The sequence below is a fragment of the Lactuca virosa genome, chromosome 4 (genome assembly GCF_052849685.1).
Source record: "Lactuca virosa cultivar CGN04683 chromosome 4, Lactuca_virosa_CGN04683_v6, whole genome shotgun sequence".
Classification (NCBI taxonomy): domain Eukaryota; kingdom Viridiplantae; phylum Streptophyta; class Magnoliopsida; order Asterales; family Asteraceae; genus Lactuca; species Lactuca virosa.
The window spans coordinates 360,230,993-360,303,081 of record NC_136429.1 but is presented as its reverse complement, the minus strand read 5'-3'; positions in this window follow the sequence as shown (position 1 = coordinate 360,303,081).

Here is a 72,089-nt window from a genome sequence, read left to right as displayed (position 1 = left end):
ATGCTGTGATATTATGTGGTAGTAGTAGGAGGTGAAATAGTCCTCATATGTCGGTCGTAAGGACCGACGGGTAAGTCAAACACCCCAGAACGGATTGACCTGGGTAGTCAGGCACCCCAGAATTGTCTGGCAGTATATGTGTGTTATATGGTAGTGGTAGGGGGTGAAATAGTCCCCGGTAGTCAGGCGAAATAGACCGGCGGGTAAGTCAAGCACCCCAGAATGGCTTGACCTGGGTAAGTCAAGTACCCCAAAATGGCTTAACCAGGGTAAGTCAAGCACCCCAGAATGGCTTGACCTGGGTAAGTCAAGCATCCCAGAATGGCTTGACCAGGGTAAGTCAAGCACCCCAGAATGGCTTGACCTGGGTAGTCAGGCACCCTAGAATTGCCTGACAGTATGTTATTGTATGGTGTGTGGTATGATGGGGGAACTCACTAAGCTTCGTGCTTACAGTTTTCAGTTTTGTTTCAGGTACCTCTTCAGCGAAGGGGAAGGAGCCGGCGCGGAAGCGACACATCACACACACGCACGATTTACGCATTATGATATTTTCTTGGGATTGTACTCTGATTTTTATTACTATTGATGATATAGTTGAAACACGTTGTTACAGTTTATAAATTGATTCGACATTGGTAATGTTTTTAGTAAACTATTTTATGTGTTAATTTAAATTGAAATTTTTGGCCTTGAAAATTGGGATGTTTCAAATTGACCTTGAAGAAATTCAAGTGTCAAGTGGTGAAGGAACCTCAAACCCTAGCAATCGGCCTGAGGAGGAAACTCCCGTTGATGCAACTAACGAGTCTCTACCTCTGAGGCATTCCACGAGAGTTAGGAATGCACCTGAGCGTTATTATGGTTTCCATATTACTGCGGAAGGTGATACACTTATCAGTGATAGTACACTGGTAAGTTTGGATGAACCTAACAGCTACACGGAAGCCATGGCAGGCCCCGGGTCTGCTAAATGGAAAGAGGCAATGGATAGCGAGATACAGTCCATGTATGCCAATCAAGTTTGGAATTTGGTTGACAATGTACCAGGTCGTAAGACAGTCGGGTGCAAATGGATCTTCAAGAAGAAGACCGACATGGATGGTAATGTACACGCTTATAAGGCACGACTGGTTACAAAGGGCTTTTCTCAAACTCCGGGAGTTGATTATGATGAGACCTTTTCAGCAGAAGCGAAGATTAAGTCTATTAGGGTTATGCTAGCCATTGATGCATTTCATGATTATGAAATATGGCAAATGGATGTCAAAACCGATTTCCTTAATGGAAAGTTGGCTGAGGATGTTTACATGCATCAGCCAGAGGGCTTTTTCAGTACATAGTACCCTAATAGAGTGTGTAAGCTTGAGAAATCCATCTGTGGATTGAAACTAGCACCTCGCAGATGGAATCTTTGTTTCGATGAGAAAGTCAAAGAGTTTTGCTTTTCGAGGAGCGAAGACGAGTCTACTCATAGTGGGAGTATAGTTAGCTTTTTGGTATTGTATGTGGATGACATACTACTCATAGGAAATGACATCCCAACTCTGCACGAGGTGAAGTCCTGGCTGTTGGGTTTTGAGCATTCTAACACTCCTATGGTGTACATGCAACCCTATAAACCTTGGATCTATGTTTTCTCTATTATACATGCAAATATTAACTATTCCAAGGTTTCATCCTAACTAGCATATTATGAAGCACCTATACTACAAAGTTCTAGTTAGATGACATACCTTTTGATGTAGCTTGATGTCTTCAAGCTTAAAGAGCTTAGCCCCAATAGTGTGGAAGCCTCAAATGGAATCACAAATCACGAAAACACCTTGGAAGAACATGAGAGAATATGTATACACACTAAAATCGGCCCACTCTTATTTTCACACACTTGTGCCAATTTTGTGAGCCAAGGATTAGGGTTACATCCATGTAAACCCTAATACCCATGACCTTTCATTTACATAGGATCCATGGGTTAAAAGCTCCATGGACCATCCATGAAAGCTTAGCCCAACCTAAATGAACTTGGCCCATTCCATATATATAAGAGTCCATATTTAATTAGTTCTTTTTGATCACTTAATTAATTCTAAATTAATTCTTGATCAATACTAATTAAATAATATGATTCCATATTAATATATTAGAACTTATAATATATTAATATAAATCATAAATATACTATTCTTAAAAGACTATCCATATAAATTGTGCCGGTGAAGTGCAACCCAAATGGACCATGCCGGGTCGGGTCAAGTACATACCAAATATAGTTATGGACTTAGACATTAATCCAACAGTCTCCCACTTGGATAAGTCTAAAACTATTATTGAGTATGACTTCAAAACCTAACTGGCAATCGTAGCTCTTAAAGCCGTTGTCGAACTCTGACCTTGTCAATGACTTGTCCATTAGATAAGGGATCATATATTCATCCATTCTAGATATCATATAGACTGAGAAATGGATTATAATGATTCTCTCTGTCCATTTGTTGTTTCTCGATTTTCGATTTATGATGACTGACTGATTGAACAAATCAAATCAGTCCTGGCTTGACCAAGCACTCACATGTGTCATCGCTAAATCATCGAGGGGCCCAAAGATATCGCTTTTATCCCGAAGGTAAAAGGAATGGATAAACTTCGACTCATCTGGCTTGTTCTACTACTTGTTGAATCATACACAAAGGCACGTTTTATAACATCGAGTTACCAAATGCGTTTTCGTGCAATCAATGTATAACCAACTCATAGTAACAACTCATATCTCTAGGTTTGAAGAATATAAGATATTATCGTCTCATGATCACTCGTGATAAAATCCATGAAGTGATTCAAATGAGCGCGGGTTGAATCCAATACTCAGAACTTATGAGCACTCATGAGTGTTGTAGCACCACTTTGTCCACCAACTTGGACCTCTACAAACCAACCCATGACAGTCTTGATTCATATCTACTTCCAACGTATGACCGACTGTGGATGGTTTGAATAACTTAATCATTCAGGAAGAGCGACTTAGTTATTCTGGAAGTCCAAACATGCAAAGTGAAACACAAGAATAAATGAATCAAATATGGTATCAAACCCTATGAATATAAATAAAGACTTTTATTTATCACCATACTGATTATTCATTATTCATTGTTTCGGTTTTATCAACTTTATACTTGAATTTAAAACAATAGTTGTCCCATGCTCCAAGCATGTACACTATGTTTTTCTTAAACAATAGCTTTGCCATACACCAAGTATGCACTCTATTTTTGTCTATGATCCTTACTTTGTGAAATAAACCAATTAAACATAATTTCAATGATTCCAATTTCACACTCCCAAATCCTTATCGAAAAATGTGAGAATTTCAAATTCCTATCATTTATCGAAATCTGTTTAGATTTTAAACTTATATGCACTGACCCTCCTGTAATGAATATGTACAAAGTCACAAAGACTTGTCAACAGTCATTATAAGGTATTCCAATGGAGATCAACTCCATGGAAACTAAGTCTCATATTCAAAGTACATTGCTTTGGACATGCTTCTTGCATTATGTTTTCTAATCTAACACAAATAACTTCCACCTATGGAGACACCTCCATATTCTCATTTTGACTATCACTTCTGAATAAGCGATGCCTCTTTTCAGAATATGTCAATATGGTCCTTCCAAAATTAGCACTATACTTCCAACTGTCCCTGAGCAACCAATCTTTGGTAAACCTCAGATTGTCCTCGACAATTGCTTAATCATTTTAGTCATATCCAATTCTAGACCTTTTCCCTTCTTAATGCCTCTGGGCATTTGGAAAAATTTAGAAATGACAAATATTATAGCACATGCAATCGATCCTGTACCCAAAGCAAATGGTACACGATTCATAATGTCTCACATAAAGACATGATCCTAGACCAGTCTTTTGCTACAATATTTTTATTTGCCATGTTTTCAAAATTTGACTATGAAGAGGGATGTCGTAATCATAATCGAATTTTGAGAACGCAATATATAGAATTTCCTTAAGTTGAACCAATCCAACATGAAATTCATATATATATTCTTGACTAAAGATGATTAAGGTCTCAATCTAAGCCTTTAGAACTGAAATGAAGTATATCATCTCCCTTAATTATAGCAAAACAACTTTTTCAATCCCTGCAGCCGCACGAATTGAAACTTTTGTTTTCTATAATTAACATTGCTAACTTGCAACACTAACAATAATTATCATGCTCCCACTAACATGATGATTATTAGCATAACACTTATGCTCCCACTAGCTTTAACATGTACTCAGAAATCAACTGGATTTCTAGAAATCAATACTTTATTGACTTTCTTACCAAAGTTCATATTTCTGATACGAGATGCTTTGATAAAACTTTATCAAAATCATACACCTTTCCTTAGATAGCATGCATGTGTGTCTAAACAATTTCAAAACTATGAAAAGGGATGCCGTAATCATAGTCTCAATTGTTTAGACCTTTTGCCATCTGCTTCAAATCTACTTGGTGGAAGTGTTTCCTCACCATCATTTTCATGAATCGGAGAGAAACCTTATGACCCTTAGATTTTATGGTGTATGTGTTCTTATCCATGTGAATCGTCAAAACCATAGTCACAAGACAAGGATAACGACAAATCCAAACTCATATGGACTGAACTTATGCAATCTTAACTTCTTGCCACCTGGCAGTACAGGGCCTGCCATTGCTTCCAAGTTGTTATGCAACCAATTGAGAACTTTCAGAACTCCTATGCAAAGCCAACTTTAACTGGAATGGGCATAAAATATGTCAACACGATAGGTTATAAACCTCAAGTCGTGTGCTAGTGAAGAACCTCAGGTTTTATTCTTGATTAGTTCTTGAAATTCTTTTTAGGATCTTTAAGACTCCCACTATCCTCTTGACATATAAGACTATCTTGCCAAATATTCAAGAGATAGTGCGGATTCTTTATCAAGACAAACACTTCACACAATTGGCCTTAGTTGGTCTTTGTTTTATCCAAAACATCACAACTTACCAATTTCAAATGTACAAGAGTAGGACACTTTTACTCTTACATTTGACAAGTGTTTTAAACCTTTCTTTAAGATATGTCACTCAAGTTACATTCTTGGAGTATGACTCTAAGAATTGTTTTGGAACGAAGTATGACTCATCTTCCTGATCTAACCATTTCAACAATTCATGAGTCCTCTTCTTAGTCATAAGAATGCACTAAGATGACCTTTAGAGGACTAATTGTGATATGATTTCTAAATCATTAAGATGATCACAAACATGATACTAAAGTACTCTCCCATCTTTTCAGATTTGAGAAACTTTTATCTTTCTGCCTAATTTTATTCTTCCCATTCGTTCTGCCATACATTGATACTTTTCCAATGTTTCAGAATTATACTTAAACTTGTAAGTATAACCATATTTACTAAACTTTAGTAAATCAAATAGTCTTAACGAGCTTTGTGGTGGACATGACCAGTGCACAAGAATGTGTACTCGATCCCTTTAGTCCTTCACTTGACTCACACATCCATGTGAACAAGTAATTAGTCTTGATTTTCCAATGCTTGAAAGTTCTCATTCATCATACTATTCAACTTGCATGATTCCAAGTTTCGGTCCAATTGAAACTTGGGTGATGAGGAACTTTCCTGATTTGGTAAATTTAGACACTACCATAAATGAAAGAATCAAATCCATTTTCCAATATTGCTGTCAGTGGAATCATATAACCAACAATTTTGCACAAATACCATTGTAGGGATACTTCAAATAAATAAAATTAAACAATTTTCTTTTATTTTCAAACTTTGCGGAAAAACTTATCGTTACAATCCACATGGAAAATTGTTGTTATCTATTCCTTAGCAATATATCATAACTTCTTAAGCAACTGCTCAAAATTCTGATGCGATCGAAATCCACCTTCGCGATCAGAATCAACATATACTTCCTTTAAGATTTCTCTCTATTCTTTGATTCTTAAAACATCAACATGTGACCCAGTCACATCATGTAATGAGGATCTCAGAATAGAACTTAATAGAGTTAGATAATGGGCTCTACCTGATGTAGAGTCAAACTTATTGACTTTAACATCCTTAGGTAAATTTGGCAGTTTTGCAATCAACCCCCCTTCCTTTGGCAAAATAAACATATGGATCCTTTGGTAATGGGACTATCTCAGACTTAGCCTTTCTCTTTACCATTTGGTCAATCGGGTTGACTATGGCCAATCCCTTTCCATTGGGAAGAGAATGCTTTTTCTGGATTTCCAGTGTCACCATTGTCACTGTCCATAAAGTTTTTGGGAAGTTGATCTTCTAATCAAATTTGCTTTACTATCGTTCCAAATCATTGCTGATTCAGCAGCACCAAGCAAATAGATATGATCATTAAGGTTCATGTCATAGTCTGTTTCATAGTAGTCCCAAAGGAACTCACTATGTGACTTAGAAAGTGATTGAACATCCAACTTTCTCAAGACTTTGACACCCAACTCTCCCGGCTTGTCAATATGTGACTTCATCACTAAGATGTGATCACACATAGACCTTGCTTGCCATTAGGGCTTGAGTGACCTTGAACTTGTGGGTTAGGGAGAATAATTGGAGGAGGTGGAGGAAGAGAAGTATGACTTCCATGAGCCAAACTCGGGAAGTCATATTCATTAGGAAAGCTTGGTTTGGGAAGATCATTGTTGTCTAAAACAGACATCAACAATGGGAGAAATTCACGTAAAGTTGATTTAAGTCCTTAATATAACACCCAATATGATATATTAAGGCTAGGAACCAACAAACTATTTTATAACTTGGAAGAGGGATGCCGTAATCCAAGCTATAAAATATTTGAAGGTAGGTGAATGACGATTCACCAATTTCCACCAAGATAAACGAAATGTATTATTAGGTTTTAATTGGTTTTGAAACTCCTAGATTCTTTTGAGATTCATTGAACTTTTCAATGGCATGTTTCAATCTCGAGTGTGCCCTTCAGGTTTTGTGACTGGGATGCCGAGGATCACAAAACAAGGTGTGAAGTAACCATGCAAATATACTTGGTACCCTTAATATTTACCCCTCAATCGATGTTCCGGTTAACCACACACGCTCCAACGATACAACGATAAACATTAAGTTACCCTTTGCCTACCTTGTTAAGTCCAGGTTAGTGTGCCGGTTAACCACACACGCTCCACTAACAGCTTAAACAAAGTGCAAAGTGTAATTTCATGGATTAGCACCTTATTCACATTTTCCTAAGTAACTAAGATTGGGAATTTATAAGTGTTTAGTTACATAGTATTTATCATTATACTTATAATGAAGGGAGAATTATAGTCCTTGTCCTACCTGTTCGGCTAACGACCCTCCACCGGTCAAGGAAGCGGTGAGTGACAGTGGACACCCATTAAACTGCCATTTTATAGGCAGTAACCTTATACCCCCCTTATAGACCGGCTTCGTGAATGAGGCTTACTAATGGTAAGACGACTTGCTCTTATACATATAATATATTAAACTTTTAATATTATAATAGTATAAGGGTGTATTTTAGACATTTAAAATACTTGGTGGTTTAATCTATTAATTAAACTAGACTTTTAATTTAATTAAACTCAAACCATATATTTATGGATTAATAATACTCTTTTAATTAAACGCTTTAATTAACTATTAATAAAGTCCATAAGAGTTAATTTGAACTATTCAACAAAACATCATAATTCCAATTATTAAACTCCAAATTAAAACCATTTAATTAATTGTTTAAGTTATGAACCCAAGAGTTTTAGAATTCAATTCTTTTTTTCATAAAAAACTTTTCTCAAATTCCAAAACTTGAGGGCAAGTTTTGTAATTCTTGAAAACATTTGGATTCCATAACTTATGGAATTAATGGTGTTTTATGATGAAACTTTCCATGTTCCATAACTTAAGAACAAGTTATGGAATTCTTTAAAACATTAACACCAAATTTTGTCACTCCATAAAAACTTTGAATCAAATTTTTTTTTTTTTTAAAAAAACTTTCATATCCATAACTTATGTAAGTTTCAAAAACCCTTAAAATCACAACTTTAAAAAAAACTTTTGAGCTCCAAAATTTTATGACAAAATATGTAACTCCTTAAAACATTTAGATCAAACTTTTAAAACTAATAAAATAATCATATCATTTTATCTTTTACTAAATTTGACCTAATTCAACTCATATAACAAATTATTCAAATTTTACAAATAATTCTTTTTTTCACAAAACAAGTAATTATCTTAAATTCGACAAACATCATGTTTTTTTTTTCCTTTCTTTTTCCAACATGAAAATAAAATATTTGCATCAATATAACAGAAAACAACCTGGCTCTGATACCACTGTTGGGTTTTGAGCATTCTAACACTCCTATGGTGTACATGCAACCCTATAAACCTTGGATCTATGTTTTCTCTATTATACATGCAAATATTAACTATTCCAAGGTTTCATCCTAACTAGCATATTATGAAGCACCTATACTACAAAGTTCTAGTTAGATGACATACCTTTTGATGTAGCTTGATCTCTTCAAGCTTTAAGAGCTTAGCCCTAATAGTGTGGAAGCCTCAAATGGAATCACAAATCACCAAAACACCTTGGAAGAACTTGAGAGAATATGTATGCACACTAAAATCGGCCAACTCTTATTTTCACACACTTGTGCCAATTTTGTGAGCCAAGGACCCCTTTATATATTATGGAGGATTAGGGTTACATCCATGCAAACCCTAATACCCATGACCTTTCATTTACACAGGATCCATGGGTTAAAAGCTCCATGGACCATCCATGAAAGCTTAGCCCAACCTAAATGAACTTGGCCCATTCCATATATATAAGAGTCCATATTTAATTAGTTCTTTTTGATCACTTAATTAATTATAAATTAATTATTGATCAATACTAATTAAATAATATGATTCCATATTAATATATTAGAACTTGTAATATATTAATATAAATCATAAATATACAATTCTCAAAAGACTATCCATATAAATTGTGCCGGTGAAGTGCAACCCAAATGGACCATGACGGGTCGGGTCAAGTACATACCAAATATAGTTATGGACTTAGACATTAATCCAACACTGGCTTGGGAAGTGTTTCGTTATGAAGGACCTTGGAGAAGCTGCCTATATCCTAGGGATAAGGATTTTGAGAGACAGGAGTAAGAGACTAATTGGACTTAGTCAGAGTACCTACTTGGATAAGGTGTTGAATAGGTTCAGCATGCAGGATTCCAAGAAAGGAGAGTTACCGATCCAAAGTAACGCCAGATTGAGTAAGACTCAGAGCCCGAGTACAGAGGCTGAGATAGCTGAGATGAGTCGAGTACCTTATGCTTCTGTTGTAGGCTCGATCATGTATGCTATGACTTGTACTCGTCCTGATGTGGCCTTCGCTTTGAGCATGGTCATCAGATATCAGGGGAACCCTGGCAAGGCTCACTGGACTGCGGTAAAGAACATTCTCAAGTACCTGCGGAGGACTAAGGACTGGGTCCTTACCCTTGGTGGGAGTGATGACTTGAGAGTAGTGAGGTATAGTGATGCTAGCTTCCAGACTGATAGGGATAATTTCCGCTCTCAGTCAGGCTGGGTCTTTACCTTAAACAGAGGAGCAATTACTTGGAAAAGTTCCAAGTAGGAGACAGTGGCTTATTCAACTTGCGAATTAGAGTACATAGCAGCAAGCAAGGCAGCAAAGGAGGTGATACGGCTGAAGAACTTCATTGGAGACCTTGGAGAATTACCAACTATAAAGGAGCCTATGGAGATTTTATGTGATAGTGAAATTGTGGTTGCCTTAGCGAACGAACCAAGGGATCACGGGATATCCAGACACATCGACAGAAAACATCATTTCAATAGACATCGAATAGAAGATGGACTTATCGTGGCACAGAGGGTATCATCGGATGAGAACCCAGCAGATCCCCTCACGAAGGGACTGGGTAGGGTTAAGCATCTTCAGCATGCGAGGCACATCGGGCTAAAGGATGATATTAGTTTTAGAAATTAGATAGCTTTTGAAATTTGTAAAGTGTAATTGACATTTGATGATAAATAAAAGTTGTTTTTTATTTATAAGTAAAGTGTTGCTATCTTCTGTCAATCGTTTACTATTATTTCATTTTTGCATGTTTTGACTTCCAGAATAATTATGTTATGGTATATCATATTATTCAAACCATCCACAGTCAATCATACTTTGGAAGTAGGTAATGAGGCAAGACTGTCATGAAGGGTCTGCAGTTTGTCTGGGACAAAGGGGCTGCAGTGTTCATGAGTACTCCTGGAATAGTGATTCGAGTATTGGATTCAACCCACGCTGAATTGTATCACTTCATGGAATTTATCTCGAGTGATCGTGAGACGGTAATATCATATAAGTCTTCAAACCTAGAGATATGAGTTGTTGGCTATGTGTTGTTTATACATTGATTGTACGAAAATGCATTGGTTACTCGATGTTATAAAACGTACCTTTGTGTATGATTCAACAAGTAGTAGAACAAGCATACGAGTCGAAGTTTATCTATTCCTTTTAGTCCTTGGAGGATTAAAAGCGATATTTGGGCCCCTCAATGATTTTGTTTTGACCTGTGTACCGGGCCCGGTCAGAACTACATTGATGTGTTCGAATAAGTTCTATGTCAAACAAATCGGAAATCGGGAAACAAACTGCTGGACAATAAGTATGACATTGTTCCATGTATTTGTCCGACTGATATCTTAAGAGCAAAGGATTATATGATCACTTATCTTAAATGGCACGTCATCTTAGTTCCGTGAGACTTTGAAAGAGCTACGATTGCTGATCGGTTCCTGAAGTCATACTTGCAGTTATAGTTATTAGACTTATCCGAGTGGGAGACTGTTGGATAAGGTGTCTAAGCCCATAACTATTTCTCCTATGTACTTGACCCGGTTGGCATGATCCATTTGGGTTGCATGGCATCATGACACTTGGATAGACAAAATGAGAAAAGGACACTTATGGTTTATTAATATATTATAAGTTCTAATATATTAATAATATTATTTAATTAGTATTGATCAAAGAATTAATATGGAATTAATTTTGTGATCAAAAAGAGACTAATTAAATATATGGGGTTGATTGTGTAAATTATCCATTCTTATATAGTGGGCTAATGGTCCATGGTTTATTGAATTGGGCTAAAACCCATAGGGTGCTCCATGGATGGTCCATGGAGGTTAAAACCCATGGATCGTGGAGGAAATGAATAGCCATGTCAATTAGGGTTTACATGGTGTAACCCTACTTGTGACACAACAATAAAAGGACCCCATGGGCTACCAAAATCGGCACTAAGTGTAGAACAAGAGGGCTAGCCGATTTTGAGTGTGTGTGTACTTCTCTCAAAGTTATTCCAAGAGTTGTGGTGTTGTGTGAAACACTTGAGGCAACACATTTGGGGTGCTAGGGTCACACAGTTCTCAAGGAATCCAAGCAACAAGAAATGTATGTTCTTCTACTAGCTTTTATGTTTCAAGTTCCCCATGCCATGCTAGTTAGGTGAAGAACCTTGGAAAAATCAAATTTGCATGTATCTTACTAAAACATAGATCCAAGGTTTCTAGGGTTTCATGTACACCTTAGGAGTGTTAGAATGCTCAAAACCCTTCAAGAAGTTCTTGACATTTGGGGTGCTAGAATGCTCAAAACCCTTCATGGATGAAAATAAGAAGCTAATTGAAGAAACGGAGGTGATTGTTGACCGTAAGACAAAGAAGTTGCGACGCAAGATGGTCAACTTAGTGCTTGTGCGATGGAACATTCGAATGGGCCAAATCTCACCTGGGAAACGGAGAATGACATGTTGACTCGCTATGCGCATTTGTTTTCTGATGCATGATTCCAGAACGGAATCATCTTAAGGGGGAGAAAATTGTAACGCCCGTGTTTCTGGGCTTAGCATTAATGATGATGTGATAGTCTAGGTCAACCATTGTAACTCATTTTGAAGTAATAAAGATGAATTATTTGAGTATTATGTGAATTATGTGAATTTATGTGTTTTATACTTAATTATGATGATATAATAAATTAAGGATAAAAATAAGCGTCAAAAATAAAATGTTAGATAAGTCCAATATCTATGAAGAAAGTCGTAGTGGTCGTGACAAGGATTCCGGGATATAAAGAACACCGAAAACCGAGTTATAATGAAGAAGTTCTGGCATGTCGAAGTTTCGCGACAGAACCGGCACGACACTGTGTGACGTAAAAAGTGAATTTACGATAAAGTGCTTTTTAGCCTTAGAGATCTAAACGAAAGTCGTAGTGTTCGTTAAACCGATAGCGTGCATAAAAAGAACGTCCAAATCTGACTTCGTATGAGGAAGTTATGAATTTTCTAAGATTTGGCATAACAGTGTCCAGCCCGGAATTCGAGTTATAGATCGAGCGATTTTTGGCCGACATAACCTAAATGAGAATCGAAGGTCTCGTTAATAGTAGTTCAACGGTAAAAAGACAGACGAAAACGGACGTCGGATGAAGAAGTTATGAATTTTTAATGGACTTTTCCTGTTCCGGTCTGTTAAACATATAACTTTAAAAATAAATCAGAATTAGCCGACAGAGTCTAAACGAGAGTTGTAGGGCATGTTCCTACCTACGCGTTGATAGAAAGAACGTTGAAAATGGAGCTCGTATGCAAAAGTTATGAATTTAAAAGTCGGGATGCGAATCTGCGAGAGTGATGGCGTGGCATAATCTTGGACCTCCCTTGCTCCGCACGGTCTCCCACTCGGATGCTGACACCTATCACTTCTGACGCCCAACGTAGCCAAGGAACGCCTCGCGTCCGAGTACGCCCTGTGTACGAAGGAAGGACGCTGCATGGTCTCGTATACTCGGTCCAGGAGAAGCCACGTCGCACCAAGCCACTTCGGACACATGTTGTACGAACTTCGCATTACGCCCCGCGTAGATAAGTAATAAGCCCAGCGTACCGAGGCCTTGCACCCTATAAAAGGGCAGCGAGGGCAGCCTTCCAATTCACATATTTTCCACTTTCTTTCTCTCTCTACTCTCTCTCTTTACTCCCAAAACCACCCAGAGCCTAGGAAACCTCCCTAGCACCAGAAGAAGGCCCCGGAGTGTCCGAAGGCTCCGAGAACCTAGTTTTCAAGCAAACTTCCCAGTTTCGTCGAAGGAAATTATTTTAAGAAGCGAAGCGCTGTCCGAATCACCCCCTTATCAGGTGAGTGTAAAGTCACTTTCATCTTAAACATAGATATGACGTATTTTATATAAATTACGTGATATGTGTGTGTGTGTATATATATATATATATATATATATATATATGTGTGTGTGTATATATATATATATATATATATATATATATATATATTACTTGTTTACTTGAGATCTATGATGGATGACAGATCTAAACCTCTTTCTTTTCATATCTAAACTTTTTCCTTTAGATCTCAACTTTTTCTTTCAAATCTAAACTTTTTCTTCCAGATTTGAACTTTTTCCCTTCAGATCTAGACTTTCTCACTTCAGATCTAAACTATATATATATATATATATATATATATATATATATATATATATATATATATATATATATACTTGAGATCTATGTTGTGTGAAAGATTTAAACTCCGTTTTCATATCTGAACTGTATGTGTATTTTATATCTACAAATATGTTGGATAAAGCATGGGTAGATGAAATAGTTGGTGTGTGATGAAATAAAATGATGAGAGGCCTCGATGTTGACGTTGATCCAGTCATCTAGCGGAGCATGGATGATGACCACAGACTTTTCTAGGAAGTCCAGTGGAACGCTAGCAGGCTCGCAACCTGTAGGTGTTTGTGAATGATGTGTTCACCGGTGTACTCCATCCCCCTCATGGTTGCCTTACGGACTTATATGGATGAGGAATCCCCTTAGCAGTAGTGTCCATCTCGATGAAATTCCTTAGGATAGGTCCCTTAAAATAGATCCTTTAAGGACGTAAAGTGAGGATAACGGGAACGAGTAATCGGGTTTAATGATTGTCGAAAATAATAAACTTATTTATTGTGGGTTGAAAACCCTATATGCTTACCAAGCTCCCAAGCCTGACCCACTCAGTTTTTTGTATTTCATGTAGTGGCAAGGGCATAGTTGGATGATTTGACGAGAGAATTCTGGATTTTAGGCCAGTAGAAAATAAATAGAATATTGTAAGGCCTATGTTGTTTTGAGGCCAAATTTTGTTTTGTGGCCTATGATGTTTATGTTGGATTAATGTCTAAGTCCATAACTATATTTGGTATGTACTTGACCCGACCCGGCATGGTCCATTTGGGTTGCACTTCACCGGCACAATTTATATGGATAGTCTTTTAAGAATAGTATATTTATAATTTATATTAATATATTATAAGTTCTAATATATTAATATGGAATCATATTATTTAATTAGTATTGATCAAGAATTAATTTAGAATTAATTAAGTGATCAAAAAGAACTAATTAAATATGGACTCTTATATATATGGAATGGGCCAAGTTCATTTAGGTTGGGCTAAGCTTTCATGGATGGTCCATGGAGCTTTTAACCCATGGATCCTATGTAAATGAAAGGTCATGGGTATTAGGGTTTACATGGATGTAACCCTAATCCTCCATAATATATAAAGGGGTCCTTGGCTCACAAAATTGGCACAAGTGTGTGAAAAAAAGTGTGGGCCGATTTTAATGAGCATACATATTCTCTCAAGTTCTTCCAAGGTGTTTTGGTGATTTGTGATTCCACTTGAGGCTTCCACACTATTGGGGCTAAGCTCTTAAAGTTCAAGACTTCAAGCAACATCAAAGGTATGTCATCTAGCTAGAACTTTGTAGTATAGTTGCTTGATAATATGCTAGTTAGGATGAAACCTTGGAATATTGATTATTTGCATGTATAATAGAGAAAACATAGATCCAAGGTTTATAGGGTTGCATGTACACCATAGGAGTGTTAGAATGCTCAAAACCTAACAGTGGTATCAGAGCTAGGTTGTTTTCTGTTATATTGATGCAAATGTTTTATTTTCAAGTTGAAAAAAAAAGGAAAAAAAAACATGACGTTTGTCAAATTTTAAGATAATTACTTGTTTTGTGAAAAACGAATTATTTGTAAAATTTGAATCATTTGTTATATGAGTTGAATTAGGTCGAATTTAGTAAAAGATAAAATGATATGATTATTTTATTAGTTTTAAAAGTTTGATCTAAATGTTTTAAGGAGTTACATATTTTGTCATAAATTTTTGGAGCTCAAAAGTTTTTTTAAAGTTGTGATCTTAAGGGTTTTTGAAACTTCCATAAGTTATGGATATGAAAGTTTTTTTTAAAAAAAAAATTTGATTCTAAGTTTTTATGGAGTTACAAAATTTGGTGTTAATGTTTTAAAGAATTCCATAACTTGTTCTTAAGTTATGGAACATGGAAAGTTTCATCATAAAACACCATTAATTCCATAAGTTATGGAATCCAAAGGTTTTCAAGAATTACAAAACTTGCCCTCAAGTTTTGGAATTTGAGAAAAAAAAATTATGAAAAAAAGAATTGAATTCTAAAACTCTTGGGTTCATAACTTAAACAATTAATTAAATGGTTTTAATATTGAGTTTAATAATTGGAATTATGATGTTTTGTTGAATAGTTCAAATTAACTCTTATGGACTTTATTAATAGTTAATTAAAGCGTTTAATTAAAAGAGTATTATTAATCCATAAATATATGGTTTGAGTTTAATTAAATTAAAAGTCTAGTTTAATTAATAGATTAAACCACCAAGTATTTTAAATGTCTAAAATACACCCTTATACTATTATAAAATTAAAAGTTTAATATATTATATGTATAAGAGCAAGTCGTCTTACCATTAGTAAGCCTCATTCACGTAGCCGGTCTATAAGGGGGGTATAAGGTTACTGCCTATAAAATGGCAGTTTAATGGGTGTCCACTCTCACTCACCGCTTCCTTGACCGGTGGAGGGTCGTTAGCCAAACAGGTAGGACAAGGACTATAATTCTCCCTTCATTATAAGTATAATGATAAATACTAAGTAACTAAACACTTATAAATTCTCAATCTTAGTTACTTAGGAAAATGTGAATAAGGTGCTAATCCATGAAATTACACTTTGCACTTTGTTTAAGCTGTTAGTGGAGCGTGTGTGGTTAACCGGCACACTAACCTGGACTTAACAAGGTAGGCAAAGGGTAACTTAATGTTTATCGTAGTATCGTTGGAGCGTGTGTGGTTAACCGGAACATTGATTGAGGGGTAAATATTAAGGGTACCAAGTATATTTGCATGGTTACTTCACACCTTGTTTTGTGATCCTTGGCATCCCAGTCACAAAACCTGAAGGGCACACTCGAGATTGAAACATGCCATTGAAAAGTTCAATGAATCTCAAAAGAATCTAGGAGTTTCAAAACCAATTAAAACCTAATAATACATTTCGTTTATCTTGGTGGAAATTGGTGAATCGTCATTCACCTACCTTCAAATATTTTATAGCTTGGATTACGGCATCCCTCTTCCAAGTTATAAAATAGTTTGTTGGGTCCTAGCGTTAATATATCATATTGGGTGTTATATTAAGGACTTAAATCAACTTTACGTGAATTTCTCCCATTGTTGATGTCTGGTTTAGACAACAATGATCTTCCCAAACCAAGCTTTCCTAATGAATATGACTTCCCGAGTTTGGCTCATGGAAGTCATACTTCTCTTTCTCCACCTCCTCCAATTATTCTCCTTAACCCACAAGTTCAAGGTCACTCAAGCCCTAATGGAAAGCAAGGTCTGTGTGTGATCACATCTTAGAGATGAAGTCACATATTGACAAGCCGGGAGAGTTGGGTGTCAAAGTCTTGAGAAAGTTGGATGTTCAATCACTTTCTAAGTCACATAGTGAGTTCCTTTGGGACTACTATGAAACAGACTATGACATGAACCTTAATGATCATATCTATTTGCTTGGTGCTGCTGAATCAGCAATGATTTGGAACGATAGTAAAGCAAATTTGATTAGAAGATCAACTTCCCAAAAACTTTATGGAAAGTGACAATGGTGACATTGGAAATCCAGAAAAAGCATTCTCTTCCCAATGGAAAGGGATTGGCCATAGTGAACCCGGTTGACCAAATGGTAAAGAGAAAGGCTAAGTCTGAGATAGTCCCATTACCAAAGGGTCCATAAGTTTATTTTGCCAAAGGAAGGGGCATTGATTGCAAAGCTGCCAAATTTACCTAAGGATGTTAAAGTCAATAAGTTTGACTCTACATCAGGTATAGCCCATTATCTAACTCTGTTAAGTTCTATTCTGAGATCCTCATTACATGATGTGACTGGGTCACATGTTGATGTTTTAAGAATCAAAGAATAGAGAGAAATCTTAAAGGAAGTATATGCTGATTCTGATCGCGAAGGTGGATTTCGATCACATCAGAATTTTGAGCAGTTGCTTAAGAAGTTATGATATATTGCTAACGAATAGACAACAACAATTTTCCATGTGGATTGTAAGGATAAGTTTTTCCGCAAAGTTTTAAAATAAAAGAAAATTGTTTAATTTTATTTATTTGAAGTATCCTTACAATGGCTTTTTTGGAAAATTGTTGTTTATAAGATTCCACTCACAGCAATATTGGAAAATGGATTTGATTCTTTCATTTGTGGTAGTGTCTAAATTTACCAAATCGGGAAAGTTCCTCATCACCCAAGTTTCAATTGGACCGAAACTTGGAATCATGCAAGTTGAATAGTATGATGAATGAGAACTGTCAAGCATTGGAAAATCAAGACTAATTACTTGTTCACATGGATGTGTGAGTCAAGTGAAGGACTAAAGGGATCGAGTACACATTCTTGTGCACTGGTCATGTCCACCACAAAGCTCGTTAAGACTATTTGATTTACTAAAGTTTAGTAAATATGGTAATACTTACAAGTTTAAGTATAATTCTGAAACATTGGAAAAGTCTCAATGTATGGCAGAACGAATGGGAAGAATCAAATTAGGCAGAAAGATAAAAATTTCTCAAATCTGAAAAGATGGGAGAGTACTTTAGTATCATGTTTGTGATCATCTTAATGGTTTAGAAATCATATCACAATTATGTTGGGTTATGAGCATTCTAACACTCCTAAGTGTACATGTAACCCTAAATACCTTGGATCTATGTTTTCTCTATTATACATACAATTATGAACATCCAAGGTATTATCCTAATCTAGCATACAAAATAATAAATATAACAAGATAGAATACATACCTCTTTGATGTAGAATGTCTTCATGAAGCTTGAGTGCCTAGTGCCCCAAGTGTGACACCTCAAATGGTTCACACAACACCAAATACACTTGAAATAACTTGAGAGAAACTTGAACACTCCTTGAAATCGTCTAGCCCTCACACTCACACATTAGTGCCCGATTTCTTGAACCATGGGATTCTTTTATATGGTGGCTATTAGGGTTACACCATGTAACTCATAACTTTACCCATTCCTTATGCTCCATGGATTTTAACCTCCATGGAGTATCCATGGGTCACCCCATGGACTTAGTCCAACATAAGGAATCTTGGATCACAAGCCCACATATATAAGAATGAATGATTTACACAATCAACCCATATATTTAATTAGTCTCCTTTTGATCACTTAATTAATTCCAAATTAATTCTTGATCAATACTAATTAAATAACCTTATTAATATATATTAGAACTTATAATATATTAACCAACCCTAAGTGTTATTTCTCTCATTATAGTCTATCCAAATGCATGATGCCATGCAACCCAAATGGACCATGCCGGGTCGGGTCAAGTCTTACCAATTATAGTTATGAACTTAGACATTAATCCAACAGTCTCCCACTTGGATAAGTCTAAAACTATTATTGCGTATGACTTCAGGAACCGATCAGCAATCTTAGCTCTCAAAAGCTTCTGTCGAACTCTGACCTTGTCGATGAACTCTGACCTTTGTCAATGACTTGTCCATTAGATAAGGGATCATATATTCCTCCATTCTAGATATCATATGGACTGAGACATGGATTATCAATCATTCTCTCAGTCCATTTGTTGTTTCCCGATTTCCGATTCATGAGACATGGACTGATTGAACAAATCAAATCAGTCCTGGCTTGTCCAAGCACTCACATGTATCATCTTTAAATCATCGAGGGGCCCACAGATATCGCTTTTATCCCGAAGGTAAAAGGAATGGATAAACTTCGACTCATATGGCTTGTTCTACTACTTGTTGAATCATACACAAAGGCACGTTTTATAACATCTGACTTGTATGCACTACGCAAATGTTGAGGTAACTGATAAAGAACATCTTATAATTATCTAATTAGTTCGTCTATTCAGTTATTTCTTTATCCCTTTTTCTCGCGTAGATATCAATGTTGGATTCCATATCCCCGGAGACCCGTACTACCCCAACAACGACAATGCTGGATGGCTTGGAGAAGAGCCATAAGATGATCACCCAATCCCATTGGATGATCACGAAGCTGAAGGCTTTTCTGAGGATTCTGACTCAGAGCCAGAAGTCAACAAAATACCCCCAGCTGCTCAAGACCCAAACCTGAATCCTTGTACAGCATTTCAAGGACCCACACCTCTGTGGGCCACAAACTTGAATAGATGGAGTCAGGAACAGGGTCAACCCATTCCCTACAATGGAGACAGAAGCTTCTACAACCTCACAGAGGGAGGTTCAGCTGACAGGGTCCTACCCATCATGGTTCGTAGGATTTCTCGGAATACGGAACAAGGTCGAGCGACTATCGACCGAGTCATAGAGATTGACGCCAACGCTGGTGTTAACACAGTCCGCATTCGCTAGCTTGAGTCTGCTCATGAAAGGACTCAGGTCCGCAATGCAGTTCTGCAGAGGGAACTTGATGAAACCCAAGCTGAAGTCAGGGAACTTGGAGCTCAGCAAGCAAGATCTGATAGGCGTATGAGGGACATAGAACGTCTATTGTCGGATTCAAGAACTCACTCTAGTAGTTCTCGTCGCCGATAGAGTCTCATCCACTTCTCTTTTAGATATAACCTAGTTTGTGTAAAAAAAATCTAGTCTAAATTCCTATCTTTATAAATCTTAGACCCGTTAGGTCTTGATTAGGTAGTAGTCTGTCAAAATTTTCCCATCTTGGTTGATGTAAGACCTACCTCTAGGTTATTTTTTCCGAACTCATTACATCCGTAATTCCAGTATTATTGACAGATATCTAATCTCATGGAAATTATTATCCAATTACTATCATCTACTAGTACTAAATCATCCTTCAATTGTGCTGTTGGACTATGGAGAGTTAGTACATGAGTCATTCTCATCAATTTTCTATTAAATTCTTATCAATATCTTCATCTTTGTAAACTTATAGTTGAAACATGCCTCCTCGTAAATCAACAAGACGCGATCCTCCCACACCAACACCACCTGCTCCTCAGATCGATATGGCAGCTCTAAATGCTGCTGTTGTTGCGGCTGTGGCTACATCCATGGCTCAATATCATTTGTCTGGTTCCACTGGAGGAGGAACTCCGGTTCAATCTACTCATGGTGAAGCTCCTGTGCGCTTGAGAGAGTGCTCCTATAAGGACTTCACTAACTGCAAGCCCAAGTCCTTCAGAGGGACTGGCGGAGTCATTGCCCTCTCGCAATGGTTCGAGAAAACCGAATCGGTTTTCGAAATCTGCTCCTGTTCAGAGGGGAGCAAGGTCAAGTTCGCTGCTTGCACCTTTGAGGATAAATCCCTAACATGGTGGAATAGCCATGTCAAGTCACTATCTCTAATAGTGGCTACTGCTATGGGCTGGGAAGCTCTGAGAGAGCTGATGATTGAAGAGTACTGCCCGAGGGGCGAAATCCAAAAACTAGAGGAGGAACTGTGGAGCCTAACCATGAAGGGCTCCGACATTGTCTCTTATACCGCCAGGTTCTGTGAACTGGTGGCCCTCTATCCCAACATGGTTCATACAGAGGGGAAGAAGATAGAAAGATATATATGGGGGCTGATGCCACCATTCCAGGGAAATGTTTTGGCTTCAAACCCCACTACATTTGATAGTGCCAAGCGATTGGCACAGCGGCTTATAGACCATGGGGTTCGTACCCCGGCCGCAACAACAACCCTGGCCAACTCAGAACCCGCCAGAACCGCTGATTCCAAGCGGAAGTTCTGGGATGACAAAAAGAAGAAGATGTTGGATTAATGTCTAAGTCCATAACTATATTTGGTATGTACTTGACCCGACCCGACATGGTCCATTTGGGTTGCACTTCACCGGCACAATTTATATGGATAGTCTTTTGAGAATAGTATATTTATGATTTATATTAATATATTATAAGTTCTAATATATTAATATGGAATCATATTATTTAATTAGTATTGATCAAGAATTAATTTAGAATTAATTAAGTGATCAAAAAGAACTAATTAAATATGGACTCTTATATATATGGAATGGGCCAAGTTCATTTAGGTTGGGCTAAGCTTTCATGGATGGTCCATGGAGCTTTTAACGCATGGATCCTATGTAAATGAAAGGTCATGGGTATTAGGGTTTACATGGATGTAACCCTAATCCTCCATAATATATAAAGGGGTCTTTGGCTCACAAAATTGGCACAAGTGTGTGAAAATAAGAGTGGGCCGATTTTAGTGTGCATACATATTCTCTCAAGTTCTTCCAAGGTGTTTTGGTGATTTGTGATTCCATTTGAGGCTTCCACACTATTGGGGCTAAGCTCTTAAAGCTTGAAGACATCAAGCTACATCAAAAGGTATGTCATCTAACTAGAACTTTGTAGTATAGGTGCTTCATAATATGCTAGTTAGGATGAAACCTTGGAATAGTTAATATTTGCATGTATAATAGAGAAAACATAGATCCAAGGTTTATAGGGTTGCATGTACACCATAGGAGTGTTAGAATGCTCAAAACCCAACAGTGGTATCAGAGCCAGGTTGTTTTCTGTTATATTGATGCAAATGTTTTATTTTCAAGTTGGAAAAAAAGGAAAAAAAAACATGACGTTTGTGAAATTTTAAGATAATTACTTGTTTTGTGAAAAACGAATTATTTGTAAAATTTGAATCATTTGTTATATGAGTTGAATTAGGTCAAATTTAGTAAAAGATAAAATGATATGATTATTTTATTAGTTTTAAAAGTTTGATCTAAATGTTTTAAGGAGTTACATATTTTGTCAAAAAATTTTGGAGCTCAAAAGTTTTTTTTTTAAAGTTGTGATCTTAAGGGTTTTTGAAACTTCCATAAGTTATGGATATGAAAGTTTTTTTTTTAAAAAAAAAATTGATTCAAAGTTTTTATGGAGTTACAAAATTTGGTGTTAATGTTTTAAAGAATTCCATAACTTGTTCTTAAGTTATGGAACATAGAAAGTTTCATCATAAAACACCATTAATTCCATAAGTTATGGAATCCAAAGCATTTCAAAAATTACAAAACTTGCCCTCAAGTTTTGGAATTTGAGAAAAGTTTTTTATGAAAAAAAGAATTGAATTGTAAAACTCTTGGGTTCATAACTTAAACAATTAATTAAATTGTTTTAATTTTGAGTTTAATAATTGGAATTATGATGTTTTGTTGAATAGTTCAAATTAACTCTTATGGACTTTATTAATAGTTAATTAAAGCGTTTAATTAAAAGAGTATTATTAATCCATAAATATATGGTTTGAGTTTAATTAAATTAAAAGTCTAGTTTAATTAATAGATTAAACCACTAAGTATTTTAAATGTCTAAAATACACCCTTATACTATTATAATATTAAAAGTTTAATATATTATATGTATAAGAGCAAGTCGTCTTACCATTAGTAGGCCTCATTCACGAAGCCGGTCTATAAGGGGGGTATAAGGTTACTGCGTATAAAATGGCAGTTTAATGGGTGTCCACTCTCACCCACCACTTCCTTGACTGGTGGAGGGTCGTTAGCCGAACAGGTAGGACAAGGACTATAATTCTCCCTTCATTAAAAGTATTAATGATAAATACTGTGTAACTAAACTTTTTATAAATACCCAATCTTAGTTACTTAGGAAAACGTGAATAAGGTGCTAATCTATGAAATTACACTTTGCACTTTGTTTAAGCTGTTAGTGGTGTTGGGTTATGAGCATTCTAACACTCCTAAGTGTACATGCAACCCTAAATACCTTGGATCTATGTTTTCTCTATTATACATACAATTATGAACATCCAAGGTATTATCCTAATCTAGCATACAAAATAATAAATATAACAAGATAAAATACATACCTCTTTGATGTAGAATGTCTTCATGAAGCTTGAGTGCCTAGTGCCTCAAGTGTGACACCTCAAATGGTTCACACAACACCAAATACACTTGGAATAACTTGAGAGAAACTTGAACACTCCTTGAAATCGTCTAGCCCTCACACTCACACATTAGTGCACGATTTCTAGAGCCATGGGATTCTTTTATATGGTGGCTATTAGGGTTACACCATGTAACTCATAACTTTACCCATTCCTTATGCTCCATGGATTTTAACCTCCATGGAGTATCCATGGGTCACCCCATGGACTTAGTTCACCATAAGAAATCTTGGATCACAAGCCCACATATATAAGAATGAATGATTTACACAATCAACCCATATATTTAATTAGTCTCCTTTTGATCACTTAATTAATTCCAAATTAATTCTTGATCAATACTAATTAAATAACCTTATTAATATATTAGAACTTATAATATATTAACCAACCTTAAGTGTTATTTCTCTCAGTATAGTCTATCCAAATGCATGATGCCATGCAACCCAAATGGACCATGTCGGGTCGGGTCAAGTCTTACCAATTATAGCTATGGACTTAGACATTAATCCAACAGTCTCCCACTTGAAAAAGTCTAAAACTATTATTGCATATGACTTTAGGAACCGATCAGCAATCGTAGCTCTCAAAAGCTTTTGTCGAACTCTGACCTTGTCGATGAACTCTGACCTTTGTCAATGACTTGTCCATTAGATAAGGGATCATATATTCCTCCATTCTAGATATCATATGGACTGAGACATGGATTATCAAACATTCTCTCTGTCCATTTGTTGTTTCCCGATTTCCGATTCATGATGACTGGCTGATTGAACAAATCAAATCAGTCCTGGCTTGGCCAAGCACTCACATGTATCATCTTTAAATCATCGAGGGGCCCACAGATATCGCTTTTATCCCGAAGGTAAAAGGAATGGATAAACTTCGACTCATATGGCTTGTTCTACTACTTGTTGAATCATACACAAAGGCACGTTTTATAACATCGACTTACCAATGCGTTTTCGTGCAATCAATGTATAACCAACTCATAGTAACAACTCATATCTCTAGGTTTGAAGAATATAAGATATTATCGTCTCATGATCACTCGTGATAAAATCCATGAAGTGATTCAAATGAGCACGGGTTGAATCCAATACTCAGAACTTATGAGCACTCATGAGTGTTGTAGCACCACTTTGTCCACCAACTTGGACCTCTACAAACCAACCCATGACAGTCTTGATTCATATCTACTTCCAATATATGACCGACTGTGGATGGTTTGAATAACTTAATCATTCAGGAAGAGCGACTTAGTTATTCTGGAAGTCAAAACATGCAAAGTAAAACACAAGAATAAATGAATCAAATATGGTATCAAACCCTATGAATATAAATAAACACTTTTATTTATCACCATACTGATTACTCATTATTCATTGTTTCGGTTTTATCAACTTTATACTTGAATTTAAAACAATAGTTGTCCCATGCTCCAAGCATGTACACTATGTTTTCTAAACACTAGTCATTCCATACACCAAGTATGCATACTATGTTTGTCTATGATCTTTACTTTGTAAAATAGATCAATTGAACATCACTCCAATGATCCTCTTTTCATAGTCCCAAATCCTTACTGCAAATGCAAGAATTCCAAATTCATGCCATTTACTGAAATCTGTTAGATTCTAAACTTATATGCATTGATCCTCTTAATGATTATGCACGAAGTCAGAAACACTTGACAACAATCATTACAGAGCATTCCAAAGGAGATCAGCTCCTTGGAAACATCCTTCTTTCATTAAGTTTCCTAATCTTACACATATTGAATAATTTCTAACTTTGAAACATTTCCATATTCCATTTTGACTATCACTTCTGAACAAGAGTTGCCTCCTTACATATTATGTCAATATGGTCCTTCCAGAATTAGCATTATACTTCCAACTGTCCTTGAGCAACCAATCTTTGGTAAACCTTAGATTGTCCTCGACAATTGCTTAATCATTTTAGTCATATCCAATTCTAGACCTTTTCCCTTCATAATGCCCCAGGCATTTGGAAAATTTTAGAAAGGATGAATATAGCACATGTAATCGATCCTATATCCGAAGCATATGGGACACGATTCATGATGTCTCACATAAAGACTAAACCAGTCTTTTGCTATAATATTTCCATTTCAATTTGCCAAGTTCTCAAAATTCAGATTATGAAAAGGGATGCCGTAATCATAATCGAATTTTAGAACGCAAATAATGGACCCATATATAGAATTTCCTTATGTGGAGCCATTCCAACATGAAATTCATATATATATCCTTGATTAAATACGATTAAAATCTCAATCTAAGCTTTTAGAATTGAAATGAAGTATAATTTCCTCTCCCTTAATTATAGCAAAACAACTTTTTCAACCCCTGCAACCTCACGAATTGAAACTTTTGTTTTCTATAATTAACATTGCTAACTTGCAACCTTTGTCATAATTATCATGCTCCCACTAACATGATGATTATTAGCATAACACTTATGCTCCCACTAGCTTTGACATGTACTCAGAAATCAGCTGACTTTCTTACCAAAGTTCAGATTTCTGATACTAGATTGTTTTGATAAAACTTTATCAAAATCATACACCTCTCTTAGATAGCTCACATGTGTGTCTAAACAATTTTAGAACTATGAAAAGGGATGCCGTAATCATAGTCTCAATTGTTTAGACCTTTGCCACTTCTCACAAGTCCATGTTAGTGTGCCGGTAAACCACACACGCTCCATTAACGACTTTGAGAATGCAAATATCACAATTGCTATCTAGCTAAAATCTACTTAGTGAAAGTGTTTCCTCACCATCATTTTCATGAATCGGAGAGAAACCTTATGACACTTAGATTTAATAGTGTATGTGTTCTTATCCATGTGAATTTGTCAAAACCATAATCACAAGACAAGGTTAGTGACAAATCCAAACTCATATTGATTAAACTTGTGTAATCTTAAATTCTTGCCATTTGGCAGCTCAGGTACCTGCCATTGCTTCCAAGTAGTTGTGCAACCAATTGAGATCTCTCAGAACTCCTATGCAAAGCCAACTTGAATAGGCACAAAAATTTCAACACGATAGGTTATAAACCTCAAGTCGTGTGCTAGTGAAGGACTTTTGGTTTTATTCTTGATTAAGTCTTGAAACTTTCAAGAGCTTTAAGACTCCCACTGTCCTCTTCACATATAAGACTCCCTTGTCAAATATTCAAGAGATAGTGCAGATTCTTTATCAAGACTAACACTTTACACAATTGGCCTAAGTTGGTCTTTGTTTTATCCAAAACATCACAACTTACCAATTTCAAATGTACAAGAGTAGATAACCTTTTACTCTTACATTTGACTAGTGTTAACAAACCCTCTTTAAGATATGTCACTCAAGTTACAATCTTGGAGTATGAATCTAAGAATTGTTTTGGAACGAAGTATGACTCATCTTTTTGATTTAACCATTTCAACAATTCATGACTCCTCTTCTTAGTCATAAGAATGCACTAAGATGACTTTAGAGGACCAATTGTGATATGGTATCTTAATCATTAAGATGATCATAAACATGATACTAAAGTACTCTCCCATCTTTTCAGATTTGAGAAACTTTTATCTTTCTGCCATACTTTGATTCTTCTTATTCGTTCTGTCTCACATTGAAACTTCTCCAATGCTACAGACTTATACTTAAACTTATAAGTATAACCATATTTACTGAACTTAAGTAAATCATGACGAATAGTCTTCTTGATCTTTTGTGGTGGACTTGACCAGTGCACAAGAATGTGTACTCGATCCCTTAGTCCTTTCCTTATTCACATAAGGAATTAGTCTTAATTTTCCAAGCTGAAAGTTCTCATTCATCATACTATACAACTTGCATGATTCCAAGTTTCGGTCCAATTGAACCTTGGGTGATGAGAATCTTTCCTTATTTGGTAATATTAGACACTACCACAACCGAAAGAATCAAATCCATTTTTCCAATACTTCTATCAATGGAATCTTATAAGCAACAACTTTTCACAAATGCCATTGTAAGGATACTTAAAATAAATAAAATCAAAACCTTTTTCTTTTATTTTAAAACTTTGCGGAAAAACTTATCCTTACAATCCATATGAAAACCTTGTTGTTATCTATTCCTAAGCAATATAAATATCATAACTCTTAAGTAATAGCCCAAAATTCTGATCACCGAACCATGCGATTGAAATCCATCTTCGCGATCAGAATCAGCATGTACTTAATAGAGTTAGACAATGGACTTTACCTGAAGTAGAGCCAAACTTATTGACTTTAACATCCTTAGGTAAATTTGGCAGCTTCGTAACCAATGCCCCTTCCTTTGGCAATAGTTACCTATGGACCCTTGATAATGGGACTATCTCAGACTTCACCTCTCTCTTTACCATTGGGTCAACCGAGTTGACTATGGCCGATCCCTTTCCATTGGGAAGAGAGAGCTTTACGGGATATCCAATGTCATCATTGTCAATGTCCATAGCGTTTTAGGAAGTTGATCTTAGCAAATAGATAAGATCATTAAGGGTCTTGTCTTAGTCTGTTTCATAGGATTCCCAAAAGAACTCACTATGTGACTTAGAAAGTAGTTGAGCCACCAACTTTCTCAAGACTTTGACACCCAACTCTCCCGGCTTGTCAATATGTGACTACATCTCCAAGATGTGATCACATCTAGACCTTGCCTTGCCAATAGGGGTTGAGTAACCTTAAACTTTTTACGAACTTGTGGGTTAGGGAGAATAATTGGAGGAGGTGAAAGAAGTATGATATCCATGGGACATCATCTTCATTTAGGAAAGCTTGTTTCAAGAGATTTGGGAAGATCATAAATGTCTAGACCAGACATCTTTTTGGGAGATATTCAAGATAGTTGATTTAAAGTCCTTAATATGACACCCAATATGAAATATTAAGGCTAGGACCCAACAAACTATTTTATAACTTAGAAGAGGGATGCCGTAATCCAAGCTATAAAATATTTGAAGGTAGGTGAATGACGATTCACCAATTTCCACCATGAAAAACGAAATAATTTATTAGGTTTTAATTGGATTTGAATGTCCTAGATCTTTGAGATTCATTGAACTTTTCAAAGGCATGTTTCAATCTCGAGTGTGCCCTTCAGGTTTTGTGACTGGGATGCCGAGGATCACAAAACAAGGTGTGAATAACCATGCAAATATACTTGGTACCCTTAATATTTACCCCTTAATCAGTGTGCCGGTTAACCACACACGCTCCACCGATACTATGATAAATATTAAGTTACCCTTTGCCTACCTTGTTAAGTCCAGGTTAGTGTGCCGGTTAACCACACACGCTCCACTAACGACTTAAGCAAAGTGCAAAGTGTAATTTCATGGGTTAGCACCAAATTCACATTTTCCTAAGTAACTAAGATTGGGTATTAATAAGAGTTTAGTTACTTAGTATTTATCATTAATACTTTTAATGAAAGGAGAATTATAGTCCTTGTCCTACCCGTTCGGCTAACGACCCTCCACCAGTCAAGGAAGCGGTGGGTGAGAGTGGACACCCATTAAACTGCCATTTTATAGGCAGTAACCTTATACCCCCCTTATAGACCGGCTTCGTGAATGAGGCCTACTAACGGTAAGACTGACTTTACTCTTATACATATATATATATAAATATTATTAACTTATAATATTATAAAGTATAAGGGTTGAATTTTAACTTTTAAAATTCTAAGGGCTAACTTGGAATTAAAGTATTCATAAGTGAAAACTTTTCAAATTCCAAAACTTGAGGGCAAGTTTTGAAACTATTCGAAACTAATTAATTCCATAACTTATGAGTTTAAAGTAGTTTTAATTAAAAAAAAAAAAAAAAAAAAAAAAAAAAAAAAAAAAAACTCTTCAAGTTCCATAACTTGAGGACAAGTTATGGAAGACTTTAAACTAATTAATAAAAAAAAATAACTTTTTTTTATTGTAACTTATGGAACTAATTAAGGTTACACTTTTTTTTTTAATTTAATGAAGAGACTCTTGAACCTCCATAACTTGAGGACAAGTTATGGAGTCATAAAACCATTTAATTAGAACTAGACTCTTCATTTTGAAACCTTTGCCAACTTTTATGAGTTTTATGATTCTTAAATGTAACTTTTCATATAACTTGAGGACAAGTTACAAAAACACACTTTGGAATCAACTCTTAGATTAAAATGGATTGAAAACAACTATTTCACATAACTTTTCTATTAATCTAAGAACCTCATAAGAACAAGATAATTCAAATCATCAATCTTCAAGAAATTAGCATGAACATACAAACTAATACAAATCTTGAAATTATGACAATTATCTTAGAAATTGGATTAGCATGAACATTACCACATCAAAAACAAGTTTACAAAAACATCTTAGGGTAATGTTCCTAGTCCAATTCCAGCCAAAACAATCGAATATATGCATCCAACTCGATTTTTCAGCTACTTTTGCAAGTATAACAAGAAAACAAGCCTAGGCTCTGATACCACTGTTGGGTTATGAGCATTCTAACACTCCTAAGTGTACATGCAACCCTAAATACCTTGGATCTATGTTTTCTCTATTATACATACAATTATGAACATCCAAGGTATTATCCTAATCTAGCATACAAAATAATAAATATAACAAGATAGAATACATACCTCTTTGATGTAGAATGTCTTCATGAAGCTTGAGTGCCTAGTTCCCCAAGTGTGACACCTCAAATGGTTCACACAACTTGTCGTCTAGCCCTCACACTCACACATTAGTGCCCGATTTCTTGAGCCATGGGATTCTTTTATATGGTGGCTATTAGGGTTACACCGTGTAACTCATAACTTTACCCATTCCTTATGCTCCATGGATTTTAACCTCCATGGAGTATCCATGGGTCACCCCATGGACTTAGTCCAACATAAGGAATCTTGGATCACAAGCCCACATATATAAGAATGAATGATTTACACAATCAACCCATATATTTAATTAGTCCCCTTTTGATCACTTAATTAATTCCAAATTAATTCTTGATCAATACTAATTAAATAACCTTATTAATATATATTAGAACTTATAATATATTAACCAACCTTAAGTGTTATTTCTCTCATTATAGTCTATCCAAATGTATGATGCCATGCAACCCAAATGGACCATGCCGGGTCGGGTCAAGTCTTACCAATTATAGTTATGGACTTAGACATTAATCCAACAAATTAGTCCTCTAAAGGTCATCTTAGTGCATTCTTATGACTAAGAAGAGGACTCATGAATTGTTGAAATGGTTAGATCAGGAAGATGAGTCATACTTCGTTCCAAAACAATTCTTAGAGTCATACTCCAAGATTGTAACTTGAGTGACATATCTTAAAGAAAGGTTTAAAACACTTGTCAAATGTAAGAGTAAAAGCGTCCTACTCTTGTACATTTGAAATTGGTAAGTTGTGATGTTTTGGATAAAACAAAGACCAACTAAGGCCAATTGTGTGAAGTGTTTGTCTTGATAAGGAATCCGCACTATCTCTTGAATATTTTGCAAGATAGTCTTATATGTCAAGAGGATAGTGGGAGTCTTAAAGATCCTAAAAAGAATTTCAAGAACTAATCAAGAATAAAACCTGAGGATCTTCACTAGCACACGACATGAGGTTTATAACCTATCGTGTTGACATATTCTGTGCCCATTCCAGTTAAAGTTGGCTTTGCATAGGAGTTCTGAAAGTTCTCAATTGGTTGCATAACAACTTGGAAGCAATGGCAGGCCCTGTACTGCTAGGTGGCAAGAAGTAAAGATTGCATAAGTTCAGTCCATATGAGTTTGGATTTGTCATTATCCTTTTCTTGTGACTATGGTTTTGACGATTCACATGGATAAGAACACATACACCATAAAATCTAAGGGTCATAAGGTTTCTCTTCGATTCATGAAAATGATGGTGAGGAAACACTTCCACCAAGTAGATTTGAAGCAGATGGCAAAAGGTCTAAACAATTGAGACTATCATTACGGCATCCCTTTTCATAGTTCTGAAATTGTTTAGACACACATGCATGCTATCTAAGGAAAGGTGTATGATTTTGATAAAGTTTTATCAAAGCATCTCGTATCAGAAATCTGAACTTTGGTAAGAAAGTCAATAAAGTATTGATTTCTAGAAGTCCAGCTGATTTCTGAGTACATGTCAAAGCTAGTGGGAGCATAAGTGTTATGCTAATAATCATCATGTTAGTGGGGGCATGATAATTATTGTTAGTGTTGCAAGTTAGCAATGTTAATTATAGAAAAGAAAAGTTTCAATTCGTGAGGCTGCAGGGATTGAAAAAGTTGTTTTGCTATAATTAAGGGAGAGGATATACTTCATTTCAGTTCTAAAGGCTTAGATTGAGACCTTAATCATCTTTAGTCAAGAATATATATATGAATTTCATGTTGGATTGGTTCAATTTAAAGGAAATTCTATATATTGCGTTCCCAAAATTCGATTATGATTACGGCATCCCTCTTCATAGTCAAATTTTGAAAACATGGCATATAAAAATATTGTAGCAAAAGACTGGTCTAGAATCATGTCTTTATGTGAGACATCATGAATCGTGTACCATTTGCTTTGGTACAGGATCGATTGCATGTGCTATAATATTTGTCATTTCTAAATGTTTCCAAATGCCCAGAGACATTAAGAAGGGAAAAGGTCTAGAATTGGATATGACTAAAATTATTAAGCAATTGTCGAGGACAATCTGAGGTTTACCAAAGATTGGTTGCTCAGGGACAGTTGGAAGTATAGTGCTAATTTTGGAAGGACCATATTGACATATTCTGAAAAGAGGCATCTCTTATTCAGAAGTGATAGTCAAAATGAGAATATGGAGTTGTCTCCATAGGTGGAAGTTATCTGTGTAAGATTAGAAAACTTAATGCAAGAAGCATGTCCAAAGCAATGTACTTTGAATATGAGACTTAGTTTCCATGGAGTTGATCTCCATTGGAATACCTTATAATGACTGTTGACAAGTCTTTGTGACTTTGTACATATTCATTACAGGAGGGTCAGTGCATATAAGTTTAAAATCTTAACAGATTTCGATAATTGATAGGAATTTGAAATTCTCACATTTTTCGATAAGGATTTGGGAGTGTGAAATTAGAATCATTGAAATTATGTTCAATTGGTTTATTTCACAAAGTAAGGATCATAGACAAACATAGAGTGCATACTTGGTGTATGGCAAAGCTATTATTTAAGAAAAACATAGTGTACATGCTTGGAGCATGGGACAACTAGTGTTTTTAATTCAAGTATAAAGTTGATAAAACCGAAACAATGAATAATGAGTAATCAGTATGGTGATCAATAAAAGTGTTTATTTATATTCATAGGGTTTGATACCATATTTGATTCATTTATTCTTGTGTTTCACTTTGCATGTTTTGACTTCCAGAATAACTAAGTCGCTCTTCCTGAATGATTAAGTTATTCAAACCATCCACAGTCGGTCATATGTTGGAAGTAGATATGAATCAAGACTGTCATGGGTTGGTTTGTAGAGGTCCAAGTTGGTGGACAAAGTGGTGCTACAACACTCATGAGTGCTCATAAGTTCTGAGTATTGGATTCAACCCGCGCTCATTAGAATCACTTCATGGATTTTATCACGAGTGATCATGAGACGATAATATATTATATTCTTCAAACCTAGAGATATGAGTTGTTACTATGAGTTGGTTATACATTGATTGCACGAAAACGCATTTGGTAACTCGATGTTATAAAACGTGCCTTTGTGTATGATTCAACAAGTAGTAGAACAAGCCATATGAGTCGAAGTTTATCCATTCCTTTTACCTTCGGGATAAAAGCGATATCTGTGGGCCCCTCGATGATTTAGCGATGACACATGTGAGTGCTTGGCCAAGCCAGGACTGATTTGATTTGTTCAATCAGTCAGTCATCATAAATCGAAAATCGGGAAACAACAAATGGACAGAGAGAATGATTATAATCCATGTCTCAGTCCATATGATATCTAGAATGGAGGAATTTATGATCCCTTATCTAATGGACAAGTCATTGACAAGGTCAGAGTTCGACAACGGCTTTAAGAGCTACGATTGCCAGTTAGGTTTTGAAGTCATACTCAATAATAGTTTTAGACTTATCCAAGTGGGAGACCGTTGGATTAATGTCTAAGTCCATAACTATATTTGGTATGTACTTGACCCGACCCGGCATGGTCCATTTGGGTTGCACTTCACCGGCACAATTTATATGGATAGTCTTTTGAGAATAGTATATTTATGATTTATATTAATATATTATAAGTTCTAATATATTAATATGGAATCATATTATTTAATTAGTATTGATCAAGAATTAATTTAGAATTAATTAAGTGATCAAAAAGAACTAATTAAATATGGACTCTTATATATATGGAATGGGCCAAGTTCATTTAGGTTGGGCTAAGCTTTCATGGATGGTCCATGGAGCTTTTAACCCATGGATCCTATGTAAATGAAAGGTCATGGGTATTAGGTTTTACATGGATGTAACCCTAATCCTCCATAATATATAAAGGGGTCCTTGGCTCACAAAATTGGCACAAGTGTGTGAAAAAAAGTGTGGGCCGATTTTAGTGAGCATACATATTCTCTCAAGTTCTTCCAAGGTGTTTTGGTGATTTGTGATTCCACTTGAGGCTTCCACACTATTGGGGCTAAGCTCTTAAAGTTCAAGACTTCAAGCAACATCAAAGGTATGTCATCTAACTAGAACTTTGTAGTATAGTTGCTTCATAATATGCTAGTTAGGATGAAACCTTAAAGTATTGATTATTTGCATGTATAATAGAGAAAACATAGATCCAAGGTTTATAGGGTTGCATGTACACCATAGGAGTGTTAGAATGCTCAAAACCCAACAGTTTATGCTTATGATCTGTATCGATGTTGACATCCTGAGTTTGTAAAATAATGAAAATACATTTCTTTAAGGAAATGCTTTGATAAATCTTTATCATATTTTGTTTTGGGAACAAATTCCGCAATACTCTTCTTTAAAAAGATTACTTTGATTTTATTTAAAAGCATAAATGAAATTAGTCTTTTCTGGCCGTGAAAATGGGAATGACACAGCTAGCATTAGTGCCTTCGATCCATGAGTACAGTATGTAAAACTTACCTCAAAGTCCGAAAGATTGCTGAACTGATCACTACTCAAATGTTGGCCCTATAGGTCACCTACACAATAAATAGGTATCACGCCTCAATCTTCTACTCAGAATACCCCAAATGTCCTAGAGTCAAACTTGGTCAAAGTCAACAGTCAAAAAGTCAAAAGGTTAACATCAGCTAGGTTACGCCATGCGTAATATCTTTATGTATTGTGTAGAGCATCAAGTGGCCTTTATGGGACAAAATAAGGCTATGTGTTGCATAGCCATAATTATGTCATGTGTACTACGCTGATAAGCACTATTATCATTAAGTTCTTAATACAGGGGATTACACCACCAATCTTCATGATCTAAGCTAAATGGATGTCTTAATGGATAAACTCTCTTAATTTATCATTTTAATGTATCTTAAGGACACCAAACCAAATCCTAGGTCCAAAAGCCATCCATTATCCAAAAACTCATACATGGGGAAATGAGAGATACCAAGCTCATATTTTATGTATTAACAACTCTAAAACCGAATGGAAATGATACCATAATGGCCAAGGGTAGCTTATAGCCATAAGAAACATAGTTATGGGGACAAAACAACGAGATTCTTAAGCGTAAACTAGATCTATCATAAAAACTCATAAAAGTGAATATTTATACCTCCTAAGATGGATGTGGGAAAAGAACTTCCAAATACAGGGCTGCTTTAAGCTTCTAAGCAACTCCACCACCTTTTTCTTTCTTTAAAAGCACCCGAAAGCATTCTTTAAGCTCACAATCCGCCAAAATGGAATTATGGTTTTGAAGGAAGACCTTGTGGGGAATGGAGGCTGTGGATGGTAGGATGAAAGTTGGAGTCCGTAAATAGGGCTCAAAACCCCAAAATTAGGGTTTGGGATCTGGGAAAGTATGTGTTGTGTACTATGATCTACGCCCTATGTAGATTATTAAAGCCCCGTATCCAAGCCACCCTTCTACAAACCACATAGAAGGCTACCTACGCCCTGCGTAGATACACACCTTACACTAAGACTTAAGAATAAAAGAAATGAATTCACTTGCAAGGATTAGGTGTTACTTGAAAGTATCTTTACCCTAGGGAGGAAATTATAAGTTCTGGTACTCTTGTATTGGGATGGAGCATATGTTTGAAAATTGCTCATTGGTAAGGACCACAACGTTGGACCTTATGTCTTCGGAAAGAACAAACCTGAATAGTCGAGGTTGGACCTGAATGGTCGAGGCCGGATCTGAATGGTTGAACCTGGACTTGAATAGTCGAACATGAATCGATGAACTATATTTGGCCAAATAATGTGTGCCCAAACTCAGAAAAAGGTCCAATAAGATATACACATCATCACCAATCAATAGGCCTTTATCTCCAACAACTAGTGATTACCTATTAACAAATAAATATTTTCTTTGCTACCCAACATTATGATGGGTTTAAGCTAAAAGAACATCCTATGTGCTCATGCAAACCCTAAATCTTGGATCTAGGTTTCTCTATTGTACACGCAATTCATCCAAGACTTATGAAGCCAAGATCTAGCATACATATTTCGAAAATACTATATGAAAAAAGATCTAGATGATTACCTCTTTGACAATGGCTTGAATCTTCTTGTCTTGGAGCTTAGAGTCACAAATGTCACTCCTCTAATGGCTTACAAACACCAAAAGCAAGAGGATGCTAATTGAGAGAGAGGGAATGGCACAATTTTGGCTATCAAGACTTATAGGTTTTCCAATGGCCGAAATCTGATGCCCTAGGGTCTTATTTATACTTGTGCTGCTAGGGTTTCAATCAAAACCCTAATGGACAGCTTAGGCCTTAAGCAATCCAAGGAAGGTTCTGGAATAGGGCCCTTATGGCCGAAATTAGGATGGACATATCCCTAATTTCTTCCAAGCCTAATCCATAAGCCTTCTCAGCCCAATATTCAACTATCACACATTTGACAGTTTAAGTCCCCTTTATTTAATTAATGTCTTATAGCTACAGAATTAATTCTTAATTAATTCTTGTCTAATATTAATTAAACTATATGATTTCTCCTTTAATATATTATTCATATAATATATTAATAAAGCATAATAACCTCTCTCTTCATAAATCATCCTATCCTGTTGCTTTGGTGAAGGCAACCCAAAAGGACCATGCACAACCGGGTCAAGTACTTACCAAATATACGAACGACTGTGGGACGTTCGAATAATCTTATTATTCAGGAAGTCAAAACATGCAAAATGAAACAATAGGTAAATAATTAACATAAGACAGTAACTTTACTCATAAATAATACTCTTTTATTTAATCATCAAATGTTAATTACAATTTATCTATTACACGTTTATAAATAATCTAATCTAAACTAATATCGTCCTTCAGCCCGATGCTCCTAGCTTGCTGCAAGTGCTTAACCCTACCCAGTCCCTTCGTAAATGGATCTGCTGGGTTATTCTCTGACGATACTCTCTTCACTACGAGGAGTCCTTCTTCTACCCGATGTCGAATAAAATGATACTTTCCGTCGATATGTCGAGATCTGCCATGATCCCTCAGTTCCTTAGTCAAGGCAACCGCTCCTTCATTATCACAGAAAATTTCCATTGGCTCCTTTATGGCTGGCACAACTCCAAGGTCTCCAATGAAGTTCTTCAACCATATTGCCTCCTTTGACGCTTCGCTCGCCGCAATGTATTCTGATTCGCACGTTGAATCAGCTACGGTCTCCTGCTTGGAACTCTTCCAAGTCTCTGCTCCTCCATTTAGGGTAAAGATCTAGCCCTACTGTGAATGGTAGTTGTCCCTTTCGGTCTAAAAACTGGCGTCACTATATCCTTGGACCCTTAAGTCAACACTCCCATCGACGACTAGAAACCATTCCTTGGTCCTCCGAAGGTACTTAAGAATATTCTTGACTGCGGTTGTCACACCCCGCTAAAGCGGAAATACGGGGCGTGGCAGTACAAAGGGTCTCATAGCAAAAGTTAAAAGACAACACCAACCATAGTATTAAAAATCATTACAAATTTATAATGAGTTTGAACAACTTTTTAAAAGAGATTACAATGTATTTAAAAGTCAACATATGCAAATGCTCCTATAAGTGTTGTGTCTCTACGTGCCTCTTACTAGATGATTCCTAAAAAAGCATGTAAAACGAGCGTCAACTACAAAAATAGTTGGTGAGTACTCACATATTTAAAAATAATATTGGTTTCATAAATCGAAATAAAAATTTTGATAAAAGTTTCCACGAATAAAAATATATTGCCAAAATAAGTAAATAAGTTTGCATAAACAAAGTTCGTTGTCATCATGAGAGATAAAGTATGTTGCTCAAATGAGATGCAATGTTCATATTCTCATGGGAAATAAAGTTCGTTACTAAAACGAGTAAACAAGTTTCATTGCTAAAATGAGTATATAAGTTTCATTGATAAAATGAGTATACAAGTTTCGTTACTAAAATAAGATATAAGATTCGTATATGCATCAAGTTTCCATTCATGAGTTCACAACCCAAGCCTAATGACCGTTCCTGCCCCCATTCCATCATGTCCATGGTTCCCATGATGTAAGTTCATGGAAATATGCACTCGCGGTTCCGGGCGAGTGGGGGCTGTCGACCCCAAATAGCGCTATCCATAAGACCATCTGCTCGAATATGAGTTAATAGGTTGTATCGGTTCTCCGGGGACTTAATCGTACAAGTTCATAACACCAAATTCATAGTACAAGTTCATAATACAAGGTTCATACAACAAAGTTCATATCATATAGTTCATAGCACAAGTTCATAAAATAATGTTCATAGAAATTGTAGCATGCTTTCCACCCCAAAACATTAAAAACGTAAAATATGGGCTATGAATACTCACAATATGCAAAATATAGCAACCAATTTTATACGAGTCAAATAAATACAATGAACATAGATAGTTTAAGACATGCTTTCCCACCCCCAAAACATTTAAAAGAAACCGAAAATAGGGGAGTCGTGAATACTCACAATGCATTGAGATGATGAAAATGATGCCTTGAACTACGTTCCACGTGTACCACTACCGATTCCTACAATAATGGTATTCGCTAGTGAGTCTCTAATCGAAATCTAACACTAGTATACTTACTACTACAATAGAATTATGCCAATATTGTGTCAAAATTTAATATTGATAAGTTACAAACATTTTTCCGAAATGGTGAAATTTTATAGCTCATGTGATTAAGACAATTTTGGATATTAATTTCCAGATTTTTGTAATATTAATTGAGGGTATTTCAACACATTTAAATGTGTTTTAAGCTCTTAAAAAGCCAAAATATTATCAAACAATTTCCAAAAATTCTCAAACTTTGCATTTTCATTCTAAACACAGTAGAGGTCTTCCAGAAATTTTCCCTTGAATTTTTGATGTGATTAACTATTTTTCCCAATTTTTAAGCCTTCATAACAATATAAATTCGTGAAAAATAGGATCGAGATGATACAAATTCCCAAACTTTTTATAATACTGCCATTAGACATAATTAAGCTGGGAAAAATATAAAAATGAATTTCTAAACTGTTTAACCCAATTTTATGATTTTGTGCATTTATTCTAATAAAAATGGATTTAAGTGTATTTAATCTTGGGAAAATAGATGAAAAATAGCATACAGAAGAGAAAAATTATCAAAATTTTTATGTAGCATTCTAATATATTATAAGGTGTTCTGGTAAATTTTCATGAATTTTGGATGAGTAAAACCATTTTTCCTGTTTTTAGTCCATTATAGGGTAGAAGCTGCGAAAATTATTAGATACTCTTTTTATATTCCCTAATGTGGTTTTATGATTTATTAGAGCTAAACAAAAAGAAAATTTAAAACCACATTAAACTGTAACAAAAGTCATTGAACCTTCATGAGAGATGTTTATTAACTTAAAGGATCATCCAAGAATTGTTACAGAATTTATTTACTAGTGTAAGTATTTTATATGATTTAACACTCTATTTTCTTATTATTTTCATATAAAAATAAAGAAAATATATATTGCGCTGAAAATTTCCAGAAAGCATCTTCATACAATTTAATAACAATGAAAAATTGTTTTCTTATTTTTGATGTTGAAAACCATGCCTAAAGGCTCAATAAATTATAGAGAAAACTTGGTTCTTGTGATTTATGTAAAGATTATTGATGTTACTGTGAGAATTTTTGCAACATGTTACAAAGACTTTTGAGTCAAGATCTTTTTGTACCTATTAATACATGATATTAAGAGTTCAAAATAATTTTTGAATGATTTTTAGTGATGAATAAGTCCTTTGAACATGCAACACAAAACAAATGTTCATAAGGAAAGTGCTGTTTGAGCAACAGTTTTGTAAAAATTGGTAAAACTCGAAATATTAGAATTTTCCAGTGAGGTCAGATGGGTTTGAAAGCTAACTCAAAATATTATATTTCAGAAAAAGAATCACGAATTTTGGTTAAGAAATGAGTGAGATATGGCAGTTTAAAGTCAGGTAAAGAAATCTGGCAGATTGCATGCATGATGATTGGTTAGAAAAGTGAGGTTTCATCATTTCCTTGAGTAAATCTTTTGAAATATTTTAAATATATCATGATAAACTCATATTTTAGTCATGTTTCCAGGGATCAAAAGATTAAAACTTATCAAAATGTATACATGCATTTATGAACAAAATTTTGTTTCTCAAAAACTCTTAACTTGAGTTTAATGTTTTAGTCCTTAAAAATCGACTTTTGCACTAAGATCATGAACATGCAACCTTGTTTATCATACATGCATGGTGTTAGAACACATCCATGATGTTATAAAAACCATTTTAACAAAAAAAAACAAGTTTGAAGAAGATGAAGAAGTAGAAGTCGGTTTTTGAAGTAAAATGCACATGCATGGCTTAAATCATTGTTGTGGATCTTCAAGAGATGTATGTTCTTTACCTTAAATTTATTTGTGGCTTGAAAACCCCTTATAAATCTCCATAATTTCGTGGTTAAGAGGCTGTGGTTGTGGTGTTTGGAGAAAAAAAATTAGAGAGAAGGTAGAGAGAGTTTTCTAGAGAGAGAAATAAGAGAGATGTGTGTATGTTGGAGAATGAGAGTGTGAGAGAGAGATATGGGGAGGGAGAGAACGAAATTTAGGGGAGGAGAGGCTCCCTCTCTCTTGTTTCTTTTATAAAAATTCAAATCTTTTATAAAAATATCCAACTTTTTATAAAATGTGCACCTTAACCTAGTTTTTATGCATAAAACTCTTGATTTTTGACTTATAAATCAAGGGTAAATGTTAATAACTAAATCTTTATTTTTCAATGATTGTATTTCATAATAATTATTATGATAAGATAATATTATAAGGTTCATAATTGTTTTTATAGGATTTTTAAGGTTAAAGTTTATAAATATGAGTTTTTAGGGCTTTTAGGGTTTTTAGGGTTTTTTGGATTTTGCTAAACTTTAGATATCAAGGTAGATTGAATTTTGGAGGCATCAAATTATTTTTGAGTCTTATAACTCTTTTATAGTTATAAATAATGTTTTTAATTCCTTTTTGTCGGTTTATTGGCATTTATATGTAGTGGTTCCGAGATTCAAGTGAACTTGAAGAACCAAGTATACTAGTCATAGTTTCAACTTTGACTTAAGTTCCACGAGACTCCGACCTAATTTTTACCACTAGGTCAAGTGCATAATGTGTGTATATGATTCATGAAAAGGTGTTCGAGTCAAAGAGTGACCCGAATATGGATAGCGTCTACAGTTAAGTAGTTGTAGAATTCAGATATCAATAGGAAATCTAAGTACATTATCCATTGTTTCTAATTGTTTCCAAGCTCCTAGTAGGTTATAACTTAGCTTCTAGTTACTAAGTCTAGTATGTGTCGTGCCTGTACGTGCAACTAAGTTTAGTCAAATCTAGAACCGACTCGAATTTTGACGGTTGTCACAGTCTCCCCCGATTGAAAGAATTTCGTCCCGAAATTCAATTCGTGACGTATTCTATTAGAACTCAGCCGAATACAATTGTATAGCTGGAGAGGTGGTGACTTGAAGAGCTCTTTGATTATTTTAGGTTAATTCCTCAAGGGAAGAGCGCAACTCTTTAGCTACAATTAAATTAATGTCTCCTTAATTCGAGTTCTTTCGTCTAGATTATGGAAAATTTTGGTCATGGAATCATGATCCAACCATGGCGACCTAGTCGAAAAAGATCATCTAGTTAGATATTATCTGAATTAAGAGAGCGCTATAAGTTTGGCTGAAGCACCAACTACATTGAGTGTTTGATCTGCATTGATTCCTAAGTCGCATTCTAAATCAGCACTAAGTGTAAATTCGTCATCTAATAAAGAAGGGATTAAGAACAATTTCTTCACTTCCGGGCTGGCTACTAAATTTGGAAAATACATATTCCGAAATAAGAAGGGGTAGCACGAATGAAAATAAATGATCAAGGGTAAGTTCCTAAAGATACGTACTAAGGGTAGGCAACGAAGTTTTGGTACCTCTCGAATGCAAAGGCTATTTAAGTGTCGTCTACAAAATAAGTTACGAAATGATTGTGGATCTCCGAGGCTATAATTACTACTACGGTTACTCTTACAATAATAGAACTATATTCGAAGAATATATATATTTAGAGAGTCAATGTTGCAAATGGAGGCGATGAAATCACATTGTGTAGATAGCATTTTAAGTGTTTAGAAGTGATAAAAATCTCATTGTTATCAAAATGTGTGTTTGGAAATGATAATTAATCTCACTATTATCAAAATATGTAATAATTCCAAGATAATGAAAATACATGTTTGGCGATCAAACGAAGTAGTAAAATAATATAAAGATTAATTAATGTTAAATGTTTAAGTCGTCATTAAGGGAAATTTTTTTTATAGAAATATTGATATTATGTTTTTTGTAAAATTGAATAATTGTCTAAGTCAAGACAAATACAAGTTTAAAAGGAGTTAAAATATTTATGAAAACAAGTTTGAGAGTTTAGGAACTCACTGAAAATTGCAAAGTAGAATGCTATTTTTAAGAAATGTGTAAAAATATCGATCATTGAAAATAGTAGATTCTTGATTTAGTGTTTCTACAAAACAATCATTTAGAGAATATATAATAGTAAAATCCAAGACTTTTGATGTATTTAAAGGAAAGAAGAAACATAAGGAAACATATCCTTCACATATATTTTCCGTATATAGAAAAATTATAAGCATAAGGGTCTTCATCTTGTGTATTAATTATAAGGAAAAATATAACGAAACTTACATTTTAAATCAAGTTTCTGAATTTAGAACGAAAGAGCAAATGTAAATAAGGATCACTTGTTTATACTAGATTTCAAAATAAAAATAAGATGTATATGATAAAATGAGTAATTAAATATATCAAAGTTGACTAAATCAAAATTATGTCTCACGACTATACACGTATTAATCGCTCAAAACAAAAGGGTAGACTTCTAGTCTGTATGTGTACGAACATGATACCATGAGAAGCAAAATAGACAGAAACAAAGTTAGTCAATGTATTATGTTATTATCGTGGGTGTGCAATATCTAAAATTAGAAGGAGAGCAAGAAATCAAGTGCGGGGGATAGAAAAGGAAGGTACCGGCGACAATGATTGCTATCGTTAAAATTTTAAGAATAATATGTGTAGGTAGATTTAAAGCCAAGTCGAGATATTTTTCAAACTTCAATATTTGATGTATGTTGATGATTAAATAGACATGTGGAACTTTTAAAGTGTTTGCTAAAAATCATGAGTGATCTATTAAGTTAAACTCCATTTGTGAAAAAGAAGAAGCACTACAATGGTAGTTGAAAATCTAACAATTTGACTTTTTAGAATGGAGTTCAATAATAGTTAAAACATATAAGGTAAAGACTCAATAGATTTAGAAGAGTAATTATACATTGTTGAAGGTGCGTCACTGGAAATTTAAAAGTGAACACTAAGTTTTGCAATGCTTTATATTTTAGAAGTTTTACAGATTATTTAACTACTTTGTAATAAAATATACAAATAAGGTGTGTTTTGAAATGTACGCATTAGTGATGCCTTGTAATCACGCTTGGAGTAGAAAGTTGTAAAAAAAAATATCATGTTCGGTTTCAAGAAAACACATTTAAGTAAAGTACAATGCCTAAATAAGAAAGTGGTCAAAAGAGTCAAAACAAAAGTGGTTTGAAAGATCCGATGAAGCTTTTACACGTAATATGAAATTCAATGTCATATGTCTAAGTTTTGTAGAATAGAATTTAAACACTTTTATAAAAGAAAATCTTTCTAAGTTTTTCGAAAACGTGTCAAATTGGTAAGCAAGGTTTAAAATGGTTTATATGCCCTTAAAAGCATATCTATCCATTGAAATGGATTTGAATTGAAATTGAAATAGCAATGTTAAAACCAATATTGGTTAAATTGAGTTTAGAAGAAAATTGTTAAGTTAAAGCAAGTTGTCAAGATTTTAGCGAGAATATGGCTTACATTGTTTGGAATGGTCTACTAAGTTGTATGAAGTGGTTATATAATATTTTATCGATGATAAACAAAACCGATGAAGCAAAATAACTTTTCGATGGAAGATTAAAAGTAAGGGATAGGTAGATTAGTGTAGATGATCGTACCTAAATACTAAGGCGAGTATAAGGCAAGTATAAGGCGAGTACTGATGTCTTTTCCTCAAGATAAAGGACAAGAAAAAAACTTATTTATGAAAATTGTTTGAAAAACATTTTACGGTGTCAATGTAGTTTATGACCTTTTATAGAGGTAAAAGGGACATCCTATGTTAAGTTTTAAGCTCAAGGTGGAAACAACCTAGAGCTAAGTCGTAACGTAGTAATAAGGTCTCACGTATGGGTTAAACCTCCTTACGCGATGCTCCAATTTTCATCCGTGTCGGTATCAGAACGCTTTCCTAGTTGTAACTCTAGTATGAAGACGATGAAGAGGTATTGAGGAATAATTGGAATAAGTTTCGACTTAAGATTATTACTTGTGTATACCTAACTACTAACCTTACATCTGAAGTCAACAACTACCGATGAATACTCATTCTCAGTACTAAGTGCATTGCTCCTAGAGTGACTAGTGATATAACCTAAGTGGTTAACCTAGCACTTGATAAGGGGTAAGAATATTTCAAAATAAAGGCATTGTTATAAAAGTGCACTTAGTTTCTAAGTGTATCTAGATGAATGCCTATAATATGCAATGCCCGTACGCACACCGAAAAAATTTTGTTTTTCAAAAGTTTAAGTTGAAAATTGTTTGGAACATAATTCTAGTATAACCGTTTCCAGCCTCACAGTTACCTTCCTTAATTAAACATAGTTGGCCAGGCTACACTTAATTAAAGTCCAATAATGCGTACTCGAATTAGTTATACCAGTAGTATGTTCTATATTTTAAAAACGTTTAGAAAATTTTTGGCTATAGTTGTGGTTCTCCAAAGGAAAACCGGTATTCTCTATAACCTTCGGCTCTGATACCATTTCTGTCACACCCCGCTAAAGCGGAAATACGGGGCGTGGCAGTACAAAGGGTCTCATAGCAAAAGTTAAAAGACAACACCAACCATAGTATTAAAAATCATTACAAATTTACAATGAGTTTGAACAACTTTTTAAAAGAGATTACAATGTATTTAAAAGTCAACACATGCAAATGCTCCTACAAGTGTTGTGTCTCTACGTGCCTCTTACTAGATGATTCCTGAAAAAGCATGTAAAACGAGCGTCAACTACAAAAATAGTTGGTGAGTACTCACATATTTAAAAATAATATTGGTTTCATAAATCGAAATAAAAATTTTGATAAAAGTTTCCACGAATAAAAATATATTGCCAAAATAAGTAAATAAGTTTGCATAAACAAAGTTCGTTGTCATCATGAGAGATAAAGTATGTTGCTCAAATGAGATGTAATGTTCATATTCTCATGGGAAATAAAGTTCGTTACTAAAACGAGTAAACAAGTTTCATTGCTAAAATGAGTATATAAGTTTCGTTGATAAAATGAGTATACAAGTTTCGTTACTAAAATACGATATAAGATTCGTATATGCATCAAGTTTCCATTCATGAGTTCACAACCCAAGCCTAATGACCGTTCCTGCCCCCATTCCATCATGTCCATGGTTCCCATGATGTCAGTTCATGGAAATATGCACTCGCAGTTCCGGGCGAGTGGGGGCTGTCGACCTCAAATAGCGCTATCCATAAGACCATCGGCTCGAATATGAGTTAATAGGTTGTATCGGTTCTCCGGGGACTTAATCGTACAAGTTCATAACACCAAATTCATAGTACAAGTTCATAATACAAGGTTCATACAACAAAGTTCATATCATATAGTTCATAGCACAAGTTCATAAAATAATGTTCATAGAAATTATAGCATGCTTTCCACCCCAAAACATTAAAAACGTAAAATATGGGCTATGAATACTCACAATATGCAAAATATAGCAACCAATTTTATACGAGTCAAATAAATACAATGAACATAGATAGTTTAAGACATGCTTTCCCACCCCCAAAACATTTAAAAGAAACCGAAAATAGGGGAGTCGTGAATACTCACAATGCATTGAGATGATGAAAATGATGCCTTGAACTATGTTCCACGTGTACCACTACCGATTCCTACAATAATGGTATTCGCTAGTGAGTCTCTAATCGAAATCTAACACTAGTATACTTACGACTACAATAGAATTATGCCAATATTGTGTCAAAATTTAATATTGATAAGTTACAAACATTTTTCTGAAATGGTGAAATTTTATAGCTCATGTGATTAAGACAATTTTGGATATTAATTTCCAGATTTTTGTAGTATTAATTGAGGGTATTTCAACACATTTAAATGTGTTTTAAGCTCTTAAAAAGCCAAAATATGATCAAACAATTTCCAAAAATTCTCAAACTTTGCATTTTCATTCTAAACACAGTAGAGGTCTTCCAGAAATTTTCCCTTGAATTTTTGATGTGATTAACTATTTTTCCCAATTTTTAAGCCTTCATAACAATATAAATTCGTGAAAAATAGGATCCAGATGATACAAATTCCCAAACTTTTTATAATACTGTCATTAGACATACTTAAGCTGGGAAAAATATAAAAATGAATTTCTAAACTGTTTAACCCAATTTTATGATTTTGTGCATTTATTCTAATAAAAATGGATTTAAGTGTATTTAATCTTGGGAAAATAGATGAAAAATAGCATACAGAAGAGAAAAATTATCAAAATTTTTATGTAGCATTCTAATATATTATAAGGTGTTCTGGTAAATTTTCATGAATTTTGGATGAGTAAAACTATTTTTCCTGTTTTTAGTTCATTATAGGGTAGAAGCTGCGAAAATTATTAGATACTCTTTTTATATTTCCTAATGTGGTTTTATGATTTATTAGAGCTAAACAAAAAGAAAATTCAAAACCATATTAAACAGTAACAAAAGTCATTGAACCTTCATGGGAGATGTTTATTAACTTAAAGGATCATCCAAGAATTGTTACAGAATTTATTTACTAGTGTAAGTATTTTATATGATTTAACACTCTATTTTCTTATTATTTTCATATAAAAATAAAGAAAATATATATTGCGCTGAAAATTTCCAGAAAGCATCTTCATACAATTTAATAACAATGAAAAATTGTTTTCTTATTTTTGATGTTGAAAACCATGCCTAAAGGCTCAATAAATTATAGAGAAAACTTGGTTCTTGTGATTTATGTAAAGATTATTGATGTTACTGTGAGAATTTTTGCAACATGTTACAAAGACTTTTGAGTCAAGATCTTTTTGTACCTATTAATACATGATATTAAGAGTTCAAAATAATTTTTGAATGATTTTTAGTGATGAATAAGTCCTTTGAACATGCAACACAAAACAAATGTTCATAAGGAAAGTGCTGTTTGAGCAACAGTTTTGTAAAAATTGGTAAAACTCGAAAATATTGGAATTTTCCAGTGAGGTCAGATGGGTTTGAAAGCTAACTCAAAATATTATATTTCAGAAAAAGAATCACGAATTTTGGTTAAGAAATGAGTGAGATATAGGAGTTTAAAGTCAGGTAAAGAAATATGGCAGATTGCATGCATGATGATTGGTTAGAAAAGTGAGTTTTCATCATTTCCTTGAGTAAATCTTTTGAAATATTTTAAATATATCATGATAAACTCATATTTTAGTCATGTTTCCAGAGATCAAAAGATTAAAACTTATCAAAATGTATACATGCATTTATGAACAAAATTTTGTTTCTCAAAAACTCTTAACTTGAGTTTAATGTTTTAGTCCTTAAAAATCGATTTTTGCACTAAGTTCATGAACATGCAACCTTGTTTATCATACATGCATGGTGTTAGAACACATCCATGATGTTATAAAAACCATTTTAACAAAAAAAAAACAAGTTTGAAGAAGATGAAGAAGTAGAAGTCGGTTTTTGAAGTAAAATGCACATGCATGGCTTAAATCATTGTTGTGGATCTTCAAGAGATGTATGTTCTTTACCTTAAATTTATTTATGGCTTGAAAACCCCTTATGAATCTCCATAATTTCGTGGTTAAGAGACTGTGGTTGTGGTGTTTGGAGAAAAAAAATTAGAGAGAAGGTAGAGAGAGTTTTCTAGAGAGAGAAAGACGAGAGATGTGTGTATGTTGGAGAATGAGAGTGTGAGAGAGAGATATGGGGAGGGAGAGAACGAAATTTAGGGGAGGAGAGGCTCCCTCTCTCTTGTTTCTTTTATAAAAATTCAAATCTTTTATAAAAATATCCAACTTTTTATAAAATGTGCACCTTAACCTAGTTTTTATGCATAAAACTCTTGATTTTTGACTTATAAATCAAGGGTAAATGTTAATAACTAAATCTTTATTTTTCAATGATTGTATTTCATAATAATTATTATGATAAGATAATATTATAAGGTTCATAATTGTTTTTATAGGATTTTTAAGGTTAAAGTTTATAAATACGAGTTTTTAGGGCTTTTAGGGTTTTTAGGGTTTTTCGGATTTTGCTAAACTTTAGATATCAAGGTAGATTGAATTTTGGAGGCATCAAATTATTTTTGAGTCTTATAACTCTTTTATAGTTATAAATAATGTTTTTAATTCCTTTTTGTCGGTTTATTGGCATTTATATGTAGTGGTTCCGAGATTCAAGTGAACTTGAAGAACCAAGTATACTAGTCATAGTTTCAACTTTGACTTAAGTTCCACGAGACTCCGACCTAATTTTTACCACTAGGTCAAGTGCATAATGTGTGTATATGATTCGTGAAAAGGTGTTCGAGTCAAAGAGTGACCCGAATATGGATAGCCTCTACAGTTAAGTAGTTGTAGAATTCACATATCCATATGAAATCTAAGTACATTATCCATTGTTTCTAATTGTTTCCAAGCTCCTAGTAGGTTATAACTTAGCTTCTAGTTACTAAGTCTAGTATGTGTCGTGCCTGTACGTGCAACTAAGTTTAGTCATATCTAGAACCGACTCGAATTTTGACGGTTGTCACAGCGGTACAATATGCTTTGCCAAGGTTCCCTTCATATCTGTTGACCATGGTCAAAGCGAAGGCCGCATCAGGGCGAGTACAAGTCATAGCATACATGATTGAGCCAACTGCGGAAGCGTAAGGTACTCGACTCATATATGCTATCTCGACTTCGGTACTCGGGCTTTGAGTCTTACTCAACTTGGCATTACTTTGGATTGGTAACTCCCCCTTCTTAGAATTTTCCATACTAAAACGCTTTAGTACTTTGTCCAAGTAAGTATTCTGACTAAGTCCTATTAGTCTTTTACTTCTGTTTCTCACTATCCTTATTCCCAAAATATAGGCAGCCTCTCCGAGGTCCTGCATAGCGAAACACTTCCCAAGCCAGGACTTGACTTCCTGCAGCGTCGGGATGTCGTTTCCTAAGAGTAGTATGCCATCGACATACAATACGAGGAAGCTAACTATACTCCCACTGGCTTTGACATATAAACATGATTCATCCTCGCTTCGCAGAAAACCAAACTCTTTGACTTTCTCTTCGAAACAATGATTCCATATGCGAGACACTTGTTTCAGTCCATAAATGGACTTTTCAAGATTACACACTCTTAGGGTGCTTCGGTTCGACAAAACCCTCTGGCTAATTCATGTAAACATCCTCAGCCAACTTTCCGTTAAGGAAAGCAGTTTGACATCCATCTTCCATATCTCATAGTTGTGAAATGCAGCAATGGCTAGCATCACCCTAATAGACTTTATCTTCGCAACTGGTGAGAAGGTCTCATCATAGTCAACTCCGGGAGTTTGAGTAAAGCCCTTCGATACCAATCGCGCTTTATAAGTGTGTACGTTCCCCATGTCGGTCTTCTTCTTGAAGATCCACTTGCACCCGACCGTCTTACCACCTGGAACATTGTCAACGAAATTCCAAACTTGGTTGTCATACATGGACTGAATCTCGTTGTCTATCGCCTCTTTCCACTTTGCAGACTTCGGGCCTGCCATGGCTTCCTTGTAGCTATTAGGTTCGTCTAAATTCACTAGTGTACTATCACTAATGAACGTATCCCCTTCTGTAGTAATATGAAATCCATAAAACTGGGGTTGAACCCTAACTCTTTTGGAACGTCTAAGAGGTAAGGACTCGTCAATCTGTTCAACCGGAGTTTCCTCCCCGGGTTGATCGCGAGCGTTAGAGGTTCCTTCATCTCTCGAGTTTTTGAATCTCTTCAAGATCGATTTGCCTCCCACTGTCCCCTTGGCATATGAGTTCTCGTTCTCGGAAAACCCCTCCCCTCGCAACGAAGACAACATTGTCACTCGGTCTACAGAAGAGATATCCAAAGGACTTCTACGGGTAGCCGTTGAAAATACACTGCACACTACGAGGTTCGATCTTGTCGTGAGTCTCTCGTCTTACGAAAGCCTCGCAACCCCAGACCTTGATATGTGCCAACGAGGGAGCTTTCCCTGTGCACATCTCGTGAGGTGCTTTGGCAACCTTCTTGGTAGGGACTAAGTTAAGGATATGGGCGGCAGTCTCTATGGCATACCCCCAGAATGAGATAGGTAGCGAAGCACGACTCATCATGGAACGAACCATGTCTAGGAAGGTTCGATTACGCCTCTCAGCCACACCATTCAACTGCAGTGTCCTAGGTGGCGTCAATTACGAAACGATTCCGCATTCCTTTAGGTAGTTGTGGAATTCAAGACTTAGGTACTCTTCACCTCGATCGGATCGAAGCATCTTGATTTTCCTTCCCAACTGATTCTCCACTTCTTGTTTAAACTCTTTGAACTTTTCAAAGGTTTTTGACTTGTGCTTGATTAAGTAGATATACCCATATCTGCTATAATCACCGGTGAAAGTCACATAGAAGCGGTTCGCATCCCTTGTGGTGGATCTAAAGGGCCCACACAAATCGGTGAGTATGAGGTCCAATAAACCCTCACCCCTTTCATAAATGCCAGTGAAGGGTGACTTGGTCATCTTTCCAAGTAAACAAGACTCACACACGTCATTGTCTCTAAGGTTGAATGACTCCAAAACTCCATCCTTTTGGAGTTGGGCTATGCGTTTCTTGTTGACATGTCCAAGACGACAATGCCACAAGCATGCTTTATCCAAACTATTGGAAGAATCGATACACAACACATCATTTCCTAAGTTATCTACAACCATCACAGTTTCATATATTCCATTATAAGGCAATGCTTCAAAATAGAAAACACCATTAAGATAAGGATTAATAGAACCCTTTTCATTATCAAATGAATATCTAAACCCTTGTCTATACAAACCATGAAAAGAAATGATGTTCCTTGCCATATCTGGCTAATAGCAACAATTATTTAAATCTAATCCTAATCCATTACTAAGCACTAAAGAGTAAACTCCAATCTTGGTGACAAGCGACGATCTTCTGTTCCCCATGATCAAGTTTATCTTCCCATGCTCCACATCCTTATCTCCTCTTAGGCCCTGCAAATCAGAACAAATGTGAAAACCACATCCTGTATGAAGAACCCAAGAAATAGCATGTGATGAATCATTAGATTTAATAGTGTAAATACCTGTGTAGGATGCCTTAATCTTCCCATCCTTGATGTCCTACAGATATTTTGGGCAGCTTCGTTTCCAATGCCCTATTTCGTGGCAGTGATGGCACTCTGCCTCCTTGGGGTTGGAGTTAGGTTTAGCAGGACCAGCCTTGGTCCCACTAGAAAAGGTACCATCACGAGACTTTCCCTTATGGTGGATCTTTGAGGGATCCTTCCTCTTCTTACCCTTCCCTTGCCCAATTGCCAAGACTGGGGCAGCAGCAGGAGTAGCAGTTGATGTAACAGATTTATCCTTGAGGTTGCTCTCAACAGTCCTCAACAACCCTTGAAGCTTGCTCAACATGACCTCCTCTTTGTTCATGTGGTAGGTCATGCGGAACTGGTTGTAGCACGGAGGTAAGGAGTGAAGAATTATGTCAATTTCTAGCTCCTCATTGAAGTCCACATTTAACTTCTGCATGCGATCAACATACCTTTGCATCTTTTGAAGATGAACAGTGCCAGACTCTCCGTCACTCATCTTGGTCGTGATCATCGAAGTGATGATCTCGTACCTCTCCTGCCTTGCGCTTTGATGGTACCTATCCATCAAATCTTGATGCATCTCATAGGGGTAGAAGTCCTCGTAGGAGTTTTGGAGTTCTGAGGTCATGGTAGCGAGCATGATGCAATGGACTTTCGTAGCATCACGCTCATGAGTTTCATAAGCAACAATTTCCTCGGGAGTAGCAGTTTCGAGGTTTATCTCCTTCAGCTCATTGTCGAGGACATACTCCTTGTCCTCGTAGCGGGTAACCATCCTAATGTTGCGGATCCAATCATTGAAATTGTTTCCGTCGAAGATTACCCTCCCGCACAAGTTCATGAGCGAGAATGAGCCTGAAGAGTTTGAGCCTGAAGCGTTGTTGTTGACGTTCAACATCTGAAATAGAAAAAGAACAAAGTTTGATTAGAAATGAATCCCCAATTAAACACCCAAATAAGAAATTAGGGCTAGGATCCAACAACATTATTTGCAATTTAGAAAATGGATGCCGTAATCTAAACAGCAATAATTTGAAGGTAAGTGAATGACGATTCACTAATTTCCACCATGAAAAACAAATTAAAGCTAAGTTTTAAATGTATTGAAAACTCCTAGATTTTTTTGAGATTCATTGAACTTTTCAATGGCATGTTTAAATCTCGATATGGCCCTCAAGTTTGTGACTGGGATGCCGAGGATCACAAAGCGGGTGTGAATAACCATGCAAATGTACATGGTGCCCTCAATGTTACAGTCACCTATTCGATGTGCCGGTTAACCACACACGCACCATCGAACTATGACAAGCATCGAGTAACCCTTTGCTACCTTTGCTTAGAGCCCAATTAGTGTTTCGGTTAACCACACACGCTCCACTAACGTCTTAGCAAGGGTACAAAGTGTAATTTCATGGAATTACATCAATTCACTTTTGCCTAAAGTAACTAAGATTGGGATTTTGTAAAAACATTTAGTTACTTCATAAATTCATTATACTTTTAATGAGGAAAGGGTTGCCCTATCCTAACCGTTCGGCTAACGACCCTCCATCAATCAAGGAAGTGGTGGGTGAGAGTGGACACCCATTAAACGGCCATTTTATAGGCCATAACCTTATACCCCCCTTATAGATCGGCTTCGTGAATGAGGCCTACTAACAGTAAGAGTAGCATTTAAGTTTTATATATATATATATATATATATATATATATATATATATATATATATATATATATATATATATATTAATATTGTAATATTATAAACTATAAGGTTGAATTTTAAACTTGTAAAATTTTGGGGTTTGAAATTTAAATAATTCAAATTAACTTTTAATTAAAAAATCTAAATTTCAAAACTTGAGGGCAGGTTTTGAATTTTTCAAAACACATAGGATCAAATAGCAAATTATTTTAAAATAAACATTTAATTTAATGATTATCTAAATTTGATCTATTCTATTTTATTCACAAGATAATTCATCAAATAAATCAAATAATCAAATTTTATCACATAAGGAATTTATTATTCAATTAATTGGTAATTATCTTTTGATTTGGTAAGGATAATCACATAATAATAATAAAAATGGGATTTTATTAGTCAAAAACAGTTTGGGTAATTATCCTTCAGCAAATCAGCAAGAAATCTCGAGATATCCTCTGTCTGACAGCTAAACTCGCCGAGTTCCCAATGAGAACTCGTCGAGTTCCTCATTGGGACTTTAAGAGTTCATCAGTCAGAGGGCCAAAAAGCTAATTTTCTAAGCATGAATGACATACTAGGCATCAAATACAATAGAAACCAATCAAGGCCCTGATACCACTGATGGGTTTAAGCCAAAAGAACATCCTATGTGCTCATGCAAACCCTAAAGCTTGGATCTAGGTTTCTCTATTGTACATGCAATTCACCCAAGACTTATGAACCCTAGATCTAGCATACATATTTCGAAAATACTATATGAAAACAGATCTAGATGATTACCTCTTTGACAATGGCTTGAATCTTCTTGTCTTGGAGCTTAGAGTCATAAATGTCACTCCTATAATGGCTTACAAACACCATAAGCAAGAGGATGCTAATTGAGAGAGAGGGGATGGCACAATTTTGGCTATCAAGACTTCTAGGGTTTCCAGTGGCCGAAATCTGATGCCCTAGGGTCATATTTATACTTGTGCTGCTAGGGTTTCAGTTAAAACCCTAAAGGACAGCTTAGGCCTTAAGCAATCTAAGGAAGCTTCTGGAATAGGGCCCTTATGGCCGAAATTAGGATGGACACATCCCTAATTTCTTCCAAGCCTAGTCCATAAGCCTTCTCAGCCCAATATTCAACTATCGCACATTTGACAGTTTAAGTCCCATTTATTTAATTAATGTCTTTTAGCCACATAATTAGTTCTTAATTAATTCTTGTCTAATATTAATTAAACTATATGATTTCTCCTTTAATATATTATTCATATAATATATTAATAAACCATAATTACTTCTCTCTTCATAAATCATCCTATCATGTTGCTTTGGTGATGGCAACCCAAAAGGACCATGGACAACCGGGTCAAGTACTTACCAAAATATAGTTACGGTCTTAGACACTAATCCAACACATTATGATAGGATGTGCCGAGGACTCGATGATTCTTCTCAGGCTTCATTTAAAGATAACACGTGAAGAACCAAAAGTCCTAATATTATAAATGTTGTCTATTTTTGGAAAACCAAGATCAATATTATTAGTCTTATTGATATGGTTAACCCAAAACAAGATGGGCCAAACCAACATAATTTGGGTGTAAGGAAAAAGAGTTATTTCAAAAAATTTGGAAATCAGAGTTGGAAAGGAAAAAGAAAACCCTATTTAAAAGGGGAGATAGTAAAAACATATCCAAGACGGTAATACGAAATCAAGTTTTAACTTTACATCAAAAGACATGAAAATTGTTTGTGTAGGAAACTTCCCTTCTAAACTAAAAGACTCAATTTTGCTCTTTCAAAAGTTATATACTCCCTTTTGAATTTGAGAAAGAATGCCTAAATCGATAAAATCCTTATAGATTTGGAGATAGCAAGGGCTTTATCCATAACTTTGAACAAAATAACAAAAGAAGGAAACTTACCCAGAAGATTAATTGATCGTATGAAAATAAGAGGCTCTAAGATCAATTTATAGGAGAGAAAGATATATGATCAACATGCTAAAATTCAATCCTCCTGGGAAATCGAACAGTCAGCCCGTTTCTTCAGCATATAGTGACTAAAGTTTCTTGAAATCTCCAATGTCTAGGATCTTGGATTTAAGATTTATGGGGGCAAATGTTATGGGTAGAATTTTCATCTTACCATTTTTATATCTTGAACTTGTACTAACATTCGGCATAAGCCCAAGATCTTGGATTTAATCGATATCTTGGTCTGCCATCGTGTTTCTTGTAATATCTTGTGCAATAACTAAAATCTTGACTAGAGAAGAGTAGACCAGGTCAATAACATGTGGTCAAAGCTTTATGAACGTTGAAGACTATCAAGAAAACCGGGTCGAGCGTGTATCAAGGAAGATCCCTAAAATGTCGGAATATTTGTTATTATCACTTTGTATAAAATCCTAGATGGCCATAATTCACACACATGTTCTAACTTCCACTTTCTCTATGATTCTCTCGATACTTGAGCACTTTAACACTGAATTTACGTGCAGATAGAACATGTAATTTTATTTCGATCGAGATGAGTTCGGAGATTTCCTTGCAATTTAGTTTGTTCTTGTATTTACTTTCATTTACTTATTGTTCTTTGATCGATAACAACTTATTCTACTATTTACTTAATAGTTAATATGTTTCCAATGTCAAAACTACGAACATACTTTATGGTATCTTGGTATTTTTTTTGGGTATTTTCTGATTTATTACTGCTATGAATAAAAATAGACAATACTTGTTAAGATTCAAAACAAATCTGATGCCACTTCGCAAGCTCTGGTACCGCTTGTTAGTAAGTAAAATGGAAAATAAGCAAAACAAAAAGCACACAAGACATAGTATTTATTTCGTTCGGTCAAGGTGACGTACATCCATGGACGAGAGGAGGGTATTCTTTACTTTAGAGTTCTCAAATAGAGGTTACAAGTACAAATCATAATGATTTGCCTATCACTGTAGAATTCAAGACACTTCAAATGCCTTTACATGCATCCCTATTTATATTGAAGGGATCAGACCTAAAACCCTAATGGGCCAAGCCCATTGGCCTATAGGCCCATTAATGGTGTCAACCAATCACAATACGTCGTCCAGTAGCTTCTGTAACATTCGTCGATGGCATACAACACATGAGAATCAACAACGTACATGATAGAGCACCATAAGACATAGTGGAGTATCATGATGCAGAGGTGGTGCATCATGAACAGTAGTGGGCCAACATCCATCATGGTGGCACAACATGGTGTATTCCTTGAGCATCACCAACTTATGAGCATTCTTGAACAAGATTGAGCATCATAGAGGAGTTCATAGCATAAGTGGCTCATGAAGGATACCATGTCTCATCAAGGAATCAAAATGGTGCACCTTGCACCAAGATGGTGTATCTTGCATGATGATGGCCCATCTTGTGCAATGATGGCGCCACATCCTTCAAGCATAACACAACTTCCTTATATGTGGTGCAACTTCCTTCCAAAGTGGCGTAAGGTCTTCTAACTTGACCCAACTTCTTCCATTTTGGCTTAACATCTACCAGATTCAGAGTGACACAATATGATCCAAAGCAACATGTATGCCAATGTCGCAACATGCTTGACTAATGGTGCAACATGCTTGCCAATTGGCTCAAAACTTAATCAAATGGTGCAACTATGCATCAAGTTGCTCCATTCCACTCCCAAGTGCTCGACACCCCTTTTTATATGACCCGTTCCCTTGTTAGGTGATTTATTCCCATCTTATATGTTCCATTCTTTTGTTACATGCTCCATTAATCCTAAGTGCTCCATTGAGTTCCAAGTGCTCTATTGAACTCAAATTCTCCATAAAAATGCTCCAAATGCTCAAGTCAGATTCAATAATCACCATTTTGACTTGACCATCCCTTAAACTCCATCTTAAATAAGAACTTCCTCTCCATTCCTGCCATCTAGCCCTGATGGGGCAAACCTCTTCCAAACATAAACCAAGTCCAAGGAAACCTTGAACTTCTCTCTGGCAATGACCTTGTCACTATTGGGTTTTGAGCATTCTAACACTCCTAAGGTGTACATGCAACCCTAGAAACCTTGGATCTATATTTTACTATGATACATGCAAAATTGATTTTCCAAGGTTCTTAACTTATCTAGCATACCATGGGGAACTTTTAAACATAAATGCTAGAAGAAGAACATACCTTTTGTAGTTTGGATTCCTTGAGAACCTTGTGAGCCTAGCACCTTAAGTATGATGCCTCAAATGTCTCACACAACACTACAACTCTTGGAATAGACTTGAGAGAAGTTCACTTAACCTCAAAATCGGCTAGCCCTCTCACTTGTACAAGTAGTAGTGCCGATTTTGCTTCTATGGGGTTCTTTATATAGTTGTGGCATAATTAGGGTTACACCATGTAAAACCTATGTGTCATGGCTTTTCATATTCCATGATCCATGGGTTCGTAACCTCTATGGATTATCCATGGAGCACCTTACGGATTTAAGCCCAATCCATACAAACCATGGATCATTAGCCCACTATATAAGAATAGATTATTTACACAATCAACCCCATATATTTAATTAGTCTCCTTTTGATCACTTAATTAATTCCAGATTAATTCTTTGATCAATACTAATTAAATAATATTATTAATATATTATAACTTAGAATATATTAATAATCCTTAAGTGTCCTTTCTCTCATTTAGTCTATCCAAGTGTTGCAATGCCATGCAACCCAAATGGACCATGCCAACCGGGTCAAGTACATCCCAGAAATAGTTATGAACTTAGACACCTAATCCAACAGTCTCCCACTTGGATATGTCTAATAACTATATCTACAAGAATAACTTCATGAACCGATCACCAATCATAGCTCTTTCAAGGTCTCGCGGAACTGAGATGATGATGATATGCCATTTTAGATAAGTGATCATATAATCCTCTGTTCTAGATATCAGTCAGACAAAGACATGGAACAATGTCTTACTTATTGTCTATCAGTTTGTTTCCCGATTTCCGATTTTTTTGACAAAGAACTTAAGTGAACAGATCAACTTAGTTCTGACCGGGCCCGGTACATGGGTCAACACAAAGTCATCGAGGGGCCCAGATATCGCTTCTAATCCAAGAATGAATAGATAAACTTCGACTCATATGCTTGTTCTACTACTTGTTGAATCATACACAAAGGCACGTTTTATAACATCGAGTTACCAATGCGTTTACGTACAATCAATGTATAACCAACTCATAGGCAACAAGTCATATCTCTAGGTTTGAAGACTTATATGATATTACCGTCTCACGATCACTCGAGATAAATTCCAGGAAGTGATACCAGTGAGCGTTGGTTGAATCCAATACTCAGAACTTATGAGCACTCATGAGTGTTGTAGCACCACTTTGTCCAACATTTTAGACCTCTACAAGCCAACCCATGACAGTCTTGATTCATATCTACTTCCAACATATGACCGACTATGGATGGTTTGAATAACTTAGTCATTCAGGAAGAGCGACTTAGTTATTCTGGAAGTCAAAACATGCAAAGTGAAACACAAGAATAATCGAATCCAGTATGGTCTCAGAACTTATGAATATAAATAAAACATCTTTTATTTATCACCATATTGATTACCCATCATTCATTGTATAATTTTTCAAACTATCAACTTTATACTTGAATTAAAACAATAGTTGCCCCATGCTCCAAGCATGTACACAATGTTTTTCTAAACACTAGTCATGCCATACACCAAGTATGCACACTATGTTTTTCCAAACATTAGTTATGCCATACACCAAGTATGCACACTAAATTTGTCTATGATCTTTATTCTGTGAAATAGATCGATTGAACATAATTCCAATGATACTCATTTCTCAATCCCAAATCCTTACCGCAAATGCAAGAATTCCAAATTCCTACCATTTACCTAAATCTGTTAGATTCTAAACTTACATGCATTGGTCCTCTTGTAATGATTATATACAAAGTCAAAAAGACTTGTCAACAGACATTACAGAGTATTCCAATGGAGATCAACTCCATGGAACCGAAGTCTCATATTCAAAGTTCATTTCCTTTGAACATTCTTCTTGCATTAAGTTTCCTAATTTTTCACAGATTTAATGAATAACTTCCACCTATGGGAACATTTCCATATTCCCCTTTTGACTATTACTCCTGAACAAGAGTTGCCTCTTTTCAGAATATGTCAATGTGGTCCTTCCAAAATTAACACTATACTTCCAACTTTCCCTAAGCAACCAATCTTTGGTAAATCGTAGATTGCCCTAGACGATTGCTTAATCAATTTAGTCATATCTAGTTCTAGTACTTTTTCCCTCTTAATGCTCTGGGAATTTGAAAAAATTTAGAACAGATGAATATTATAGCACGTGCAATCGATCCTATATCCGAAGCATATGGGACACAATTCATAAAGACATGATACTAGACCAGTCTTTTGCTATGGTATTTCTATTTCTATTTGCCAAGTCCTCATAATTCAAATTATGAAAAGGGATGCCGTAATCATAATCGAATTTTAGAATGCAAATAATGGACCCATATATAGAATTTCCTAATGTTGAGCCATTACAACATGAAATTCATATATATATCCTTGACTAAATATGATTAAAACCTCAATCTAAGCTTTTAGAATTGAAGTGAAGTATAATTTCCTCTCCCTTAATTACAGCAAAACAACTTTTTCCCAATTGAAACCTTTTGTTTTCTATAATTAACATCGCTAACTTGCAACACTTATTATAATTATCATACTCCCACTTGCATGATGATTATTATCATGAAGCTTATTCTTCCACTGGCTTTGACATGTACTCATAAATCTGCTGGACTTCTAGAAATCAATACATTATTGACCTTCTTACCAAAGTTCATATTTCTGATACGAGATGCTTTGATAAAACTTTATCAAAATCATACACCTTTCCTTAGATAGCACACATGTGTGTCTAAACAATTTCAGAACTACAAAAAGGGATGTCGTAATCATAGTCTCAATTGTTTAGACCTTTTGCCATTCCTCACAAGTCCTTATTAGTGTGCCGGTTAACCACACACCCTCCACTAACGAATTTGAGAATGAAAATATCACAATTGCTATCTACTTAAAATCTACTTAGTGAAAGCGTTTCCTCACCATCATTTTCATGAATCGGAGAGAAACCTTATGACACTTATATTTTCTAGTGTATGTGTTCTTATCCATGTGAATTTATCAAAACCGTAATCACAAGACAAGGTTAGTGACAAATCCAAACTTTTATGGATTGAACTTGTGCAGTCTTAACTTCTTGCCACCTGGCAGCACAAGGGCCTGACATTGCTTCCAAGTTGTTATGCAACCAATTGAGAACTCTCAGAACTCATATGCAAAGTCAACTTTAACTGGAATGGGCACAAAAATAGGAATATGTCAACACGATAGATTATAAACCTCAAATCGTGCGCTAGTGATAAACTATAGGTTTTTTCTTCTTGATTAGATCTAGAAGTTTTTTCAAGATCTTTAAGACTCCCACTGTCCTCTTGACATATAAGACTCACTTGCCAAATATTCAAGAGATAGTGCGGATTCTAATCAAGACAAACACTTCACATAAATGGCCTTAGTTGGTCTTTGTTTTTATCCAAAACATCACAACTTACCAATTTCAAATGTACAAGAATAGGACACTTTTATTCTTACATTTGACAACTGTTATAAACCTTTCTTTAAAATATGTCACTCAAGTTACAATCTTAGAGTATGACTCTAAGAATTGTTTTGGAATGAAGTCTGACTCATCTTCTTGATTTAACCATTTCATCAATTCTTGATTCCTCTTCTTAGCCATATGAATGCACTAAGATGTCCTTAGAGGACCAATTGTGACATGGTTTCTTAACCATTAAGATGATCACAAAACATGATACTAAATTACTCTCCCATCTTTTCAGATTTGAGAAACTTTTATCCTTCTGCTGTAACAACCAGAATCAAAAAGACCAAGAAAAGAAAGGAAAGGCTCTAAGTCAAGAGTCAACTCGTCGAGTCTAGGGAGGAACTCGACGAGTCGGAGCGGGATCCGGGGCATAGAGTAAGTGACCGACTCGGTGAGTCGGCTAGTGGACTCGGCGAGTCTGGTCTGGGCGAGAAAAACCCTAATCCCGGGGGTTGTGCCCTATTTAAAGAACATTACATCCCTTCCCCAACCTCTTTACTCCCCTTTTGAGATCCAGAAACCCTAAATCGTGAGTGAGAGCCCTTGGAAGCAATTTAGAGCCTAGATAAGTGATTTTGGTGGAAAGGGACTTGAAGATCAAGAGGCTTGCTACAAAGGAGTGGTGTAGATCCGGGATCTACTTCAGTTGGAGCATATATTGGAGGTAATAAGCTGTTGCTTTGGCTTTATTGCAAATAGATCTATCTTATGTTTGAGATTTGGGGCATTTTGGGCATGATTGAGATCTATGTCGAGTTAGAGGCCTAGATCTAAGGTTGCTACCTCAGATCTAGACTTGTGAGGGTCCAGAAGGTCATAAAGTTCATGTCAATAAGTTGCTGGTGAAGCCTCTTTGTCTTAAACCCTAGCCCTTGAGTGTTTTGGGCCTTTAGATCCTTGGTTTCACGTAAAGTTTTCAACTTTATGTGGGGGATAGACTGTAGAAGAGTGGATCTATGGATTGGAGCCCCTGCATGGCTCGAAAAGCCATTGTATGGATTGAGAACAGGAGAGACTCAGTGAGTCACATGGGTGTACTCGACGAGTTGTATGAATATGTGCATGGACTCGGCGAGTTGGAAGAACAACTCGGTGAGTCTGTTGAAGATTGCCTAGGACTCGGCGAGTCTGTTCTTGGACTCGACGAGTCAGGTCGCAGAACCCCCAACCTCTTTTGGTTAAGACGCAGATCAGTGAGTTGAGTGGTGACTCAGTGAGTTGGACAGGATGGGACTCAGAGATCGTTGAACTCGACGAGTCCTGGGGTGACTCGGCGAGTTGGGTCGTATTTTGAGAGCTTCTGAGTGTAAGGACTCGGCGAGTCTTCGGGTTGACTCGGCGAGTCGAGTCAACTGGAAGGTTGACTTTGACCAGGACTTTGACTTTAACCAGAGTTGACTTAGTTTGACTTCTAGAGTTCAGTTTGGAGCTAAGTGTTTATTGATATTACTAGCTCGGGGAGCTAGTGGAGCAGCGATTCATAAAGTGGTCGGACAGCAGCCAGAGGGTTATCAGCAAAGTTCAGCAGTGCGAGGTGAGTCTCCTCACTGTTTGTATGGGTCTACGGCCACAATGCCGACCCATTTAGTATATGTATGGTAGGAAGACCCGGGGGTTAGCCCTAGGCATTATGCATGAAAGACCAGGAGGAGGCTCCTGGCACACAGTATGTTATTATGTATGGTAGGAAGTCCCGGGGGTTAGCCCTAGGCATTATGCATGAAAGACCAGGAGGTGGCTCCTGGCACACAGTATGTTATTATGTATGATAGGAAGACCCAGGGGTTAGCCCTAGGCAATATGTATGAAAGACCAGGAGGTGGCTCCTGGCGCACTGTATGCTATTGTGTATGAAAGACCAGGGGGTGGCTCCTGGCACACTATATGCGGAGTAGCCTAGTAGAGTAGTCTGTATAGTTGTCTTTGTGATACTTGCATGAAAGACCAGGGGGTGGCCCTTGGAACTTGTCTGTAAGACCCAGGGAGTGGCCCCAGGCTTGACTAGAAAGACCACGTGCGGCCCGTGGCATAACCGCAAGACTATGTTTGGCACATAGCACCTTAGCAAGACTATGTTTGGCACATAGCACCTTACTTGATTATGGATATGTTGGTTATGTATGGCTCTTGGCTATGTATGGCATGTATGGATCAGTTGGTTTGTATGGTATGTGGTATCTGGGGAACTCACTAAGCTTCGTGTTTACGGTTTTCAATTTTGGTTTCAGGTACTTTGTTTTCAAGGAAAGGAGTCGGTTCGATCGCAACGCATCACACTATGTTTTCCACACATGAGATCTTTTGGATTACACTCTGATATGGTTTTATGATAATATGCTTTGATTACTGACACTTTGGCTTAACACGAGATATTATTATGAATGTTTTATACTGATGGTTTATGTAATAACTTATTTAAAAATGAAAATTTTGGCCTTGAATTTTGGGATGTTCCAAGTTGGTATCAGAGCCCTGGTTTGAGGGATTCGGACACACCCTCGGGGGTGTCTGGACTCAAATCGAGGGATTAAAATCTTTTTACAAGAAAATGGTTTTCTAAAATATGAGTTAAAGGAGTTTTGAGAAAGAACGAAGTGTGTGATGTGCGCGACCGGCCGAGCTCAAGTAAGTTTACCCCAAGATACCCATACAAGTTTATATTATGGTTACCAGTTTCAGTAGAACAGCATGCTAGAATAGGACTAAGGATCTAGGAATGATGCCTTATGTGCCTGCTTTATGTGCTTCAGCTTATGAGAATTGCATGCTAGTATTGAGTAGACAGCAGTAGGATAACTTGTTTAGGTTATACCTGATAGTATGAGCTTAGCATTGTATGCTGGTGTAGTTTCCTGTTCTGAGGATAGGATTGCTTGAGATCGTTCCCTTTGTCTGAATGCTGCTTGCTTTGTGCTTTGTGGGACTCTGAGTGATGAGAGTTAGCCATTAGGTGAATACGTCACGTCACATGTGATCAGGATTGAATAATCTCAGAGTGCTGGATTTGGCCCTATTGCGCAGCTCTCGTTTGAGTCTATCCGTTGTAGGGACGAGTCTTTTACTCGAAGGATTATCTGAGCCTCGTCACATGTGATGGTATTCAGGTGATAACTAATTGGCATTACAAGGAGGCCTTCAGCAGCTGAGGACTGGTTTGGGTAGAGCCAAAGATTTATCTAGGGCAAGCCTAGGATGAGAGTAGCAGAGATCAGTAATAGTGAAGGGACTTGGTGAAGTTGAAGCAACCCTTGAGGAAAGTACGGATAGATGTGGAAGGTAGTATGGGCCCGTACTACTGGAAGCAGAGGATCCGTACTCGAGTCAAGGAGGGCCGAGATGGAACCAGGAATCTTGGATAATGTGTGAGACCTCTCGGGGTATGTTTTGATCCAGACATTTATGTGTTTATCTCCAGTATGGTGACCACGCGACATGGAGCAGGAGGCTCAGGATCTGGATCAGGATCGGGCTCAGGCGCGGGATCCGAGCAAGTTGATGATGGATTACACGAGTTCATCACGTCTGAGATTACGAGAGGCATCCTTGAGGCGACCCCGGTCATTTTCGGGTCGATCAAGGAGGGGATCATTGAGCTGATGGAGGATCGCCTCCGAGCTTTCGGGAGTGATTTGGCGTCTGGCCAGGCGAGTACGCGCACACTATCCTTCAAGGACTTCAGAGGGAGTGGCGCGCCAGACTTCCACGGGGTGAAGGACCCCATTATTGCCAGAAGATGGGTTGCAGACATTGAGTCTGCACAGTTGACGAGCTTCTGTCCTGAGGGGTCGAAGGATCGATTTGCTGCAGGGTGCTTGAGGGGCAGAGGTGGTGGGAGTCAGTTGGTGATTCCTTGGGAGCCTCAGCCATTGAGGCTATGACCTGGTCCGACTTCGTGACCAGGTTTAGGGCGGAGTTTGCGCCGGCTGTGGAGCTTCAGCAGCTGGCCAGGGAGTTCCTAGACATGAAACAGACGACGGAGTCGGTGGCGGAGATTACTGCCAAGTTCCAGGAGAGGGCCTTATTGGTTCCTCAGTATGCAGGGGATGAGGAGATGCAGAGGACCCGCTATCATGACATGTTGAGAGCTGATATTCGGGAGCATGTTAGCTTCTCGGCATGCTCGACCCTGGACTCTATGATTGCCAGGGCGCGGGAAAGGGAAATTGATTTGGAGCACATTGCGAAGAGGAGGTCAGATCAGACGTATACTTTGGAGGGTCCCGGGAAAAGACCCAAGACTTCAGATCAGCGATTAGTAAGTCGGCAGGTCCGAAGTCAGTGCAGCACGTGCGGGAAACCATACGAGGGAGTGTCGTTCCAGGGGTTCAGGCTGCTACAAGTGTGGCAGTGATGGTCATGTCAGCAGGGACTGCTCACAAGGGTCAAGCCCATTATGTTTTCACTGCAATCAGGTGGGACACAAGAAGGCCGACTGCCCGACGGTGAGGGGAGGAGCAAGGAGTGCGTCTGCCCCGACAACTTCGAGGTTTACGGATGGGTGAGAGGGTAGGGCCTTGCAGTGACAGATGAGGGAGATCTAGATTACAGCAGGGAATGTTGCAGGTACGTATCTATGGCTATTTTCGTACCTATGTGTATTAGGGTTGTTCTTACCCCGGACTCAGGTGATAGTATGTATGAGTTGTCTCTCTGCTTGTATTCGGATTGTACTTTCAGAATTGTCATATGCCAATTGCATACCGAGAAATATTAGTAGCTAGTGTAGGGTCATCCCTCACTTCGGGATCGAAGTGTCCAGTATTATCTCGATTATGACCATAGCGGTTCAGGAGCGTTGCGTGGAGGTTGGTGGACAGAGTCCATGGAGTAGCCCTCCACCATCATTAGGGTTTGGTGGTTCTAGTCTTGGTACTTGGGATGGTTTTTGGAAGCATCAAGGGAAGTGGTCTATCACTGATGAGATTGCTCTGAGCATTAGTCTTTCGGACCTTAAAGGCATTAGTTGGAGCTCAGGGGATTATCAGTATCGGGGATACAGGAGGTGTTCATCTAGTATCCGGTAATCGTATGGTATTTGGAGTGGACTAGTGATGGATCGCTAGCGGCATCAAGGCGATGGTAGTTATCATTCCTTTTGTGCAAGGGAGGAAGGAATGTAAATCCTCGGGTTTCGCAGGCAGGAAAGACTTAGCTGAAGCTAAGTGGGGGAGAAACAATCATGTTATGGGAGCAGAAGCGGTTTTAAAACTAGGATAAGTTTCGCTCTCCTGTCAGGAAGGAAGATGGCCCAGGTGGCTGTATGAATTGAGGACAGTGCGAATTGGAAGTTTGAAAAACTTGCCAATTGTGAGACCTCATTCTCGAGATGTCTAGTAGCAGATTGCAGAGGAATCGGTTGGGAGTTCCAGTTGGGACATGAGTACCACTTGGGGGTACTAGATTGTGCTTGTATGCTCGACTATGGGTTAGTCGTAGCATCCACTAGCAGCCAGTCGGTGTGGAAGGGTGTTGTTAGACTACCGGATGGCCGTAGCATTCACCAGTGGTCAGATAGTAAGAAGAGTGTGGTAAGACTGCGGGGCGGTCCGTAACAATGGTTAGCAGATAGCGTCGAAGAGTGGTGCGACTGCAGTGTGGCCCGTAGCAATCGTATGTGAGGATAGTTAGACTGCGGTGTGGCCCGTAGCATTAGTTTAGTAAGAATGCGGTGTGGCCCGTAGCAATCGTATGTGAGTATAGTTAGACTGCGGTGTGGCCCGTATCATTAGTTTAGTAAGACTGCGGTGTGGCCCGTAGAAATCGTATGTGAGGATAGTTAGACTGTGGTGTGGCCCGTAGCATTAGTTTAGTAAGACTGCGGTGTGGCCCGTAGCATTAGTTTAGTAAGACTGCGGTGTGGCCCGTAGCAATCGTATGTGAGTATAGTTAGGCTGCGGTGTGGCCCGAAGCACTGGTTTAGCAAGACTGCGGGGTGGCCTGTAACTTTAGTTGGCTGGCAGCGCAGAAGTGTTGTAAGACTATGTGGGTGGCCGTAGCATTCACTAGTTGACAGAGCGAGTATAGTAAGACTACGGGGTGGCCCGTAGCATTCGTCGGTCCCTATTCGCTAGTGCGAATGTATCAGGTGTGTGATTCAGTGGCAGGGTTTTTCAGATAGTTAAGTTCGGGACGGGGTAGCCGCCCGGATGTGAGTGGGCCACATTATGATTGGGTCCGGAAGGCGGTAGGCCATTGGGGACCAAGAGTGGCATAAGACTGTGGGTAAGCCGTGGAATTCATTAGTAGCTTAGTTCGCAGAGTGTGGGCGGGGGCCCGTATCTCTGAGGTGGCATGGGGGAAACCGGTATTCTGGGTAATGGTAGATCAGTTGGGACCAGGGCGGTCTCGGTTCATCCGGTAGGCGGATGGGAGTCAACAGGACTACATGCAGGAATGATGGTAAGGGATTCGGTGTGAAAAGTCGTGAGCTGATCGGATGATGCTAAGCTGCTCATCGCAGGAGCGAATGATCTCAGAGTAAAGGATTTGACTTGGTGACGCCGTTCTCGTCTGAGCCTTAAACGTAGCAGAGAGGGATATGCAACCCGAAGGATTGTCTGAATTCTTACGATTGGGTGGAGCTTTCAGTATTGGAGCATTGTATGGGGGTTATTCCGTGAGTATTGGTATAATGGCCGACACTGGGAGTGGCCGGGATTGCGGTTTCAGCAGAGGATCGGTCCTCGAAGGAAATTGGGAAGGTTGTTGCTTGTGAAAAGTGCCTTAGAAAGGCCAGTGACAGAGTATGGTAAAAGGGTAAACCCCTTGCGAATCAAGGGTAAGTGTATCAGGAGTATCGGTATGTTTACCGGTTGGATAAAAGTGTTGTACTCGAAGGTAGTAAGTAACGGGTTATTCTGAAGATGACATCTTCAAGGTTTGGATCGGATGGGCGGAGTGTGTACCTTGTGGTAAGTGGCGACCAGATGGTAAGGTAGTTGGCCGTGGCAGACTTCGAGGATGAAGTCTAGTTTAAGTGGAGGAGTGTTGTAACAACCAGAATCAGAAAGACCAAGAAAAGAAAGGAAAGGCTCTAAGTCAAGAGTCAACTCGTCGAGTCTAGGGAGGAACTCGACGAGTCGGAGCGGGATCCGAGGCATAGAGTAAGTGACCGACTCGGCGAGTCGGCTAGTGGACTCGGCGAGTCTGGTCTGGGCGAGAAAAACCCTAATCCCGGGGGTTGTGCCCTATTTAAAGAACATTACATCCCTTCCCCAGCCTCTTTACTCCCCTTTTGAGATCCAGAAACCCTAAATCGTGAGTGAGAGCCCTTGGAAGCAATTTAGAGCCTAGATAAGTGATATTGGTGGAAAGGGGCTTGAAGATCAAGAGGCTTGCTGCAAAGGAGTGGTGTAGATCCGGGATCTACTTCAGTTGGAGCATATATTGGAGGTAATAAGTTGTTGCTTTGGCTTTATTGCAAATAGATCTATCTTATGTTTGAGATTTGGGGCATTTTGGGCATGATTGACATCTATGTCGAGTTAGAGGCCTAGATCTAAGGTTGCTACCTCAGATCTAGACTTGTGATGGTCCAGAAGGTCATAAAGTTCATGTCAATAAGTTGTTGGTGAAGCCCCTTTGTCTTAAACCCTAGCCCTTAAGTGTTTTGGGCCTGTAGCTCCTTGGTTTCACGTAAAGTTTGCAACTTTATGTGGGGGATAGACTGTAGAAGAGTGGATCTATGGATTGGAGCCCCTGCATGGCTCGAAAAGCCACTGTATGGATTGAGAACTGGAGAGACTCAGCGAGTCACATGGGTGTACTCGACGAGTTGTATGAATATGTGCATGGACTCGGCGAGTTGGAAGAACAACTCGGTGAGTCTGTTGAAGATTGCCTAGGACTCGACGAGTCAGGTCGCAGAACCCCCAACCTCTTTTGGTTAAGACGCAGATCAGTGAGTTGAGTGGTGACTCAGTGAGTTGGACAGGATGGGACTCAGAGATCGTTGAACTCGACGAGTCCTGGGGTGACTCGGCGAGTTGGGTCGTATTTTGAGAGCTTCTGAGTTTAAGGACTCGGCGAGTCTTCGGGTTGACTCGGCGAGTCGAGTCAACTGGAAGGTTGACTTTGACCAGGACTTTGACTTTAACCAGAGTTGACTTAGTTTGACTTCTAGAGTTCAGTTTGGAGCTAAGTGTTTTATTGATATTACTAGCTCGGGGAGCTAGTGGAGCAGCGATTCATAAAGTGGTCGGACAGCAGCCAGAGGGTTATCAGCAAAGTTCAGCAGTGCGAGGTGAGTCTCCTCACTGTTTGTATGGGTCTACGGCCACAATGCCGACCCATTTAGTTTATGTATGGTAGGAAGACCCGGGGGTTAGCCCTAGGCATTATGCATGAAAGACCAGGAGGAGGCTCCTGGCACACAGTATGTTATTATGTATGGTAGGAAGACCGGGGGGTTAGCCCTAGGCATTATACATGAAAGACCAGGAGGTGGCTCCTGGCACACAGTATGTTATTATGTATGATAGGAAGACCCGGGGGTTAGCCCTAGGCAATATGTATGAAAGACCAGGAGGTGGCTCCTGGCGCACTGTATGCTATTGTGTATGAAAGACCAGGGGGTGGCTCCTGGCACACTATATGCGGAGTAGCCTAGTAGAGTAGTCTGTATAGTTGTCTTTGTGATACTTGCATGAAAGACCAGGGGTGGCCCTTGGCAGTTGTCTGTAAGACCCAGGGAGTGGCCCCAGACTTGACCAGAAAGAGCACGTGCGGCCTGTGGCATAACCGCAAGACTATGTTTGGCACATAGCACCTTAGCAAGACTATGTTTGGCACATAACACCTTACTTGATTATGGATATGTTGGTTATGTATGGCTCTTGGCTATGTATGGCATGTATGGATCAGTTGGTTTGTATGGTATGTGGTATCTGGGGAACTCACTAAACTTCGTGCTTACGGTTTTCAGTTTGGTTTCAGGTACTTTGTTTTCAAGGAAAGGAGCCGGTTCGATCGCAGCGCATCACACTATGTTTTTCCGAACATGAGATCTTTGGGATCACACTCTGATATGGTTTTATGATAATATGCTTTGATTACTGACACTTTGGCTTAACACGAGATATTATTATGAATGTTTTATACTGATGTTTTATGTAAAAACTTATTTAAAAATGGAATTTTTGGCCTTGAATTTTGGGATGTTACATCTGCCTAATTTGATTCTTCTCATTCGTTCTGCCATACATCAAAACTTTTTCCAATGTTTCAGAATTACTCTTAAACTAGTAAGTATAACCATATTTACTAAACTTTAGTAAATCATGACGAATAGACTTATCGATCTTTTGTGGTGGACTTGACCTGTGCACAAGAATGTATACTCGATCCCTTAGTCCTTCACTTGACTCACATATAAATGTAAACAAGGAATTAGTCTTAATTTTCCGAAGGTGAAAATTTTCATTCATCATACTATACAACTTGCATGATTCCAAGTTTCTATCCAACTGAAAACTTGGGTGATGAGAATATTTCCTTATTTGGTAAATTTAGACACTACCACAAATGAGAGAATCAAATTAATATTTCCATTATTGCTAGATATATACAAACATCAATTTTCGATAAGTGCCATTGCAAGGACATATAAAATAAAACAAAATTTTATTTATTTATCAAATGCGGAAAAACATTCCTTAGAATACAACTTTAAATGGAAACTATGCTATTACATATTTCCTAGCAATCTATCATAACTCTCTAAGTAGTAGCTCAAGAATCCGATCTTCGAACCATGCGATTGAAATCCATCTTCGCGATCAGATTCATCATACTCTTTCTTTAAGTTTCCTTCCCTTTGATTGATCCTGCCAAACACCAAAATGTATCCGAGTCACATTTTGTATTAAGAATCATCAATAAGGAACTTAACAGATTTAGATAGTGGACTTACCTGAAGCTGAATCAACCTTTCTGACAAGACCTTCTCTCAGATCTTTCAGGTAGTTAGGGCAGCTTTGCAGCCAATGCCCCTTCCCTTTTGGTAATAGAACCATATGGACCCTTTGGGAATGGTACACAGGATTATCTCAGACTTAGCCTTTCTTTTTACCATTTAGTCAACCGAGTTGACCATGGCCGATCCCCTTCCATTGGGAAGAGAAAGCTTTCTGGATTTCCAATGTCGCCAATTTGTCAATGTCCATGGTAGTTTGGGAAGTTGATCTACAAATCAAGTTTGCTTTACCAGAGCTCCAAATCATTTCTGATTCAACAGCACCAAGCAAATAGATAAGATCATTAAGGGTCATGTCATAGTCTTTTACATAGTAGTCCCAAAGGACACTCACTATGTGACTTAGAAAGTGATTGACCAACCAACTTTCTCAAGACTTTGACACCCAACTCTCCCGGCTTGTCAATATGTGACTTCATCTCCAAGATGTGATCACACATAGACCTTGCTTGCCTAAAGGGCTTGAGTGACTTTGAACTTGTGGGATAGGGAGAATAATTGGAGGAGGTGGAGGAATTGAAGTATGATTTCCATGATCCATTCACGGGACATCATCTCCATTAGGAAAGGTTATTCCAAGAGTTTTGGGAAGATCATAATTGTCTAAACTAGACATCTTTTGGGAGATATTCAAGATAGTTGATTTAAAGTCCTTAATATAACACCCAATATGAAATATTAAGGCTAGGACCCAACACAATATTTTATAACTTGGAAGAGGGATGTTGTAATACAAGCTATAAAATATTTGAAGGTAGGGGAATGACGATTCACCAATTTCCACCATAAAAAATGAAATAAATTATTAGGTTTTAATTGGATTTGAAAC